General features: G+C 42.2%; 1 protein-coding gene across 1 annotated transcript; it reads right to left on the bottom strand.

The window, feature by feature from the left end:
• Positions 1-29,532: 29,532 nt before the first annotated feature.
• On the bottom strand, positions 29,533-32,641 carry LOC308391807 (uncharacterized protein). The gene is made up of 4 exons (XM_080874557.1): positions 32,302-32,641; positions 31,550-31,604; positions 31,280-31,333; positions 29,533-30,802 (listed from the first exon to the last, which is right to left on the bottom strand). Exons 1-4 carry the CDS (start codon positions 32,542-32,544, stop codon positions 30,417-30,419), a joined length of 738 nt encoding a protein of 245 aa, XP_080730683.1. The 5' UTR covers positions 32,545-32,641; the 3' UTR covers positions 29,533-30,416.
• Positions 32,642-56,997: the final 24,356 nt, after the last annotated feature.

Here is a 56,997-nt window from a genome sequence, read left to right as displayed (position 1 = left end):
TGCAGGTTATGTTTCCCTAATTTTATAAACAGTACATGTACAGTGAGAGAGAGATGTTACATCTGTCTTCACTTGCATCCCAGTCATAGAAGCGTTGGAGGTCGTTCATAAGAGATTACAGGATCATCCCAACCTCAGCAACAGGACCACTCTCAGCACTGATCAGTTGTGTTTGCTTTTGGAACTGTCTTAATTCCACCTATTTTGCATAAGGGTCAGTACAGGCAGAAATCTAGGTGTGCCATGGGTTCCCACAGGCCCCTGGTCAAAGTCACCAAACCAGTTCGTAAGCAGGTACAGGTGTGGCCAGAAGGGTCCTCAGAGGCACTGCTTTTCCACCACAGGCCGCCACACACGACAACACCACAGACTTTCAGGAATATACAGAAACTGTCACTGCCTACATCCCAAAATGCATCGATGATGTCACAGAGACCAGGACTATCACTGTCTGGGCCAATCAGAAACCATGGCTCACAGGTCAGGTTTAAATGCTCCTAAAGTTGAAAAATGCAAGCCTTCAGAGCCGGGAATTAGGTGAGTCTAAGAACAGCAAGGGCAAACCTGTCACGTGGCATCAGCTACAGCAAAGCTTCAGCGACAGCAGAGATACTTGGAGGCAGTGGCAAGGAATACAAACCATCACAGACTACAAGCCCACTCTACAGACCGTGGTGACACAATCCCCAGACAGTGTGTGGAGATCCCTCCACCATCATTACTGAACCCAAGAAGTCATCTATCTCCTGCTTTAAGGACTACCGTCCTGTCAAACTCACCTCCATCATTATTAAGTTAAGTGCTTTGAACGGTTAGTCATGCATCAAATCAAATTATTGCTTTCCCCCAACCTGGATCCATTTCAGTTCGCATACCAGTCAAAACGCTCAACCGATGATGGAATTTCAACTGCCCCTCACTCAGCCCTCACACATCTGAACACTAGAGACTCATATGTCAGAGTGCTGTTCATAGACTTCAGTTCAGCATTCAACACCATCATTCCCCAGCAACTCATTCACAAACTGGATCTGCTGGGGATCAGCACCTTGCTGTATAACGGGCTGCTAGATTTCTTGACAGGAAGACAGCAGACAGTACGGGTCAACAGCAACACCTCCAGCCCAAGAACACGGAATACGGGGGCTCCCCAAGGATGTGTGTTGAGCTCCCTTCTCTTCACTCTGCTGACCCACGACGAGATCTACTACAGGGGTGAAGTTAACCATCTGCCAGAGTGGTACAGCAACAACAACCTGTCCCTGAATGTGGAGAAGACCAACAGTGACTCTACTTCCTCTGCAAACTGAGAAGCACAAGAGATTCAACCCCCATTATGAGCACCTTTTACAGAGGCACAGTTGAGAGTATCGTCACCAGCTGCATCACTGTGTGGTATGACTCCTGCATTGGGTTCTGCAGGAAAAAATGACAACGGGTAGTGAGAGCAGCCGAGAGCATTGTGGGGACCTCTCTTGCCTCCCTCCCCAGGAGATCTACTGCACCTGCCTCATCTGGAAGGTCGTCTCCATTACAGGTGACTCCACTCATCCCTTCAACAGCGTCTTCAGTTTGCTGCCATCAGGAAGGATACTGAAGAGCCTCCGGGCCAGAACCAGCAGACTGAAAGACAGCTTCGTCCATCGGGCTGTCAGGATGCTGACCATCTCTGGATCGAGAAGGGGGGCCCAAGGGTACATCTTTCGCCATCCTACAATGCTGTGATTGTAGCCATTCCCCACTTTCTGTGAATGGTACTCATGGCCATTGATCAATAGGCTTTGATTAGTTGTCATTGATCAATGGTCATAAGAATTTGCATACTAACAATCATGGAATTAACCCCCCGGCACATTGTTCATTCAGTGGCACTAGTTTCCTTCACTATGCAAATGTACTGTTTATATGGTTGGGGAAACCTACAGTCAGCTGAGACTGAAGAAGTCACTTGGATGAGTGACGAAACGTTTCTCCAACTGAAAATGTCCAGATGAACAGAATCAACCTTTTGGGATTTACTTACCTGGATGATTAAGCACGCATCAAGACGTTATTTTATTAAACATTTTAAAATGTTAGCAGCACAAACAAACATTTTTGCAGCACAAACCAGCACAAACGTTTGACATCCATTTTGTTTGATTCCATTAATATGGGGGGGCTGGTTGACCTCTAGAAATTTTTGTTAATATCTTTAAAATAATAACGGCACAAACAAAAATTTCTGCAGCACAAACCAGCACAAACGTAGCACAAACGTTTGATACCACTTTTGTTGGATTTGGGTAATGTGGGGGGGCTGGTTGACCTTTACATTTTCATTAATATCTTTAAAACAGAAGCAGCACAAACGCTAATTTTACCTGCACAAACCAGCACAAACGTAGCACTAAAAAAGTAGACCATTTTGGCCCGTTTTGGAGCAGTCTGGGGGGATGGTGACCTTTGAATGACCTATAAAATAAAGTTTAATATCTCGGAAACCGTAGCAGCACAAACGCTAATTTTACCTGCACAAACCAGCACAAACGTAGCACTAACCGCTCCGCCTATTTGCCTTTACGTTTCAAGTGGGTGGGGGGTCAGCTTCACTCTGCTGCCGCGAACGAGCTCACAAAGAGCACGCGCATTTTTAGCCGTCCGGAGCTGTAGGAGAAACACAAGTTAACTCAGAGAAACAGACTGATGCGACAAAACCAGTAAGTAGGTGTACAGCGCACACTGTAGTGTATAGCACCCAGGAGTATTAGCTTATTACGTACACGTTGGTAAGCTGTCTTGTTGCAACTGACGAACTGAAACAAACGAGCGTGCTGTGTGTGCAACAGCGTGACAAACATTACCTGTCCTTTTATTAACTGCACAAGTAGTGCTGGTCACAGCTGCTGGCTACCTGTGTAAGGCTGTCATGGGTCTGTAGCTCTGTCACCGTTTTAGGGAACATATTTAGTTTTAAAGTATTTAGAAACATATTTAGTTTTAAAGCAAGTTACAGGGCTTTTCCTGCCTTTCTGGAGGGATTATATTTCACTAAAAAACGATCTAATATGCATGTCCACATAATAATTATTATAATTATAATATATTAAAACACAAGCTGTATTTTAAAGAACATAAATTAAGAAGCAGATTATATAAGATTTATATTCTAGATAAGACAAAATTTGGATTTTACAGCAGTAAAATGATTGTATCTCTACAGTTTAAAAATGTAATAAGCTTTGCCCCTGCACAGAGTGGATAGTGAAACAAATGGAATCATCATAATGACATTATTTCATATTTATTACTTCCCTCTCCTCATTGCTTTATTATTGTAGCTCTAGTAATAAATAATTTAAAAAAAAGATTCTGGATCAGCACCATGATGCCCATAGTATATACAGTATTCTGAAGATCTAAAATGTCAGTGTGTGTGCATGCATGTGTGTGTTTTATTTAGATGGAATTTAAAAAAAAAAATTACTCATGATATAACATTGTCCAGACATGCCTGGTAAGGACATGAGGAGGAAACAGTAGGAGCTGTGTGAGGCTACTAAAGGCAGTGCTATAACATTTTTCTGTCATCATTTAGATTAAGTGCAAGAGTTGTTAGGTGTGGATAATTAGATTATAGTTTATTGCAATAGCAAGTTGTGCCTTGTTCTCACATAGCAAGTGGAGAGTGATATATGAAATGATGGGATGGAAGGAAGAAGAGAAGCAAAGAGTGAATCACAGGCAGAGCCTAAATTATTTCTCACAGTTTTTTGTTGCCTTATGGTTCCAAGTGCTGTCACCAATCTTTGCATTTTGTTATTATCTCATGACACTTGTTTAATCAGCTACCATCTCTCCTATGAACTTTTTAATGTCTACAGTCTCAGATCAACACAGCCCTGCCCTTCCCATATTAGATTCTTGATGAATGTGTGTTGTTGTTATTCAGCCTGGTTCAATGTGCCCCTTTTTAACTTTGAGCACCCGCCCCTTTAAACCTCTCTGCACGGCCCTGGATTAATGTGATGGAGAGACATTCAGTTGGTGTTATCCTAACGATTCATAGGTACTGTACCTACAGATGTGTAATACAAACAGGTCACCAACAACCCAATCTAGGTTTGTAGTTTGGTTTAGGTTTACTCCCACAGATTGTTGACTGTTGGTAACACAATGTGAAGAAAACAAGTTATGACCAAAATGAGATAAAGCTGAAAGCCTCTTCGTTCTTTATGTGAAGCGCAAAACATATATGTGTGTAAATAGATTGAGGTCTTTTAGGAGGTGTGTTATTTGGTTAGTGATATTTCAAGTTATCCTTCAAAGTTTCTTTGATGTTTTTGTCCAGATATCGATGATTTCAGAGTGTTATCATCCTCCTGTAGGGGCCACCCGTTTGATGTGCAAAAAACCTGCATGTGTTTTACCGTAAAGCGTGTCTGGTTCTTCATTATGGCAAAACTCCACAGTTAAACTGGTGTCAGTAAGCTCCTGGGCCCTATTTCAGGAAGCCGGTTTAGAAAACTCAGAGTGAAAAACGATACTCAGGGTTGAGTAACCCCGAACTGTCCAACTCGGAATATTCGGTTTCAGAAAGGCTGATAACAATTAGTTCAATCAACGCGGAGTTGCTTTAACCCCAAGTTAAGCGCGCGCACGAGGATACATAAAGCCCTGATCAGTGGAGCACAGATTAAGCGAGTCACCATGGAGACGGAGGGAAAGAAGGCGCGGTCAATGTATTTTACAGCGCTTGAGACCGAAATTCTGATGGCAGTATAGGGCTTTGGAGCGTGATGTCACGGGGGTGGGCGATAACATGCAAATTTTGCGGAAAAAAAGTAACACAGCCTCAGCTGCAAAAGAAAGGGAGCATGCATGGCAAAACATGGCCGACAGAGTCAATGCATGAGTGTTAATTTAAACATTGATCTAGGGATTTCCACCCATTTAACACGTTATTTTATTATATTTTATTTTATTTTTTATTTCATACATTTGATTTTGTGATGTGATTTGAGCGCAGGTGCAACCCAACAGGCCCCAAACGTTCCTGGCAGCAAGTAAAAATGAAATATAAAAATATAGTCCAAACAGGTAAGGTGTAATTGTATTATGAGCCATAGTGCTTGGTCTGTTTGTCCTATATAAATCAATTGCAGTTAGAGGCTACATTAATTTCCCCTCTGTAAGCACTTATTGAAATTATCTGAGCACATTACAAGTACATATTTGCTTACTCTGTATGCTCAAATGTGACCCGTTATAGCCAACAGAAAAAAAGCGGAGTCCTGAAAAACAGGTGGGGGTCCTCCACCACCACCACCACTCACAGAGGCTGAGCAGTTGGCTTCCACATTTGTGATAATGTTGGCAGCATCACATATGATCTTCACAGTGCAGAGAACACAAATTAGCATCCATTACTATAATGAAATAATTTGTTAGTTTGAAATGCTACAGGGAACTATGTACCTGCACATTAATGCTGTGGAAAGACTTCCTGTTCACATAGTCTCCTTCATTTACTGAAGGAGCAATGATTGGAATGTGAGTGCCATCTATACAGCCAATCACGCCTGGGAACCGTGGGAATAAATGTAAAATTTAAGTAGTAGTTCAAGTATCACCACATCATGAATTAAGTTTTGTTCATCCTGATACCTGCAATTTTGTGGCATCCCTCTTTGATAAATCTTGTGGGTCTATGACCGGGGAACACCACAAACGAGTACAGGAGACGTTTCAGTGCAACTGTAACATTCCTGACTGCCCGACAGACGGTAGCCTTGGAAACGTGCTCAGCGTCACCAATATTATACAGAAAGCTCCCGTTTGCAAAAAAACCGAAGTGCAATACAAATAATATGTACAGAACTGAGAGAATGTCCGCGATGTGTCACATGAGCAATATTAGGCCTGAGGATGTTATTCAAATAAATTATAGATTGTGCTGAAAAACGGTAACGTTCACACAGGAAATCATCAGGAAATGATAAAATGTCCAAACGCGCTCTAATCACTCTCTCCCGGCGGAGAGCTCTGCGGAGAATTTGGGCTTCAACATCTACTGGCTCTTCAAGGAAGGGACACGCCATGTCTGACACTTCCTACAGTCAGGTTTCCGACAAAGAGGCGGAGAAAGTTAGGGTTAGTTGAAGTAAACCTGCTAGGGGGCAGGTTAGCTTCACGGAGTGTGTTGTCATAGTAACTCGCTCAGAATTAATCTAAACTCGCTTTGTGAAACCGAAAACCCAGAGTTTTCGTTAACTCAGGGTATACTTACTCAGATTTTGCTCTAAACCGGCTTCCTGAAATAGGGCCCTGGCCTTCTTGACTTTAAAGCGGAACAGGTGTCAGTCAGGGCATTTAGTTGTGTAGAGGAAAAAGATGTTACCTTAAAAACAAACTCAATGTTTTGGTGAAATTCCCAGAAAAAGGGTTCATTAATTTTTGTTTATTGTTAATTGGAAACCAGGGAGAAAACTGTGAAATTATATCTAAACATCACCATAACTACTTCCAAAAAAATTTAAATCTTTGTGTAACATGTCTATTTTTACGAATAATCTAGATTTATCTCAGAAACAACAAGTTTGGAGCGCATTTCCAATCTTCTGCTGTGAGCTTTCATATCATTTAAACAGATTGAGAAAGATTATCACATCATTGTTTTATGAAACCATTATTTCCACCAGTGTTTCTGTGGATCTGTAATTAGATAGCTGATGTGCTTAAAAATGCTTCAGTTTAACGGAGGACACAATAACATCAAGTTACAGAGTAGTGATGGGTTGGTCGCGGACGAAATGGCTCTTAGAGCCGGATCTTTGAAGTGAACGATGCGAGCCGGCTCCTTATTGGGAGCCGTGGGTTTTTTTTCTTTCTTTCTCTCTTTCTTCTTCCCCTCTCTTTCACTTTTTTTTCGCTTCACGCAGCAAGTCACCCTTGTGTTTGCGCTGAGCAGAGACGGCAAACAGAGCCTTGCGTTTGCGCCCCTCCCCCCTCTGCTCAGCGCTGAGCTGAGGGGGCAGGGCGGTAGTTACACTTGCAACAGCCGTAGCACACAACAAGAGCAGGAGGGAGAGGGAAAGAAAGACAGCCGGGAACAAGAGACAACATCGTCACATTGGAAAGGTACAGTAAAGAAAATGAGTAACACCAAGAAAAGTAGCAAAGTCTGGAACCATTTCAATCTTATTGACAAAACAAATGCAGAGTGTAGAGTCTACAAGAAAATAATAATAATAATAATGGATTGGATTGATATAGCGCTTTTCAAGGCACCCAAAGCGCTTTACAATGCCACTATTCATTCACTCTCACATTCACACACTGGTGGAGGCAGCTACAGTTGTAGCCACAGCTGCCCTGGGGCAGACTGACAGAAGCGAGGCTGCCATATCGTGCCATCGGCCCCTCTGGCCATCACCAGTAGGCGGTAGGGTAAAGTGTCTTGCCCAAGGACACAACAACCAGGACAGAGAGTCCGGGGATTGAACCGGCGACCTTCCGGTTACAGATACGCTTCCCAACCCCCTGAGCCATGAAAAGGATATCATATAGAGCCGGCTCCACAAACAACATGCACAGGCACCTAAGAACTGTCCACCCATCAGTGCAATGGGAAGATAAAACACAGTCAGTTGAGTGTGATATTAATATTTCTAAATGCCAACCTTTCCCTTAATTAAAGATCTGGGCGTTCTTGGCCCCCCTTTTCCCCCCATATCTTATTGCGTTGTGGTTTGCAGTGTTTTGTATTGTTTCACTTTAAATTTGTTTAAAAGGAAAAAATTTAAGTAGTTAAAAGTTGAAATCTATGAAATGTAAATAGTTGGTTTTTGTATTTTATAATTTATTTATTACATTTTATGTGGAGTGAATAAATAAAAGTATATTTACAGTGGCCCCTAGAAACAAAGCACGTACACACTCCAAAACACAACAGAAGTGCTCCAGGATGCTAGGGGCCGTGTTGAGCTTTTGTTACCTAGTGGCTACACAAGCCAGGAAGTACCAACAATCGGATTGGGTGTGTGGTAGTAACAGGTAAATTAAATTTTTTTTTAATTATTTGAATATATATATATATTATATATATGATTGTTTGTGTATTAATCCAAAAACAATAGACATATGCATTCGATTTTGTAATTTAAGTGATCTAGGTAGCTCTGTTTTGGAAGTTCAGTTAGAGATGTGTTTTGGAGTTTGTACGTGTTTCGTCTCTAGGGGCCCCCATAAATATTTATATATAAACATACATAAAGAAAACCACGTTTTTTTACATTACTAATTCCTTTTGTGCATAATTTTATATTATTATTTTTTTATTGCCACTTCCCCTGCCAGTGGCGGACTCCCTCAGACATCAGTGCGTTGGTGGTTCTTTGTGTCCGGGGATGGGCGTCCAGGTACACACCGGCTCACTCCTTGGCGGCCGCTTATCGGGGCCTGGAGCCTGGGGCTTGCTCGGGCCACTTCGGAGGTGGGGTGCCCCCGGCCTCTCGGCCTGGGGCTCGGTCACTCAGGCACGGCTGGCTGCCGGCGGAGCTCACGGGCGCGTCACTGCAACTCCCCCTGGCTTCTGCTCCGCGGCTGCTGAGTGAGCCCTCATCTGGGACTCTCCTCAGCTCTTTCTGGGACAGTGGCGCGGCTGCCCCTCTGTTGGTCTTCCTTGGTCTCTTGTGTTCTGGGGGCCTCTGGATGTCTGGAGTTTTGATCTCCTCCATACCTGCTTTATGCCCTGGAGGATGGGGCTGTGGCCACACCTTCGAGCAGATTATTACATGAAGGAACCTTTTAAAAAAAAAAACAAGCGCGTCCATGCTCACAGGTGTACACACGGGTGATCACACCCACAAACTACACCCTTTTTGGCTCCTACCTCAAAGCACACTGTGTTCTGTTGATCTTATGTGCTGCACAATAATGTTTAATATTTAGTATTTACTGTCATATTCCCATATATCATTGTGATGTTGTTTATTCTATTACTCTTGTTCTCTTCTGCTTGTTTTCTTTTTTCTTTCTCAGCAGGTGACCCAGGTGATTGATATGTGCATTTTTTTTCTGCTCATTCTGTTGGTTTTTGTCTTTTGCCCTTCTCCCCCGTCCCTCTTCTCAGCTGTTTCTCTTTCCCTCTTTCTTTCTCCCCTTCTTTCCCCCAGTCAAGTCTGTCCCGTATTCAGTAAGTGAAAATAAAATAAACAATAAAAGGTGAATCCAATGGACCATTACGGCAAGGCTGGGATGGTCAATTTGGTAAAGTAAATCCGTTGGGCATCTTTCTTTGCCTTTAGACAATAATTCTGATGGCAAAAGAGCCAAACGGGACAGGCAAAAGAAAAAAAAGAAAAGAAATAAAAGCATTTCCCACACCAAAAAAAAAAAAAAAAAAAAAAAAAAGATATTATTGTTAATAATAAATTAATTAAAGCAACAAAACAACCTGAAGAGCTGGAAATCCCATCACTATTACAGAGACACAGATGTTCAGTTTTAATAAACTAAGAAAGTGTGATCTCAGGGGATTATGAACAACAAATGTGTCATCAGTACAAAAGCAACTGTTTACACAATCCTTCTCATGTGTCACTCTGAATATATTACATAACCAAGCATTTCATTGCACAAGATATTTCTCTTAAACTTAAACGTGGTGTCTCCAGACAGAGACTGAATCACTGCACTCTGACATGCAAGCCCTAACAATGGGACACCAAAGGACTTCTCAATACACCAAAGTACAGGGTGGGCCATTTATATGGATACACCATAATAACATGGGAATGGTTGGTGATATTAAAGTCCTGTTTGTGGCACATTAGTATATGTGAGGGGGCAAACTCCTCAAGATGGGTGGTGACCATGGTGGCCATTTAGAAGTCGGCCATCTTGGATACAACTTTTGTTTTTTCAATAGGAAGAGGGCCATGTGACACATCAAACTTATTGGTAATGTCACAAGAAAAACAATGGTGTGCTTGGTTTCAACGTAACTTTATGGGACTCCGACAGCACAGTCGCACTGGTGTTCAGCACAAGATACCTACGGTGTTCAAGAGGAACTACCATGGCTGCAGAGCCTGAAAAGCAGAACGACTGAAGATGAAAAGATTTTGTCCTGCTTTCCCATCAGTAGTGACTGGTAACATCAGATCGCTGGTAAATAAGATGGACGAGATTGCGATGCTAACAAGGACAGAGAAAGTTTTCAGAGAATGCTGTGTTATGTATTTCACGGAGACATTGCTGCATAAAAACATCCCGGATCAGGTGGTGGATCTAAACGGATTTACGTGGGTGAGAGCAGACAGGGACCCTGGCAGCAGGGCAGCTTTATGTCTACAACCATTGATGTTCCCCCAGTAAGGTTAAGGTGTGTAATAAACACATTGAACTGTTAGTATTATTATTTATAATATTTACTGCAAGAGTTTTCCCTTCCCATAATCATCATTGTTTACGTCGCCACTGATGCTAACATGGCGCAGGCGTATGACATCATCAGCTCTGCAACAGTGGACCTCCTGAATCGAAGCCCGTCCACGTTTGTGGCTGTAACGGACGATTTTTACCACACAACCCTCTCCACTGTTCTATCTACGTTCAAGCAATATGTGGACTGCAAAACAAGAGACAATAAAACAATACACAATACACCAGGAAAAAGAGCTTTCAGAAACAGTATCAAAGAACAGTTGAAACTGGTGCAGAAGGAGCTGAATGCCAAGATTGCAGAGGGAAAAGAGTCCTACAGAAGGAAGCTGGAAAGCAAACTGCAAGAAAACAATACCAGGAAGGTGTGGAATGGAATGCGGGCCATTACTGGCCTGAGACAAAAGAGAGGTGTTGGGATGGTTGGGGAAGTCTCCTGCCCCCTCAGCAGATGACATCAAAAGGGAACTGTGCAGACTCCACTCTAGTAAAGCTGCTGGCCCTGATGGTGTCAGTCCACGGGCCCTCAGGTGTTGTGCTGCCCAGCTGTCTGAATTTCTACGGATCTTTAACGTTAATGTGAAACTGTAGCCCCATCACTCTGGAAGACATGCTGCCTGGTTCCTTTCCCCAAAAACATCAACCCGTTGATCCCCAGTGACTAAAGGCCAGTGGCTCTGACTTCACACGTCATGAAGACGATCGAGAGACTCATCCTGAAACACCTGCATCTGGGAGTGGAGCCTTGGCTTGCCCCTACAGTTTGCTTATTGACCCCGTATCGGTGTGGAAGATGCCATCATCTACCTGCTGAACCAGGCTTATTCTCACCTGGACATTGTTGGGAGCACTGTGAGGGTCATGTTCTTTGACTTCTCTCGTGCTTATAACACATTCTGATCATCACTGCTGAGGAATAAGCTCACGGAAATGCAGGTGGATGGCCCACTGGTAGCTTGGATTACAGACTATTTAACAAATCGACCACAGCACAACATCCTGAGCGGCAAGGGGGCACCCCAGGGGACTGCCCTATCACCCTTCCTCTTCACCCTCTACACGTCTGATTTCAGGTACAAGTCTCAGTCATGTCATCTACAGAAATTCTCTGATGACTCTGCCGTTGTGGGCTGTATCAGGGATGGTGGTGGACAGCTTTGTTGAGTGGTGAGTTAAACCATTTACAATTTAACATCACAAAGACAAAGGAACTGATCATGAACTTTAGGAAGCATGCTCCTCCTCCTACCCCTGTCACCATCAGAGGAGTTGTCGTGGACGTTGCAGAGGACTACGGTACCTGGTTACACAATGACTGTCAACTAGACTGCAACATGTGATGTTTTTTCCTGACCTGTTGGGGGAGGTTCAGAAACAGCGGAAACCAGGTAAAACAGCAGCTCCTTGAACTAAAAATAAAATTTGGACCGATCTTCTCAGGAACGATGAGGATTTTCCCTCAACAGGCATCTGTTCCACACACCAGCGGAGGTGGAAGAATTCATACGGAGAAACGGACAACAAAATGACAGATAAACTCACATTGACTCCAGGTTATTGCAACATCTGAAAGGTGCAGTTTTGATGAATGATCTCACTTCAGAGCAAACAATATGCTGTGGCCATAGATGTACAGTTATAATACAGGCGGCCTTAGACACGTTACATTCAACTAATTTTATTCTGATAAATGTTAGTTAGCCACTGTTTTCAGTTAATATGATTGGAGTGAAGTTTAAACCTTTAAGTCAACAACAGGATGTTTTTTCTGCTCCTTGTAACAGACCAGCAGTGTAACCAAGTTGTAATGAGGACGGGAGGGAGAAATACAAGATTTCCATATGTTGGAAAGCCTAGGATTGTTTTTTTGTTTATAAGAGTTCATTGTTTTCAAGGTGCAGTGTTTTTCTAGTTGTAATTTCAAGCTCTTAGAGTTAAGATAAAAAGCAGTCAGGGTTAAGTTACATGGGGCATTAACTGAATGAGCAGTGACTCCAATCTTGAACTAATCTCCTGGAATGTAAGAGGCCTGAGGAAATTAAGTAATGAATAGACTCAAACAATATCACCCACTCACATGTAGGTGTGTTTATTCAAAAAACACACCTACATGTGAGTGAAATCACTCGGCCTAGGTGTTTTCAGGCTCCTTCTCTTTACACAATACTTATTCATGAATCCTTATGTGTATAAAATCAATTAAGCAAAGTTCACCAAAACAACACAATCTATTGATCGTTACAGGTAAAATACAGCATTGCCAAATCATGGAAATCCATTACCAGACCACATCTGAAAGCCTGTTTGTCTATGTTGTCCTTACTTTTATGATTATTGGTACTCTGCCTTTGAAAAGATGTGGGGAAACCTTTTGTTGTTTTTGAAATATAAAGAAATGATGAACAAACGTAATCATAGTCATTTCATTTATATGGGAGATGTATTTTTGGTATTTCTATGGAAAACTCAAGGAACCCACATACACATGATTGCTTAATAAAAAGTAAGAAATGGACTTCATGACATTAAACTACCCAAGATTGACGAGGAGACTGTTTATTACTGCAGTCAAATTAGCTGATCTACTCTGAATGTTTTGACTAAATTTGTTGCTCTGATGTTACAGTTTTAAAACATATTGCCTCAGTGCATTTTACCTGTCTATTTGGCACCTTGTGTGTATGTATATATCCATATATGGTTAAAGCAAATCCATAAACACATTTTTGGAATTTAAAAAAAAGTGAGAGTGAACAAATGTTTTGGCCGTCGTAGCTACATTACCTTAGCTCAGATATTTGCCAGGCATTCAATCTAACTGCCTCTCACTCAGTTGGCCGCAGTGTTGGCAGTAAAAGGACATTTTGTTATTGTAAAGTAAGGCAGCACAACAACAAAATTACTTTAGCATGTGCAAGACATACTCCACTATATTACATGGATTATAAAAGTATTATATTGCACAAGATAGAAATACTATATATAACATAGCTTAGCTGTAAAATATATAAATACCCTGAAACAAAATATTTTGGCAGTGTATTGAACTTATTCTTTTTGGAAATTTGCTGGATGAATTTGCAGTAGGGCTGCTCGATTATGGCAAAAATGATAATCACGATTATTTTCACTGAAATTGAGATCACGATTATTTGACGATATTTATTTAACCCTTTAAGATCTACCATAGAACCAAGTCCGCCAGAGCTTATATTATTATTTTTTTTTACATGCTGTAGTGCCATTTGTGGGAGCATTTCAAGTTGCTATACATCAATACAACTGTTATAGCCCATATTTTAAAAATGTGTATGTATTAAGTCCATAGTAACTACATTAATTGCAAAAAAGTGCAATAAACTACAAAAAAATTGAAAATCGTTTTTGTTTTGTTTTTTTTACATATATTTCTACTTGGAGAAATTTAAGAGGTTTATCCCTCAAAACTTTAAATACAAAAAAATTGCAAAAAATAGTTTACAACAACAGGAAATTTATTTTGAGTGTCTTCATAGTTTTATTTTTGGAGATACAGCAATTTTTATATACTGCAGGAAAAACAAAAATTTGCAAAGAATGTGCATGTGCATCAAAATAAACTATTTCCAGCAGTGCAATTCGAGTTCTAAGGCCTACAAGTAAAAAAAACTACATTTTCCGCGAAAATGACGTCACTTGCGATAGTTCGCGTTGACGTCTTTTTCAATGTGGGAAGTGTTAAGAACAGCTGATCAGATCGGCAAAGCGTGTTTCTGGAATATTATGTTTTTGTTCCTGCAAGCGCTTTTTATGCAATTTTTGCAAAGCTATATGTGGAAGGAAACCGTGACCTAGGACAAGCTGATGGCATAAGATGTAAGTACAACTCCTCCGGTTTCATATGGAAAAAAATTTATTGTGCTAGCTTAGCGGTTCAGGTTCTACAGGGATTTAAAAATAGTTATACAAAACGAGCATGCTGCTCTGACCGGCTTTAAAGGGTTAACAATAACAATGTATTGAATAATGACTTTAAAAAATAATATAAAATAGTGTGCAAATACTGATAACAGTGCAAATGTTTGCAATATAAGAAATAAATGAAAAATTTAAACTTTGCAGTGTTGCTCTGTGGTGCAGCTACGACACCATAGCAAAGTTTACACACTGTGTCTACTTGATCCACGTCTGACTCCGCGAACCCATAATGTTTCCACACCACTGAAGTTTTTTTTTTTTTTACCTCTCTTTTCAACCAACAGCAGTCCACTCCTCTCCAAATAACTTCTGCTTAGCTTCCCGAGCTTCCCTCGGGTCCTCTTAATTGTTGTGACGGGTGTTCGGAATGCAGAGCGGTGCGCTTGATTTGCCACACGGAGCAGCGCGAGAGTAAAGCATGAGGGAGGGGCTAATAATCGGCTCAGTCATTTTTAATGATCGTTGAAAGCCCAGATCGTAATCGTGATTAAAATTCGATTAATTGAGCAGCCCTAATTTGCAGCATTAATTTTGTTTTTGAATTAAACTCAATTTTAAACTAAAGAAGCTTGGAAGAGTTGGCCGGAATTGAAACAGGCAGAACTAATGCAAGCGCTACATTAAAAACATAATTTCATAAAAGAAAAATGAAAACGCGGATTCTATCAGTGTCAAAGTGCCTGCTGATAAGTGGTCAATAAATGTTTGTTTTCTTTGTATTATTTTTGGGCCTTTACCTCAATAAAATAAAGCGCCTTGATGCAACTGTTGTTATTTTGGCGTTGTATACAGTATATAAAATTGAAAAAATTGAAACTGAATAATGAGATTTTATCATTTCCTTCCTGTAAAAGTTTAAGACCTGTACCGCGAAGCAGGATTGGTCTTATCCAGGTAACTTCATGAATAACCCTGGGTTTTCTCCACTATGAAGGTTTTTAACTTCTTACCAGTGTACACCACCATGCAAAATTAAGCTCCTAACATAATGAATAATAAGTTCTCTGGAAAACAGTGTCACCATTCCTGGGTGGTCTCTCAGACATCTGTGCAGAGGGTAAGCAGGTTTTTTAATACTGTGTAATGTGTTTGTGTTACACTCATCAGTGATGAATAGAGATTTTAAGTGTGCCTTATAGTGTGGAAAATACAGTACATCTTTTGTCACGGTTAGTGAAGCAACCGCATGGACAGAAGAGAAAGCAGACCCAAGTGCCAAGCTGTGAGTGAATTTATTTAGTGAAACTAAACTAACTTTAGTTTAGACTTTAGACTAACAAAACCTAAACTGGGATAAACTAACAAAAGAACACGAGGAAAGTAGTAATCGTCACAAAAACCTGAACAAGGAGCCTGAGACATAGACACCAGGGATGAGACACAGCAGATTGCACACAGGCGAACCAGCAAAAAACAACACAGGGCTTAAATACACAGAATGATAACAAGGGAAATGAGGTAGAGGAAGAGAGCACAGGGAGTTTTTAAACATGATGAGACCAAGGGGAATTCAAACAGGTTTGATTTTCTTGCAACCATACGACTGCTGATTGGGAGCTGGACATGAGGTGTTAATTGCTTCTCATTACCCCATGTTTACTACACGATGCAGGACACACGATTAAGGCGAAACTCAGGCCGGTCCCCCCAAACACAGTGTGTGCCCAGCTTAAGAACTCTAAATAACGCTGAAACCAAAAGACTGGAAATTATAAATAATGAACTCAAAAGAATGTATAATGATTCAAAATACAAAACCAAGGCTCACTGAACCAGAACCGTGACACCGTTGGTGGCTTTAAAAAGCAAGTGTCAAAGTACACTTACACTAAAATTTGCTTAAAGGAGGTGAAGGTGAGAAGTAACAAATGACTTTGTTACTGTACTTAAGTGCAGTACTTAAGCAGAATTCTCAAGTATGTGGGGGGGTTTTTTCTGACTGCTTTTTATTTTTATTCCCTGCATTATTAAACAAATATTTGTACTTCCAACTCCTTATGTTTTCTAAATTGGCTCGTTTAACATATATTTGAGGGAAGTTATTATTTTGTCACTGTAAGCCTTCAAACATCAAATCACTTTGAGCCTAAATGGTAACACATGAAAGGAAATCCTCTGTGTGTTAATCACTTGGGATTAGGGATGGGTATCGTTTAGGTTTTATCCGATACCAGTACCAAACCGGTACTTTTGAAACGGTGCCGGTGCTTAAACGGCGCTCGAACCGGTGCTTAAAGAATGGAGAACACACACTTTGTCCTAAAACCTCTCATGTTCAGCTGTTTTTTTGTAAAAAGATAACAATGTTAGCCTTTTCTGCAGCTATAGGGGATTTATGGCATCACTCTTGGCTGGAAGCAGTGCTTAAACAATGGGGAAAAAAACCCACAAACTTTGCCCAAAAACCTCTCATGTTTAACTGTTTCCCTCTTTTTCTTTGGTCATTTTAGCCTTTTTGGCCAGGGTGAAGGGAGTATCTGCCATCAAACAAGAAGACAGCCGCATGTAACTACGACAGTGTTTGCTAGTTCACCTTACCTGCATTAATTTAATAACGTGGTTAGAGTACACAACAAACAACATTAAGCTACTCACCCAGAGAAGAACAGCTGTTTTGCCGTCATCATCCGTCATCATTTCTGCTACACTGGCAGGGCTAGGGGCCAGGACTCTACTCTTCGGGTTCTTGGGGGATGTTGCTAACTCCGGGTCTGATAACAGGCACCACACCCGCAGTAGATGTGCTCGGTGTGAGGTCTCGCAGAAAGCTATCAAATACGGTGCATTTCTCGGCTTTAAAAAAAAAACCCGCAATGCGTCGCCAGGTGTTTCATCAGATTTGAGGTGTTACCTCCTTTGCACAGTATCACCTTAAAGCACTTGTTGCAGGCTGCTGAGTTTGCATCTTTGGCTGTGAAGTACAGCCAGACTTTTGACAGCTTAGCCTCCTTTGGGCATTTTTAATCTGTAGCTCTGCTCTAAAAGAACGTACGTACCTGGACCCGCCTACTATCCTCGGAAAGGTAAAATGATTGGCTAGAATTGTCATGGTCCGGGTGTGTGCCAGTGTGTCTCCCTCCGAGCCGGCGTCTCCACCCCGGGGAGGGGCCTCAGTGTTTTTGCTGATCGCTTACACCTGTGGGTAATTTAGCCGGGGACTCTTAAGGCCAGCGTACTCAATCTCTCTTCGCCAGATTCTCTGCTAACATCAGTCAGTGCAGGCCACCACCATCATTCCCTATTTATTTTGTGAATCACCTTGCCTCACTGTATGTTTGTTTTTTGTGCGCCTCTCTCTCAGTTACACCCAACTGTCAACCCCTGTCGAAGAGCACCTATTTGGATGCTGGACCATCTGGCAGTCCCACAGGCTATACCCGAATTATCTACCTGCCTCTCTGCCTCCACGCCAGGAGTTTTTTGGATTTCACACCCGGACTACTCACCCCTCTACGTCATCTTCGACCTCCTTTGGCAAGTACGCAGTACGAAGAAGGATTCTGAACCAGCAACATATTCATATGTCTCCTTATCCGTATCTGAACATCTGCACTCTGTTACAGTGACCCCGACCTTTTCCTGGATCGAATGTGACTTGCTTTCCAGTCCAATCCCCGGAATAGCTGTCCTCTCTGACCCAGACCAGATCATTACTTAGTTTCAGTGGTGGAACGTCGTACTTGTCCACTCTCACCTTTTTGTTTATGAATATTTTTGGAAACATTAAACATTATTTTTAAAATCTACTTACGAGCTGTTCGGCGTCCCGCGTTTCAGTCCTGTCACTCGTCCAAAACGGTCTCGGCCGTAACAAGAATTCAAAGTGTGTGACATCTCAGGAAAAAAAAGCACAGAAATAAAGCAACGAAATGTGAGCTGCTTTTCGGTCTGGTTACTACCGTTTATGTCAGAACCGGTGCCATTACCAGTACCCATCCCTACTCGGAATGTTTGTTTGTTTTTTCTTTGCTTCTTTTTCTGGCACAGCACTTGAATGACTGCAGGAGTCTGAAAGTTAGGTACTCTGCCTTACTGCAGACAAGTGAACATCAAGATGTAACATGTCTTAGCAGGTCATTTCAAACGTTTCTATCAGTTTTCTCTAGCTAAAGGTCCAGCTGCTGTTTTCACAGGGAGAGAAAAGAAAGAGCTATCTTCACTCAGAGGTGGAGAAAGATACAATATGTGTGTGTGTGTGTGTGTGTACACATATTTTACAAATTAAATAGAGTAAACAATATATAAAATATACAGAGTGAGACATGTGCAAAACAGTGGCATTACTGTACAGTATGGAGTGCATAATGTTAAAGTTCCAGTAGTGAAGGTGAGGTGTCTATGACGTGTTCAGCAGTCTGATGGCCTGGTGGAAGAAGCTGTCTCTCAGTCTGCTGGTACGGGACCGGATGCTGCAGAACCTCCTTCCTGATGGAAGTAGTCTGAACAGTTTATGGCTGGGGTGACTGGAGTCCTTGATGATCCTCCCCGCTTTCCTCAGGCACCGCTTCCTGTAGATGTCTTGGAGGGAGGGAAGCTCACCTCCAATTATCCGTTCAGAGCACCGCACTACTCGCTGGAGAGCTTTGCAGTTGTAGGCGGTGCTGTTGCCATACCAGGTGGTGATGCATCCAGTGAGGATGCTCTCAATGGCACAGTGATAGAAGGTCCTGAGGATGCGGGGGCTCATGCCGAATCTTTTCAGTCTCCTGAGAAAGAAGAGGCGCTGCTGTGCCTTCTTCACTGTTTTGTTTGTGTGTACTGACCACGTAAGATCCTCAGCCAGATGTACACCAAGGAACCGGAAGCTGCTCACTCTCTCCACAGCAGCGCCGTTGATGGTGATAGGGGTGTGTACTTCTCTGCACCTCCGGAAGTCCACTATCAACTCCTTTGCCTTTGCGACGTTGAGGGTGAGATGGTTGTCTTGACACCAGTGGGTCAGGGCGCTGACCTCCTCCCTGTAAGCCGTCTCATCACCATTGGTGATAAGACCCACCACTGTAGTGTCGTCCGCAAACTTCACAATGATGTTGGAGTTGTTAGTGGCTGTGCAGTCGTAAAACTGCACAGTCGTATGCTAACATAGCTTTGTCACTAGCATATCATTATATTCCAGCTAAACCAACTTCAGTAATCCTACAAACGTCACTGCTGTTTAGTTTCCTGTCTTCATTTATGTCGGAAGTGATAGCAGAGCTGTACGTCTTAATTTGTTTCAGCAATTTCTCAGTCAGAACATGGTGTATTAAGGAAGCTAGCGAGCTAACTCCCTGCTAACTTCTAACTCCGTTAAATTTCATAAATTCTGTTGTTGTTTTTTTGCCTGGATGTTGAACTTAATTGTTACACCTGGTAAAGCAGCAACGCTGATCATTTTATTGCAGGATTTAGACAGTTTTTCAACTCTCAGTAATGCTGCAGTGATCGTTTGACTTAGGGACCTGCAGTGGAGTTTGGGCCCAGACATGGCTATCCTATCCAAGGTCTCAGCTGTGATCCATTCTTTATGATGGTGCTTCTTTATTCCGACCACTTCTTGAGAGATTGTTCTCATGGTATTTTTATGGTCTGCCAATTGGCCTGGATACTGCTTTTCTCCTCTCCCTGGTGCAGCTTATTAAGCACCTTGATCTTGTTCTTTAACTGAGATCTAAACTCCTCCCTCATGCCAGTAATCTTTAGTTGACTGACATCATACTTCACTCTACACTGTGTGGTTTTTGTTCAGTTCTTTTTTAACTTCAGCTGCATGTTGGCTACTACAAGATGGTGGTCAGATGCCACATCTGTTCCTCTTCTAACCCTAACATCCATCTTCTTGGCCTATAATTACAGTCCGATATTTAATTTCATAAATTAATTAAAGTGGTACAAGTGAATAGTCACATGAGTTAGGCCATTTTACTGATCAGGAAACAGTTCCTAAAACGTGTGACTGTTTGTTTTTTGTGTGGTTTCACTGGCAGTGTTTTTGAGATCATCATCATGCTGAGAAATAAAGTCATTCCTAATTAGATGCTTTTCAGATGCTAATACATGAGAGTCCCATTAATTCTGCCTTTCAGTTGAGTTTAAATGTCATCAGCAAAATTATTCTATGAAGAAAGAACCTTGGCTATGGTCCTCTCACTGCTTTACTTTGGGGTTATGTAGGTTCCAGTGCAGACCCTGACTATAGTAATTCAATTTTATGGGATGACCTAACAAAAACCAACATCTATACATATATATTTTTGTAAATATTGTCTGTGGACCCACTTTCAGGCTTTTTTGGGGGTTTTTTTGGGGTTTTTTGGCACACTGAAATCTCAGGGCATTAAAAAATAATAAAGTAAAAAGCCTAAAATTGCCACTGTCTTTTCTTAGCATCACAATGAATCAGGGTCTGCAATGTAGGACAGGCTCTTTAAGAAAATATTTGATAAATGGCTAATTAAACACTGAAACAAAAAAAATGTATACAGTTATGTAGGCTTATTTCACAATACTTTAAATAACAGCTGTATATTAATTTTTAAAATGTAATTCTCAGTCATAAAAATGAAGAAAATGCTATTTTCTTTTGACTGTCATGCTGGAGTGAGCAAACATGACAAATTATACCACAAAAATAAAAACATTACTAAATTATACCTCAAATATTCCAAATATTTTTGAGCTGTCTTTTTCAAATTACAGATCCCGATCAGTGAAAATTTCAGGCTTCTGTCATTAATGTTCTTTTGAGATATTCATGTTAAACATTGCACTCAGATTTAAATGTTTTTTAAAAAAAAAAAAGGTATTTCATTCATTATCAGTGTTATTTGGAGCTCTGTGATTTGTTCTGCTGGTTCTCTAGGCTATTCTTCATGTTCCGTACTCCACGTGAAGAATTATTTCTCCATAATTGGGGCTACAGAGCAGGCTCACACATGATTTACGGGAGACAGGAAATGTGGCGACTTACCGTTACAGCATTCATGTAACAATGCAGTGACTCAGTTGATGAATTCTCAGAGCCACTGATTATAGTTTAGGAGAAAGCTCCTGAGTAATAAACGTGTCAATTTTTTTCCCAATAATGAGCATATATTATGCCTTCAGTTGAGGAAGGTGTGAACATGTTCATTTTTTGGTAAAGATAACATTTTCCCATTAAGTAATTTGACCTTTAAAAGTAACATTTTGGGATATCTCAGCCATACAAACTTTCAAATACATAGACTGAAGCTAGTCTTGCAGTAATTGTTATTGTTATTATTGTAGCGTTATTGGGCCTCACAGCTCTACACAGTGAGGAAAAACTAATTTTTTCGTTCATGTTGTTCGTTGTTTTAAACACCAATAGACTAATTCTGCTCCACCTCCTCATTTCTCTCCAAAATTCTAACACATTTTATTTGCTATCTTACAAAATATAGTTTAGGACATTGTGAAATCAGTGATGTCTGGGAAACATTTTAGAGAACTAATTGAAAAAGTTGCGAGCAAAAAAACAAGACAGCGCCTGAAAGTCTGGATTCCCTTTGCACACACATGGTGAAACAGAGCATGCTAGCTCTTTAAAAATATATTATGTTTGATTTTTACAGAACAAGTATTAGAATGAAGTTTGGAAATCACAAATGTATTTCATGGTTCTTATTTGATATCTAGTGCCTGTTTATAAGCTTCCTTTCACAAATGACTACATATTCATGTTTATAATGGTGTTATTTTGTAATTGATTTGCGAATGAGCTGAAACTGAACCATTAAAGCTGATCAAACTATTGGTTGATCCACTGCGACAAAATTAATCCTCACCAACCATGAGTCCACAGAGCAGTGTTTAAACTACTATCAAACATCCAGCTTCACTACATGTACAGGGTGGGCCATTTATATGGATACACCGTAATAAAATGGGAATGGTTGGTGATATTAAAGTCCTGTTTGTGGCACATTAGTATATGTGAGGGGGCAAACTCCTCAAGATGGGTGGTGACCATGGTGGCCATTTAGAAGTCGGCCATCTTGGATACAAGTTTTGTTTTTTCAATAGGAAGAGGGCCATGTGACACATTAAACTTATTGGTAATGTCACAAGAAAAACAATGGTGTGCTTGGTTTCAATGTAACTTTATTCTTTCATGAGTTATTTACAAGTTTCTGACCACTTATAAAATGTGTTCAGTGTGCTGCCCATTGTGTTGGATTGTCAATGCAACCCTCTTCTCCCACTCTTCACACACTGATAGCAACACTGCAGGAGAAATGCCAGCACAGGCATCCAGTATCCGTAGTTTCAGGTGCTGCACATCTCGTATCTTCACACCATAGACAATTGCCTTCAGATGACCCCAAAGTTAAAAGCCCAGGGGGGTCAGATCGGGAGACCTTGGGGACCATTCAACTGGCCCACGACGACCAATCCACTTTCCAGGAAACTGTTCATTTAGGAATGCTTGGACCTGGCGCCCATAATGTGGTGGTGCACCATCTTGCTGGAAGAACTCAGGGAACGTGCCAGCTTCAGTGCATAAAGAGGGAAACACATCATCATGTAGCAATTTCAAATATCCAGTGGCCTTGATGTTTCCATTGATGAAGAATGGACCCACTATCGTTGTACCCCATATACCACACCAAACCATCACTTTTGTTGTTCCAACAGTCTTGGAGGGACCCATCCAATGTGGGTTAGTGTCAGACCAATAGCGGTGGTTTTGTTTGTTAACTTCACCATTCACATAAAAGTTTGCCTCATCACTGAACAAAATCTTATGCGTGAACTGAGGGTCCTGTTCCAATTTTTGTTTTGCCCATTCTTCAAAAAACTGTGCGCCGATCTGGGTCATCCTCGTTGAGATGCTGCAGTAGCTGGAGTTTGTAAGGGTGCCATTTGTTAATATCCGCTGAAGGGATGTTCGACTAATGCCACTCTCCAATGACATGCGGCAAGTGCTACGCTTTGGGCTCTTGCTGAATGAAGCTAGGACAGCCACTGATGTTTCTTCATTAATGACAGTTTTCATGCGTTCACATTTTGGCAAATCCAACACTGAACCAGTTTCACGAAACTTAGCAAGCAGTTTGCTAACTGTAGCATGGGAGATGGGTGGTCTCGTAGGGTGTTGCAATGACCTGGTTACTGCGTTCACCAGATATCAACACAATTTCGATCCACTCCTCACGTGTTAACCTCTTCGACATGTCAATGGCTGTGAACAAAGAGAAACTTGTAAATAACTCATGAAAGAATAAAGTTACGTTAAAACCAAGCACACCATTGTTTTTCTTGTGACATTACCAATAAGTTTGATGTGTCACATGGCCCTCTTCCTATTGAAAAAACAAAAGTTGTATCCAAGATGGCCACCATGGCCACCATGGTCATCACCCATCTTGAGGAGTTTGCCCCCTCACATATACTAATGTGCCACAAACAGGACTTTAATATCACCAACCATTCCCATGTTATTACGGTGTATCCATATAAATGGCCCACCCTGTACAATTCAATTTCAGTTCCAAAATTAAATTTTTTGGGACTTACATCCGGTTCCGGTTCAAGAGTAATCGAGCGCAGATTAGTAGAACTACGTTTTACTAGCGGGCCGAACGTGTTGCTGACGGGAATCTACGGTGTCTTGAGCTGAATTAAGACTTCAGAAGTCATTCGTCATGTCGAATGAGCAGCGGATAAACTCTCAGGTTGGTAATAAATGTATTACATGTATAAGAACAAGCGCCATGTTAACAAATGATAGCCGTACAGTAACTTTTATGCTTATTGTAGCTGTTAGCTCAAAACGCTAATTTAGCGTAGTTTGCCCTGAATTCAGCTTTGATAAACAAATATGATCGACTGTTTCTAGTAGAATTCCAAAGCTGTCATCTTGGACCCTCTCAGAGCCCTGTATGCTTGCAGAGACCCCTACAGAAGGGAAACATGCAAAACAGTGTCCAAACCTTTGTTTTAGCTTTATTTATGTCTTACACAGCATCCCAACTCTTTAGCTAACTTAATAACTTTAGCTAAAGTGAATAGTTAGTGTAATTCATTAGTGCAGCATTACTGGATCACCTCTGTTTGAAGTGATATACAACTATCAGTGTTTAACTACCATAATAATTCTTAGGGTACTGAGTGCATGCTTAATTCGTTTTTTTTAAACACACTACTCCATTGCTATGTTTGACAGACTGAAGTTGTCGGGTCACCTCCTAAATCGACCATCTTTTACAGGTGTTTTGTGCCAGAAATGGAGTGTCCACCGAAGATACTGAATCTCTACACCTTGCCATTGATCCCTCTTGAGCCTTCATCTAGACAAGAGACATTAACTTAACCACTCTCACATGCTCTGTACCTACATCACCTTCCCTGACAGTCGTATGCTTGGCTCATCTGAGGGTGAAATTATAAGAATGTGTTATTCAGCTCAAGATGCTGTAGATTCCCGTCAGTAACACTTTCGGTCCGCTAGTAAAACGTAGTTCTATTAATCTGAGCTCGATTACTCTTGAACCGGAACCGGATGTAAGTCCCAAAAAACTGAATTTTGGAACTGAAACTGAATGGTGAGAAGTGAATCTGAAATTATTCGAGAGCTAAATTTTTAAAGGATAAAATATGGTTTCAAAGCAAATGGATTCATTTTCAAAATATAAAATTCAATTTCAATGTAGTGATGATCATTTTCAAACCAATGAATTGAATTTCAAATTAGGATGATTCATATTCAGTTTTTAAAAGCATTTATTCAAGTTACAATTCATATTCAATCCAAGCAATTCAAATTCAAATGTAACTTATTCATATTCAGTTTCTGATGGCACAGATTTCTGCCCATAACAAGCATTCTTATTTCATCCCAATATTGCCATAGTTACATATTAAGAACAGATTAGACATGTAAAGTTCCTATCTCTGAAAATCTGACAAGAGATATCTAAATAGAAAGCAAACATGAAGCCAGCTAATTTAGGAGTGTGTGTCCTAAAAATCACACTTTCCCACTGATAAACCCTTTGATTGCATTCTCACATCACATGAGTTTATTCACCAAGCGTCAAAATCCAATGTCACTTCAAAGAAAGTTTAACTAACACAGATATTGGCAGCAAAAACAGAAGTGCTTACTGACAGAACTTTTTAACAACTCACCTCAGTATGGCTGTCATTGGCCAGAAATGAGCTTCACTGACTCTTTGAACCATATCAGACTCCTTTCACGAAGTTTTATAGCCTCTTCCAGATGAATAAAAGTTGGATGTTTTTCATCCGGCATTGACAGCTGAGGTAAACAGTGTACCGATAGCCAACACAACTCAAGGGTGGTCCTTTTGCAATCTGAAAATTACAGATGTCTGGCAGTGAAAACTTTACACATTGAAATTTGAAATTAGCTCTGGACGACAACAAAATAGACACTTTAGCGGTTTCCTATTCAAATGAAAAGTTTGAATAGAAGAAATGAAAAGAGGTGAGGTCAGTTAAGGAACAAAGGAACACAGGAGCCAGAGCAGGAAATGAGGTAAGTGAAAGGGTAAACAAATGGTACAGCTTCATACTGCATTGTGAAAACTCATCAGCTGATGCGACCGATGATACGAAAAGGATGGTAGGTAAGAAGGTAATAGAAGCTTCTAGATGCCATGTCAAAACTTGTAGAATAAATGTGTGTAGAACCCCCCACACACACACAAAAACACACATATTTACACAAATATACTGAGAGCTGCAAACTCTTATGTATTCATTATTATTTTTATACTACTCTCAGCTACAAAGTTGCTTCATAGTGTAGTGATATACACATTCACTGGGCTAGTTTGGGTCCAGCCAATGATACAAATCCCTTCAGGGTTACAACAGGAAGAGTATTTGGTGCAAAACTTTGCCAAATCAAACATGTGCAGCTACTTGCTTGGGTGACCTCTCCTGGACAAGGGAACAGACAAAAGTAGGTTTTTACTACCTAAAACTGCAGTTCTGTGATTTGAGGTTCCCATATGAGTGAATGCAACTGCCCAAATGCACCTTTGTAAGTCCTGAATGCATGAGTTTTCTTGAACTTCTTGCAACAACTGTGTTGTGAAATGCACACAGCAAGTGGAATAGTAGAGGTCAGTGTTGTGTTGAAATAATTGGGTGGAGACAGCCTTGCACATGAGTTCAGACTCAAGACTTAAGTGCAAAGCAAACACAGTATGAAACAGTTGTTCAGTAGAGGGGGCAGTTGTAAAATGGCCCAATGATTAATGACTAAATAAACACAGAGAGTTAAAATCATTCATTTCTCATTAGGTCCAGGAGCAAACGAGAGTGAAGGGACTTTCAGTTATGGTATCTGAGTAACGGCAAAACTCTGTGCTCCAACCTACATATGCTTTAACTGCATCACCCCCACAGTTAAAATCACCTTTCCATTTGTACTTACCTTGACGCAAATTACTATTCACTTCCAATGCTGTCTCAGATGGCAGCCTGTCTGGCATGCTCTCTGCATTTTAATCTACTGTAGAACTGAAACTGAATGGTGAGAAGTGAATCTGCAATTATTCGAGAGCTAAATTTTTAAAGGATAAAATACGGTTTCAAAGCAAATGGATTCATTTTCAAACTATAAAATTCAATTTCAATGTAGTGATGATCATTTTCAAACAAATAAATTGAATTTCAAATTAGGCTAATTCATATTCAGTTTTTAAAAGCATTTATTCAAGTTACAATTCAGATTCAATCCGAGCAATTCAAATTCAAATGTAACTTATTCATATTCAGTTTCTGATGGCACAGATTTCTGCCCATTTCTGCCCATTGTTGGAGAAGGGGATCCCTTCTCCAACAATAAAATATAGGGATAATCCATCATATCTTCAGTCTGAAGGCACAAATTTTAATGTCCCTTGACAGTTTATGAACATTGTTGTTGAAGATGTAATTACATGCTTATCTATGTATATTTATGACTGAAGTATCCTTACTGTTTAAATAACCTAGCAAAAAAATGACTGATTATGGAAAATTAGATACTGATTAGATTCAAAGTCTAACCCTAATTTGTCCCTTTTGAGGGTTTCACAGTCCATGGGTGTCTTTCCGTTATTCATTTAAAGTAATTTTGATCTAAAAGTCAAATAAACCTGAAACACTGGCTGACCAGATGCCCATGCTGGTGACAATCCTTTTTTTTTGGAACCCTATAATTAACACGTGTGACCGCAAAATAGGAAGGTTCTGTGGTAAATTCTGTACACTCATGTGGCTCTATGCCATATTACCTCGCATATGGACCAAAACACCCCTGATCTTCCAGACAGTGCCTTCATACCAATGGCTCACTAAACCAAAAAAAAAAGGGGGAAAGTATTTATGCAAGTCATCCTGACACAAACACAAAATCTGCTGAACTGCGTCTTGTCTCCATCCAGAAATTAATAACAGTAATACATGTGGTGTCTTGGACAGCAGGTTGTGGTTATACGTTTCCTCTGATAGAACATGGACTGAGCATGATTGCCAAACCCTACTTTCAGTAAAAAGTAAAAAGAGGAAGCTGTAAGAATGCCACAGCTACTCAAGCTGTTGGAACAGGACATGACTCAGCCTGGAGCACTTTTTGAAAACATAGTTTAAAACTACTTTACCGTTTCAACTCAATTCAATTCAGATTGATTTATTTAGCATCAAATCATAATATAACGCACCTTGAGGCCACTACTATTGTAAGGTAAAGAACCTACAATAATATCTAATGATTAAATGTATAATCACATAGTGATTGAAACCTGAAGGCTCTGCCTCCTGAGAGTGAAGTGCTTTTACAATAGTCACGACTGATAGCTACCACTCCCTGAGCGTGGTTCTGCAAGTTTTATTCCTGTTAAAGTGAGTTTTTCCATCCCAATGTTGCAAAGTGCTTGTTGAGCTTCCCTCTGTATTACTGTCAGTGTAAAGCTCCTTGAAGTGGCACTTTGTAGATTAATTTGAATAGAACTGAAAGGATCCAGTGATCATACATGCATTTTTTTTCTTTTCAGGATGTTCAAAAATCTGATGGTCTCTGCCTTTTCTTGCAGCCTGAAGATGGCCTTATCCACTTTCCTTCAGGAAAATACTTTGAATTAATTCCAACCTTTTATCTGGCGGATTTTTTTTTTTATAAAGAAATAACATTGATAATCCCTCTAAGCTGTATCTGTTCTTGTTGTTGGATGTGCGTTTCTATAAAAGACCAGGTTAAGGTAGTGTTGCCTTTTAAAGCTTTTACTCTGTTGTTCCTCAGGTCAGACAGGAAAGTTACTAATAAGAAATAGAGCTGCATCATTGCTGCCGTCAGTTATCACTGTAAAGTTCAAAACCCTCCACGCTACTGCAGAAACGTTGTGATGCAAGAGGGTGTGGATAAACGAATTACTCACACAGAGGAATTTCCTCAGCTTGAAGTGTAGCTTCATGTGAGTGAATCGTGTCATTATCTCACGATTCAAAGGCTCGCCATGAAAAACATTTCATGTCGTCAGCTCCCACACTGTTCATTATATTTATTGACTCAATATGTATTTTTAGCTCTTAAGCTGAGGTGACTAACCTCTTTGCATTACACATGTTGTTATTCCTGCTTTCTCCAATTCCCTTTCCCCTCCTCCCACTTCCAAGTTTCATCAAGTTTACTATTACATAAGCAGATGAAAGTCAGTGAATAAATTCACAAATCTGACACAAGGATTAATACAGGCAGTCTACTAATAACAGTAATAATAAGAAAAAATCTTTGTAGTGTAGCCTGCCAGAAGCATCCAGATATTCAGCATCAGATTTGATATATTTCCTGCTGTGATCTGTAATACTTGTAGAAAGCACAAACAGTCATGTGGAAAAAAGTTTCAATTTTAATCAAGAGGTTTTAATCAACAAATATCTGGTTAAAGTCATTTAATCCAAACGAATGCAGTGTGAAAATCACCACCATGAGACTAACAATAAAATATGAATAAAATAAGAAGCAAGAGACAAGCATCAGTAAGTTTTGTGCTTTTATTAGTAGAGTTTCATTTTTTCCCCAAAGCGTCCCTGAGTACAAGCAATACAAAAACCTGTCTGTTCATATCTGGTGTGGTGGTTTCTTTAAACATTAACACATTTCTGTTTGGCTTTTGAACACACACACACACACACACACACACACACACACACACACACACACACACACACACACACACACACACACACACACACACACACACACACACACACACACACACACATAAAGACTTACAAAAGTTATTAGGCATGTACGAAAAATCTAAGAGGTTTATTTGAAAGGCTGGTGCTAGGCTAACAAAATAACTAAACAACAGTAGCATCTCATGCTAAGATAGCTCTGGGATAACAAACTGGGATAACAAACTGGAACAGGATAAACATGTACGATTGATAAATGAGTGGGTAATCTGAAAATAAATAATGGTCTTCAATTTTAACAGCAGAGGGTATGGTTTCATTAAATATCTCAAAAATATTGGTATATGTCTGCATCTATTTAATGTAATAGAAATTAATTCTCTTTAAATATTTTAAACCATTTTTCAGTGCAAATTCAAAAACAAGAACCACACACACACATTTTGTATGCTCAGTCTTTAAAGCTGATGAACTGAAATTACCCTTATGTGGAGCACCTGCCTCTTGAACCACAACGAAAGACTGAAACCCCAAACTGGATGGTTCAGGAGGAACTGAGGGGCTTGCATAAGGGCACTTTAAGTTCCAGGATTAAAAATATAAAGCATACAACTGTTTAAATTTTAACCTTAACATTCACCAGGTTACCAGTGACCCATCTAAGGTTAGGATGCAATTAACATGCCCTTCAAATTACGGGGCCTCATTGAATATATGATAATACATCTGAAAGGCAAATTTGTCTTGTTTCTGGAAATTAGCCTATTTAGCATGTGGCTAAAACCAAACCAAACACAACCCTAACCCTATAGAACACCAAGTTATATTAACTTAAAAAGTAAATGCATTAAGAATGAGACCATGATCACGTACAATAATTATTGGAGAAAAGCACCAAAAAAGGATGTCTTGATCAGGTTGTAGCCATCTATGACTTTCACGCTCAAAAATTCTCCATCTAACCGGTCAAAAAGCTGCCCCACAAACAAGGTCTGGTAGTCTTTTGTCTGACACTTGACACTCTCCCAGGCATCCAGTTCTGTAGTGACTTTACCGTATGCTTCACTCCAACGGTGCAGCTGTATATGGAATTTCTGGAATTCGGAACCTTTCACATCATCATTACAGCTTAAAGTAAACCTCAGGTAGATGAAGTAGATACCAGTCGTGGGAATCACAATGGCATTCTTCTCTTTGTTGTAGTTCATTTTTCCCAGTATAGGAGCCCACGTGATGTAAGATCCATTAGCCTTGCCGGTAGACTCTGCAAGAGAGGATATCAGCCTGTGAGTCACTGAATCACTCACATCCTGAGATCCTTTTTTAACTTATTGTATATGTATTCTTTTTGTTTCTCTTAAAAGGGTGCTCTTTTCGCTTGCGCTAAAAGGGTTTGCATACAATTTTCGTTGTTCTTAAAGCACAATGACAATAAAGATTCTGATTCTGACGAAACAGCACAACCTTTTCTATTGTGTTTCTATTTGCTTTAGCTGCCTCTGAGCCCGGAGGCTCGTCTAACTTTTAAGTACATTCCAGCTTTTCATGCTGCAGATTTTCAAGTATTTATGCACAGCTGGATTGTCCCCCTCAATCTATAGCTATAATTCTATAATCTATAACTGTATGCAATTAAGGATTTGTTCATATCCCTCTGAGAGCTCTTTAATACCTCACACAGTTACATATAAACACATGGAAAGCACAACATAGATGGTGTAAACTAACATGAGACACTTACGGAGATGAATTTTCTGTGTTTCCGCTTGCCTTTGAACAGTTTCTGCATGTGGAACTAGACAGAAGAAGAGAGAAACTGAAATGAGTTGTTTTCCCTTGTTATAATATCTTGGAGAAAGTGTTTGCATAAAGCAAACACAAGCGTGAGTGTGTTCTTTCAGGTACAGTATGGGAGATTAGCCAAAAAGACTGGAGAACAGAGCAGCTTGAAATACATGTATTCCCAGTAACAACACATATAATTAAAAATAGATTAAAAGACATGACATACCTTCCGGGCACCCTCTCTCTTGCTTTGAGTAGGCTGGAGTTTGGTCTTCTGCACTCTGGGAATAAAGGAGAATTAACTTTAATAAAACCTTGAGTCGTGTAGAGCTTTGCAGTCATTGATGGTCTGTTTTTAAAAATTTGTATTCACGCAAAAATTTGAAAACTTATGTCCAGCAACACAAAATTCATTAAACTATGTTAACCTGTAAGAAAAAGAGCCCACAGCATGCTTGTGCTTGTAAAAATAACTTTAACTGGCGGATATGTGTTTAACACTACAGTTAAAAACAGTAATAAAAATCAGCAACACACTGTTGTTGGAGCAAAACCTGCGTAACTGTCTGCTAAGAAGCTGAAATACTAGAAACTCAAATGCAGGGAGCACAAGAATCACAGGAATGTTGCTCAGAGGGATCGGGCGCAAATCAAAACAATCAGCTCTCGTGTTTTCAGTGATACCAGCCAGTACAGTTTCCTTACTATTAAAATAAAATCTGTCATGAAGTGCGCACACACGGCAATCAATAATATAGCACCACAAAACACAATACCACAATCTGGGCACATCTATCAATGTCTGTATGAGTCGACTTTATCAGACAAGTTAGACAGCGTAATCTGTCCGAAATGCGTTTATGATTTAAGTGCAATGCAAAAAGGTTTGATAGAATTGCAGTCAACATTCCTGCTAAGGTAAGTCTGTCGCATCACTGCTTCAGACAGACTAAAGTCTCCAAGGAAAAAACAACTCACCCCGTCTCTGCTGGATCCAGATTTTCCATGCTGCCCTAAATTAGCACACGTGCTGTAAACAAACAGTGCAGTACAGCCGAGCAGAAGGAGCAGAGTGATTAGCCGGAGCCTCGCCTCCTGCCTCTTCATGTCCCGGCAGTGATTGATGAGGATCAGCACAGATTCGTCTGAGCTCACATTTATCAAAGCATCCCCACAGGCAGCCCCAGCAGGTCCGGTGGGTCCCATCACTTTCTGTCCCATAATGTCTTCAACAAGAGAGACTGGTCTAGGAATAAAGCTGCTTCTGACTGATACATGCACACACTCTTATAGCAGCTAAACGCCTACACCAAAAAAACTGGAATTACCTCATCTGTCCCTTCGTGCAGACAGGAAGGGAGAGGAGAGAGAGTGAGGAGGAGCATACACCACTTCCCACACTGACCCACGTTCACTAGACTAGAGTCCGGTTATAATGTGTCATGTGTTGCTCTTTACATTCAGCTTGTTTCCTCATCTGATTCCAACAAGTCAAAAGATTTTTTTTTCACAGTTATGACTCAGGCTGTGGTGCTAAAGAAGAGTCTCTGTTTACCTAGACATGCACTCGTAAAAGAAAAAAGTCTGCCAATGGCTTTTTTTAAGGCTTGAATTCATTCCAGTCCTTTACCTACTCAAGTTTTCTGTTCATCTGTGGTTTAACAGACGTCTAAATGATACATAACTGTCAGATCTTAAAGAGATTAAACCGGATTAAAAAGTGAAAGTTTATTGCATCACATCTAAAACAGATGTTTGTTTGTTTGTTTGTTTTATCTCATCTACAGTACAGGGTAGGGTTGCTCCTTTGTGTATACTTGTTTGCCTAATTGAAACATGAAAATGATGCCAAAATAAATCTATATGATTTAATGGAAAAGGTAATGCCTTCTAGTCTATGAAAAAACTAACCATAAACCCAACAAGTGGTTAAAAGTCACAAATGATAAGTTGTTTTTTCAGGGTTTTGCAAAGACTTTATTCTATGTTATCAGACAGATAAATAACACAGAGACATCAAGATTAAAAAGGCTTACATTTCAAATGTCAAAGTCTAGATCACCCCATTTTGAAATTGCACACACAGACCTTTGCCTTACTTTAAAAAAAAAGAAAAATTCAAACCTAACTGGTTCTGGGTAGAGTTTGGGTTTCAATAGCATCCACTCCTTTTTATGCAGTTTTTTTTTTAACCAAAGTGAAATGCCCAGTTAGAAATGTTTCATCAGAAAATGTTTAATACCAGTGAATTCATTTGTAAGATAACATTAACATAGTGTGTGACTAAGAAAACAATAACCTACATGTCTTGCCCATGAGCTGCTGTCATGCAGTTAAATCCACATTTGGTTGAAAATTGACAAGCTGCTTTTTAAGGCTACTGCAAAGACTGAATACAACCTGATTACACGTCCAAATGATTCATAACTATCTATGCTAAAATTAGTTTCACTTTGGTTCACATAACAAGTGTGGAGGAAGGCTCAGGAGGTAGAGTAGGTTATTTATTAATTGGAAGGGTGATGAGTCAGTCAGCATGAATGTCCTAAGATACTGAGCCCTGGGTTCCCAGATATGTTTGTGTGTGTGTGTTATGCAAAGTGCTCAGGCATTAAATAAAAAGCATTGCATTGATATGTGTGTTGTTTGGTGAATGAGGCTGTTAGTACAAAGCACTTTGAGTGATTATTTAGAAACGTGTTGTAACTACCAGTCCACTGACCACACTATTTCAGAAATGCAAAAAATGCCTTTTTCAAAGCTCTCAACATCGGCTTTGTCATTAGTGACCCTCATAGGGTTAGGATTTAGTTAGTGTCCACTGCTGTTTATAAAATTTTTGGAACAGCAAGCTGAAAATGTCTTTACAGAATGAAAAATGAAAAAGCAAACTGAGAAAAAAAAACAAAGATGATGAAACAAAAGCCAGTCATAATATGGATCCGTTTCAAATGCTCTCTTGCTGTCTTTTCAGGCTATTTCAGGCTATAAGACTTGAATTCATTGTGATCATCCACTGAGAAGCTTCCTGTTGAATAGATGTCTAACAGGGGTCTAAAGGGCTCCTTACCATCTTTGCTAAAAATGGTTTCAGTTTGATTCAAAAGTTATCTATGAGTCCTCCTAAGTCATTATCTCAGACATCTCATATGCAGGTTGGTGCATACCTGCCTAAAGATCAAACCACCAATAGGTCAGTTGATTAGTTATATATATTATATATGTATGCCACGGCAATCATATGAACTGTACTTTTGCATTCCACCCATGCGTGGTTTGATCTAGAAGTCAGAGTAATGACACATTTACCCAGGTATTGCCTGAAGGAAGCTGCCTCTCCTGGAAAACACTGTGTTCTGCCACACCCCAAAATTCTTTAGGATTTATTTGTTTTAAAAACTGTGAGGGTAGTGTTTGTGTTCAGTTATTATGCACCTCTAAGGGACTTTTGCTGCTTGTTGTAACTGTTGTAATTGTAATGCTTGAGTTAATATATGACTAACAGAAGCCTAACCCTAGATGTGCTTATGGCCTGGTAGGTGTTAAGAGACTAAATATATCTATGGTACAGGGACTCCTGGGTAGTTTAAGCGTTTTTTTTCACCACAAAACAATATCTAATGGTTTAGTGGTGCAGCTGTGAGACTAAGCTACCTCTGTTTTAAGAAACTCTCTAAAACGAGCATGTCTTTGAGTAAATATGTGAACTTGTCTTTTTTGTTAGGTGTTACTATTAACTGACTGTTAAAATGCTCAAATTAGGTTTTTCTATGGACCTAATCTGGGTTAGTTTGGGAAATTATTAGTCATATACAGTGGGGCAAAAAAGTATTTAGTCAGCCACCGATTGTGCAAGTTCCCCCACTTAAAATGATGACAGAGGTCAGTAATTTGCACCAGAGGTACACTTCAACTGTGAGAGACAGAATGTGAAAAAAAAATCCATGAATTCACATGGTAGGATTTGTAAAGAATTTATTCGTAAATTAGGGTGGAAAATAAGTATTTGGTCACCTCAAACATGGAAAATCTCTGGCTCTCACAGACCTGTAACGTCTTCTGTAAGAAGCTTTTCTGTCCCCCACTCGTTACCTGTATGAATGGCACCTGTTTGAACTCATCATCTGTATAAAAGACACCTGTCCACAGCCTCAAACAGCCAGACTCCAAACTCCACCATGGCCAAGACCAAAGAGCTTTCGAAGGACACCAGGAAAAGTATTGTAGACCTGCACCAGACTGGGAAGAGTGAATCTACAATAGGCAAGCAGCTTGGTGTGAAAAAATCAACTGTGGGAGCAATCATCAGAAAATGGAAGACATACAAGACCACTGATAATCTCCCTCGATCTGGGGCTCCACGCAAGATCTCATCCCGTGGGGTCAAAATGACCATGAGAACGGTGAGCAAAGATCCCAGAACCACACGGGGGGACCTGGTGAATGACCTGCAGAGAGCTGGGACCAAAGTAACAAAGGTCACCATCAGTAACACACTACAACAGCAGGGAATCAAATCCCGCAGTGCCAGACGTGTTCCGCTGCTGAAGCCAGTGCATGTCCAGGCCCGTCTGAAGTTTGCCAGAGAGCACATGGATGATACAGCAGAGGATTGGGAGAATGTCATGTGGTCAGATGAAACCAAAGTAGAACGTTTTGGTATAAACTCAACTCGTCGTGTTTGGAGGAAGAAGAATACTGAGTTGCATCCCAAGAACACCATACCTACTGTGAAGCATGGGGGTGGAAACATCATGCTATGGGGCTGTTTTTCTGCCAAGGGGACAGGACGACTGATCCGTGTTAAGGACAGAATGAATGGGGCCATGTATCGTGAGATTTTGAGCCAAAACCTCCTTCCATCAGTGAGAACTTTGAAGATGAAACGAGGCTGGGTCTTCCAACATGACAATGATCCAAAACACACCGCCCGGGCAACAAAGGAGTGGCTCCGTAAGAAGCATTTGAAAGTCCTGGAGTGGCCTAGCCAGTCTCCAGACCTCAACCCCATAGAAAATCTGGGGCGGGAGTTGAAAGTCCGTGTTGCTCGGCGACAGCCCCAAAACATCACTGCTCTCGAGAAGATCTGCATGGAGGAATGGGCCAAAATACCAGCTACTGTGTGTGCAAACCTGGTAAAGACCTATAGTAAACGTTTGACCTCTGTTATTGCCAACAAAGGTTATGTTACAAAGTACTGAGTTGTATTTTTGTTATTGACCAAATACTTATTTTCCACCCTGATTTACGAATAAATTCTTTACAAATCCTACCATGTGAATTCATGGATTTGTTTTTTCACATTCTGTCTCTCACAGTTGAAGTGTACCTCTGGTGCAAATTACTGACCTCTGTCATCATTTTAGGTGGGGGAACTTGCACAATCGGTGGCTGACTAAATACTTTTTTGCCCCACTGTATATTGTACACACACACACACACACACACACACACACACACACACACACACACACACATATATATATATATGTTTAATATTTTATATTTTTTTTTATTTATTAGTCTTGGCTGTTTGGGAGAGATGAGACCTTGTGTTGCAGCATCTGTCGTGATATGCCTGTCATATATCAAGATTCACCTTACAGGTGACATAATTTGAAACTTCAAATGTGGACAAGATTAAGAAAAAATGTTCAGTATTATTGTGAAAGGATTCAATTCAATTCAATTTTATTTATATAGCGCCAAATCACAACAAAAGTCGCCTCAAGGCACTTCATAGGTACAGAGAAAAACCCAACAATCACATGACCCCCTATGAGCAAGCACTTTGGCGACAGTGGGAAGGAAAAACTCCCTTTTAACAGGAAGAAACCTCCGGCAGAACCAGGCTCAGGGAGGGGCGGCCATCTGCTGTGACCGGTTGGGGTGAGAGAAGGAAGACAGGATAAAAGACATGCTGTGGAAGAGAGACAGAGGTTAATAACAGATATGATTCAATGCAGAGAGGTCTATTAACAATCAATCAATCAATCAATCAATCAATCAATCAATCAAAGCTTTATTCGTCACATGCAGGTTGCCCTGCAGTGAAATGGGACCCCCCCCCCCCCCGACCGTACACATATAGCACAAACATTACATGGGGATACAGGTCGGAGATTGGTAGCATTAGAGAAAAAAACATTGAAATGTACATGTTAGGTTTTAGAGTATAAACCTATTCGCTGGAACGTTGAAGGCAATATAATTACAGACAAGCAAAACACAAGTAGGCAAGCTTCTTCATGTTACTCGTGCACGGGAGAGACCGAAGAGGCGCCATTCCCTCGCCTGACCCGGTTGCTCTCGTCCGTTCTCCCGTACACTATCCTTTTATTGAGGTTACATGAATATGCATAGGTTCATTAACATATGACATCTACATACACACAAAGAGTACCTGTGTATGTGGATATGTGTGTGTGTATGTGGACGTGTGTGTGTGTGTGTGTGTGTGTGTGTGTGTGTGTGTGTGAGAGGTACTGCTGATCAAAGGGTCATAAAAGCACACAAGCAAACATCCTTGGTCAGGAAGAGGGTAGACTAGACACCCCCCCCCCCCCCGGTAAGGAAGTCCAGCAGGTCATCTAAACAGAAGAGCACTCAGACTAGAACAGACATAGCTATGTTAATTCCACCATAAATCAAATCACCATCTCCAGCTGCCTCCCTCTTCCCGCTCCACCACAACCACCCACACATGCAGGGCCTTGGAGTAGGGGTATGTCACCAGGGTGCAGAGGAGGCTACCCCCTTCTCTGTCCCCTTCTGGCTGCCTCTGCCTCAATTTTATCCCACAACTTAGACATTCACATTACTCACACTCTCATTACACATACATATAGGATCTTGGGGGTGGGCACGATACACGGAGTCCAAAGTACCATCAGGGTGTACACCCCACCCCTGGCATCGTTGCCCACCTCTCAATTTTAAATACACGTAGACATTGAGGGCTAGCAGGAGGGACCATGCGCTTACCTGCTGCTCTCTGGCAGGTAGCTCCATGCCCTCCTGGGTTTTAAATGCACCTTAGAACACACATGCATCAACATTACAATGAGCGGGTGGAGGGAGGTTCGGAGTCTTCTCTCACCCCCGTTCTCTGCGACCTGCTGGAGCAGGGGGGCTAGGACTAGGAGGAGGAGTTGGCCGTCCGACTGCGGTCTGGAGTGTGGAGCCTTCCTGCTGCTGCGGAGTCGGGGCGGTCTGCCTCCCCCCACCGCAGGGAAAAGGGAAACACCACCTGGGTCTGGGTGCAGTTCCCCCCTCCAGGGGCGGGGGCACCTAGACCCGGTTTGTAGAGTACGCTTGGGGAGTGTGATCGTGTGTACAACGTCTCTTTATGTCTGTCTCCACGTTGGTTGAGTGTGGAGTAAGTGCATATGAGAGCATGAGGGTGGGAATGGATGTTTGTATCTGTGTGTGCCTGTATGTCTGTGTCTATATGTCAGGTTGGGTGTCAGGCGCCACCTCTCTGGGGACATCTCAGGCCCTCCAAGGTTTGGAGGCCTATCTCCCCCTACCACCACTTCCCCTGCCGGTGGCGGACCCCCTCAGACATCGGTGCGTTGGTGGTTCTTTGTGTCCGGGGATGGGCGTCCAGGTACACACCGGCTCACTCCTTGGCGGCCGCTTGTCGGGGCCTGGAGCCTGGGGCTCGCTCGGGCCACTTCGGAGGTGGGGTGCCCCCGGCCTCTCGGCCTGGGGCTCGGTCACTCAGGCACAGCTGGCTGCCAGCGGAGCTCACGGGCGCGTCACTGCAACTCCCCCTGGCTTCTGCTCCGCGGCTGCTGAGTGAGCCCTCATCTGGGACTCTCCTCAGCTCTTTCTGGGACAGTGGCGCGGCTGCCCCTCTGTTGGTCTTCCTTGGTCTCTTGTGTTCTGGGGGCCTCTGGATGTCTGGAGTTTTGATCTCCTCCACACCTGCTTCACGCCCTGGAGGACGGGGCTGTGGCCCCCCCACACCCTCTAGCAGATTATTACATGAAGGAACCTTTTAAAAAAACAAAAAACAAGCGCGTCCATGCTCACAGGTGTACACACGGGTGATCACACCCACAAACTACACCCTTTTTGGCTCCTACCTCAAAGCACACTGTGTTCTGTTGATCTTATGTGCTGCACAATAATGTTTAACATTTAGTATTTACTGTCATATTCCCATATATCATTGTGATGTTGTTTATTCTATTACTCTTGTTCTCTTCTGCTTGCTTTCTTTTTTCTTTCTCAGCAGGTGATCCAGGTGATTGATATATGCATTTTTTTTTCTCTGCCCGTTCTGTTGGTTTTTGTCTTTTGCCCTTCTCCCCCGTCCCTCTTCTCAGCTGTTTCTCTTTCCCTCTTTCTTTCTCCCCTTCTTTCCCCCAGTCAAGTCTGTCCCGTATTCAGTAAGTGAAAATAAAATAAACAATAAAAGGTGAATCAAATGGACCATTACGGCAAGGCTGGGATGGTCAGTTTGGTAAAGTAAATCCGTTGGGCATCTTTCTTTGCCTTTAGACAACAATTCTGATGGCAAAAGAGCCAAACGGGACAGGCCAAAAAAAAAAAAAAAAAAAAAAAAAAAATCAAAAAGGGAAGATACGATCTCTCCTCTCTTCATGCTACACAGAGTTGTTACAGACCTCTTAGGATGAGACATTCTTTCAATCTACAAATGATTATATACTTCTAAGCATATGTGAGTAAATGTTTCTAAGCATAAATGACAATCAACAATACAAACTCTAACAGTACACTACAATGGGGAAAGTACAAGAGGAAAAAAGAGACCCCTACTCATGCTATGCTTCCATAGTAGGACAGCATGAGAACAGGAAAGAAAAAAAACTGCTCTACACAAAAAGCACATAAATGTCCACAGCACAACATTGTGAAGACATGACAAGCCACAGGGTTGGGTGGGGGGTGAGGAGTAATCCGAAGCGAACACAGCAGCCGCCCTGCACAGCGCTACCATTCCAGCGCGGCACACAGGCCCGCCGTGTTCCCTCGCAGGAAACAAGCATCGAAGGCGTTGGAAAGGGAGGGGGGATGAGTGTGTGGTTATCAGTGTGAGTGTGAGTGTATGTGTATGCGTGTCTATCCGGTTGTTCAGTGATGACGCGACGAATCCTACTTCCGGGTCTAAAGTAGTCTGCGTTTAATATGGCTTTTGTGTTGTTAACATGTTTAATGTTATGTATTTTCTTCTATTTGATCTCAAAAAGCTCCTAAAACAGTCAGTGATCCCTGTTGACCTCCCTCGGCTTTTATTACCACTAATCATTTATTTAAGCTCAGTCTTTAAAACCTTAGGATGTAACTACAGCCCAGCCTATGCAGCAGTATATGAATGACTAACCTCGTATTGTGGATGGATTATCTCAGTTGTTCTCCTGGCTGAAGTTTGGTCCTTTTACAGCATCCTGCCATGCGATTACATTTGTTCCTGACCACCGAGAACACTCACGGTAACTTTTATCGAGTGGAAAAAAAGTTAGCTTGTTTATATTATGCTAACATAGCTGTGTCGCTAGCGGTCACCTAGCACATCATTATATACCAGCTAGCCCAACTTCAGTAACCCTACAAACGTCACTGCTGTTTAGTTTTCTGTCTTCATTTATGTTGGAAGTGATAGCAGAGCTGTACGTTTTAATTTGTTTCCAAAACCCCGCAGTCAGGACATGCTATATTTTATTTAGATAGAAGCTAGCGAGCTAACTCCCTGATAACTTCTAACTCCGTTAAATGTCATAAATTCCGTTTTCATGGATGCCTGGATGTTAAACTCAATTCTTACACCTGGTAGAGCAGAACGCTGATCATTTTATTAAAGATGAAAGACTTTAGACAGTTTTTCAACTCTCAGTAATGCTATAGTGATCGTTTGATATGTGGACCTGCAGCGGAGTTTAGACCCAGACACGGTTAGTGACGTCAGACTGAACAACCAGATAGTTCAGCTGAGACAGCGTTCTTCGCCCTGCCAGGCTAAGTAAACAGTCCCCAGCCAACCCAGGTGGCCTTGCATGGAATGGGAAGGAACAGTCTAAACACAGTCGTTATCAGGGAGTTGTTTGTTCGGCTCCAGCCTTGAGTCCACAGCTGGCGCTGGACGGGTAGCCGCATTATGATGGCGATTTTCTTTTCCAACAACTCATGAGAATTTCGAGCTGTTTTTTAGTTCGATAGCTGCTAGTTCCTTCATGATGTTATTTACCTTCAGTTCCGTGGTCTAGTCGCTCTTTTGCTCACAGAACAGATTCTGAGACCTCATGACTGCAGCCAACTGATCCGTGATGTATTCCAGCTTCCGCCCATAGGTGTTGTTTTGAGCGGATTCTTCCCTGATGTATCCCAATATCCGCTCAGAGATGTTGTTCTGAGTATCCACTGCAGCCGCAATCGCCTCCAAGCTCTCAACCATGCTCCCGTCTGTGAGCCCTGTCTGAAAAACCGCACCTCATCCCGTCAATTCAATCTCAGCGGGCAGCTTTGTGGGGGTTTGAACAGCCAGTTCCGCTTTTATTCTCCGATAAGCAAGGGCCAAGCCAGCTCCGATCAGCAAGAACCCTGTTACCATGGTTCCGAATAGGTAGATATCTGCAGCGTCCTCGACCGACGGTCCTGCCAGGCACACGATCCTCCATTTCTGCCACCCGTCCATCGTGTACCCGGCAGGGAAAGTCCCTCCAGGGCACTCGGGCTCTCCCAAGCCCAGACTTCTCGTTGAGAAAAGGGTGACAATAGCATTCAGAGACCAGTTGATCAAATTCATAGTTCTCTTTAGGTTTTAGACACAGACTGTGAAAGAGTGTTCCAGGGAAGTGAAAAAAAACATGAGACAAGACAAGGACATAAGCAGCTAAGCAGGGAAGATAGGGGAAAGGAGGAGAGGAGAAAAGTGCGACCGCCTTCGCTGAGAGCCAGAGAGAAAACTCACATAGTGAGTGAGAAAGGTGACTGGAAAGGAAAAACTCAGTGCATCATGGGAATCCCCGGCAGCCTATGTCTATTGCAGTATAACTAAGGGAGGATTCAGAGTCACCTGGTCCAGCCCTAACTATATGCTTTAGCACAAAGGAAAGTTTTAAGCCTAATCTTAAAATTAGAGATAGTGTCTGTCTCCCGAATCCAAACTGGAAGCTGGTTCCACAGAAGAGGGGCCTGAAAACTGAAGGCTCTCCCTCCCATTCTACTTTTAAAGAGACAGGATATTTCTAACTTTAGAGATGTTGCACAAATGGAAGAAAGCAGTCTTACATATTTGTTTAATATGTGCGTTGAAGGACACGTCCTGGTCAAAAATGACTCCAAGGTTCCTCACAGCATTACTGGAGGCCAAGGTAATGCCATCCAGAGTAAGAATCTGGTTAGATACCAAGATTTTCAGGGCCGAGTACAATAACCTCAGTTTTATCTGAATTAAGAAGCAGAAAGTTAGCAGCCATCCAGGTCTTTATGTCTTTAAGACATTCCTGCAGTTTAACTAATTGGTGTGTTATGTGGCTTCATGAATAGATAGAGCTGTGTGTCATCTGCATAGCAGTGAAAATGTATGCTCTGTCTTCTAATGATGCTGCCTAGGGGAAGCATGTATAATGTAAACAGAATTGGTTCTAGCACTGAACCCTGTGGAACTCCATAATTAACCTCAGTGTGTGAAGAGGACTCTCCAGTTACATGTACAAATTGGAGCCTATTAGATAGATATGATACAAACCACTGCAGTGCAGTACCTGTAATACCTACAGCATGTTCCTATCGCGCTAATGGGATATTATGATCGACAGTATCGAACACTGCACTGAGGTCTAGCAGGACAAGCACAGAGATGAGTCCACTATCAGAGGCCATAAGAAGATCATTTGTAACCTTCACTAAAGCTGTTTCTGTGCTGTGATGAGCTCTGAAACCTGACTGAAACAAATAAGCCATTCCTCTGCAGATGATCTGTTAGCTGTTTGACAACTACTCTTTCAAGGATTTTTTTTATATGAAAGGAAGGTTGGAGATTGGCCTATAATTAGCTAAGACTGCTGGGTCTAGAGATGGATTTTTGAGTAGAGGTTTAACTACAGCCAACTTGAAGGCCTGTGGTACATAGCCGATTATTAGAGATAGGTTGATCAGATTTAAGATCGAAGAATTAATTAATGGGAGGACTTCTTTGAGCAGTTTTGTAGGAATGGGATCTAAAAGACACGTTGATGGTTTGGAGGAAGTAATTATTGAAGTTAACTTAGAAAGATCAATTGGAGAAAAAGAGTCTAACTTAACATCAATGGTACTAAGAGTAGCTGTAGATAATATTACATCTGTTGGATGATTACTGGTAATTTTGTCTCTAATGATAAAAATTTTATTTGTGAAGAAGTTCATTGTGAAGAAGAAGTCATTACTAGTTAACGTTAAAGGGATGGTTGGCTCAACAGTGCTCTGACTTTTTGTCAGCCTGGCTACAGTCCTGAAGACAAACCTGGGGTTGTTCTTATTTTCTTCAATCAGTGACAAATAGTAAGATGTTCTGGCTTTCCGGAGGGTTTTCTTATAAAGCAGCAAACTATTTCTCCAGGGTAAATGATGATCCTCTAAATTTGTGACACGCCATTTCCTCTCCAGTTTACGAGTTATCTGCTTTAGGCTACGTGTTTGAGAATTATACCACAGAGTCAGGTACTTCTGATTTGAGACCTTAGTTTTCACAGGAGCTACAGTATCCAGAGTCATACGTAGTGAGGAGGTAAAATTATTAACAAGATAATCGACCTCTGTTGGGGTAGCGTTCGGATAGCTGCTCTGCTCTATGTTGGTACAGGTCATTGAAGATGATAACAGTGGGCGGATTATATTCTTAAACTTAGTTACAGCGCTTTCAGAAAGACATCTACTGTGATAAAGTCTACTCTCCACTGCTGTGTAATCAATTATTGTAAATGTAAATGTTATCAGGAAATGATCAGACAGGAGAGGGTTTTCAGGAAACACTGTTAAATGTTCAGTTTCTATGCCATATGATAGAACAAGATCTAGAGTGTGATTAAAGTGGTGGGTGGGTTCTTTACATTTTGAGTGAAGCCAATTGAGTCTAATAACTAGGGATGGGTATCGTTTAGGTTTTATCCGATACCGGTGCCAAATCGGTACTTTTGAAACGGTGCCGGTGCTTAAACGGTGCTCGAACCGGTGCTTAAAGAATGGAGAACACAAACTTTGTCCAAAAACCTCTCATGTTCAGCTGTTTTATTTTGTAAAAAGATAACAATGTGTGCCTTTTCTGCAGCTATGTGGCATATATGGCATCACTCTTGGCTGGAAGCAGTGCTTAAACAATGGAAAAAACACAAACTTTGTCCTAAACCTCTCATGTTTAACTGTTTCCCACTTTTTCTTTGGTCATTTTAGCCCTTTTGGCCAGGGTGAAGGGAGTATCTGCCATCAAACAAGAAGACAGCCGCATGTAGCTATGATGATGTTTGCTAGTTCACCTTACATGCATTAATGTAATAACGTGGTTAGCCTACTCAACGTAAATTACACACGAACAACATGAAGCTACTCACGCAGAGAAGAATGGCTGCTGCTGCCATCATCATCCTCATCATTTCTGCTACACTGGCAGGGCTAGGGGCCAGAACTCTATTCTTCAGGTTTTTGGGGGATGTTGCTCCGGGTCCGATAACTGGCAACCCACCCGACGTGCACGGTGTGAGGTCTCGCAGCAAGCTATCAAATACGGCGCATTTCTCGGCTTTTAAAAAAACCGCTATGCGTCGCCAGCTGTTTAATCGGATTCTTGGTGTTACCTCCTTTGACAGTATGACAGTATCAGCTTAAAGCACTTGTTGCAGGCTGCGGAGTTTGCATATTTTGCTGTGAAGTACAGCCAGACTTTTGACCGCTTCGCCTTGGACATTTTTAATCTGTAGCTCTGCTCTAACAGCACGTACGTACCTGGCCCCGCCTACTATCCTCGGAAACGTAAAATGATTGGCTAGAAGTGTATCACAGCTCAGGAAAAAAAAGCACCGAAATAAAGCACCGAAATGTGCGCTGCTTTTCGGTCTGGTTACTACCGTTTATGTCAGATGATGGCACCGGACACCGGTACCCATCCCTACTAATAACAGATTAAATGCCATGTTGAGGCTGTCATTTTAGCATCTACATGGATGTTAAAATTACGCACAATAATTATTTTATCTGAGCTGAGCACTAAATCAGATAAAAAGTCTGAGAAATCAGAGAGAAACTCTGTGTAAGGCCCAGGTGGACGATATATGATAACAAGTAAGACTGGTTTCTGAGTTTTACAGCTGGGGTGGACAAGGCTAAGCATCAGGCTTTCAAATGAATTAAAAGTCTGTCTTGGTCTTTCGTTAATTAATAGGCTGGCGTGAAAAATTGCTGCCACACCGCCCCCTCGGCCTGCGCTTCGAGGTTTCTGGTAGTTAGAATGACTCGGGGGTAGCTCCATGCCCTCCTGGGTTTTAATTGCACCTTAGAACACATATGCATCAACACTACAATGAGCGGGTGGAGGGAGGTTTGGAATCTTCTCCCACCCCCATTCTCTGCGGCCTGCTGGAGCGGGAGGGCTAGTAGGAGGAGTTGGCCGTCCGACTGCGGTCTGGGGTGTGGGGCCTCCCTGCTGCTGCGGAGTCGGGATGGTCTGCCTCTCCCCACCGCAGGGAAAAGGGTAACACCACCTGGGTCTGGGTGCAATTCCCCCCTCCAGGGGCAAGGGTACCTAGACCCGGATTGTAGAGTACGCTTGGGGAGTGTGATTGTGTGTACAGCGTCTCTTTATGTCTGTCTCCACGTTGGTTGAGTGTGGAGTGAGTGCATATGAGAGCATGAGGGTGGGAATGGATGTTTGTGTCTGTGTGTGCCTGTATGTCTGTGTCTATATGTCAGGTTGGGTATCAGACGCCACCTCTCTGGGGACACCTCAGGCCCTCCAAGGTTTGGAGGCCTATCTCCACCCACCACCACTTCCCCTGCCGGTGGCGGACTCCCTCAGGTGTCGGTGTGTTGGTGGTTCTTTGTGTCTGGGGGTGGGCGTCCGGGTACACACCGGCTCACTCCTTGGCGGCCGCTTGTCGGGGCCTGGGGCCTGGGGCTCGCTCGGGCCCCCTTTGGAGGTGGGGTGCCCCCGGCCTCTCGGCCTAGGGCTCGGTCACTCAGGCGCAGCTGGGGGCCGGCGGAGCTCACGGGCGCGTCACTGCAACCCCCCCTGGCTTCTGCTCCGCGGCTGCTGAGTGAGCCCTCATCTGGGACTCTCCTCAGCTCTTACTGGAACAGTGGCGCGGCTGCCCCTCTGTTGGTCTTCCATGGTCTTTTGTGTTCTGGGGGCCTCTGGATGTCTGGAGTTTTGATCTCCTCCATACCCGCTTCACACCCTGGAGGACGGGGCTGAGGCCCCCCCACACTCCCTAGCAGATCATTACATGGAGAAACCTTTGGAATGCAAGCATGCTGATCCACACAGGTATGCACACATGGGTATTCACAGACGCGGACTAAAGCTTTCTTGGCTGCTGCCTCAAAGCACACTGTGCGCTGTCTATCTTGCGTGCTGCACAATATTGTTTATTACTTAGTAAATACTGATATCTATGACTAGCTAGTTTATTGTGATGGTGCTTTGTTTTCTCTATTATTATGTTGCTCTTTGTTGTTTGCTGTCTCCTCTGTTTGTTTGTTTGTTTGTTTGTTTTTTTTTCTCCATACAGGTGACCCAGGAGTTTTTTTTTTTTTTTTTTTTTTTTGTCTCTCTTCCCCCCCCCCTTCTCACCGTCTCTTCTCCCCTTTGGTTTTCTTTCTTTCTCTCCCCCTCTCTCTCTCATTCATTCCCCCTGTCCTATTTATTAAAAAAAAAAAAAAAAAAAAAAAAAAAAAAAATGACAAAGGATGAACTGAAGCTCTGCCATCACGTAATGTCGCATACTGCTGTTTCTGATGTCATTTAGAAAAAAAAAAAAAAAAAAAAAAAAAAAAGAATGACTCGGGGGTGTTGATTCATTTACACTAACATAATCATCCTGCTGAAACCAGGTTTCTGTAAGGCAGAGTATATCAATTTGTTGATCAATTATTAAGTCATGTACTAACAGAGACTTGGAGGAGAGAGACCTAATATTTAATAATCCACATTTCACTGTTTTACTCTTTGGTTCAGATGTGGATACTGTATTGTTCTTTCTTTGTGATTTATTATGTTTAAGTTGTTTATTGCTGGTTTTTAGTTTGTTTTTTGTCTGTTTGGGAGCTGACACAGTCTCAATGGAGATGGGTTTTTTGGGGGGTAGCAGGAGGAGAGAAGCTGCAGAGAGGCGTGTAAGACTGGAACTCTGCTTCCTGGTCCCAACTCTGGATAGTCATATTTTGGGGGGTTTAATAAATTTGTCCATATTTCTAGAAATGAGAGCTGCTCCATCCAAAGCGGGATGGATGCCATCTCTCCTAACAAGACCAGGTTTCCTCCAGAAGGTTTGCCAATTATCTATGAAGCCCACATCGTTTCTGGGACACCACTCAGACAGCCAGCAATTTAAGGAGAACATGCGGCTAAACATGTCACTCCTGGTCTGATTGGGGAGGGGACCAGAGAAAACTACAGAGTCCGACATTGTTTTGGCAAAGTTACACACCAATTCAATATTGATTTTAGTGACCTCCGATTGGCGTAACTGGGTGTCATTACTGCCGACGTGAATTATGATTTTACTGAATTTACGTTTACCCTTAGCCAGCAGTTTTAAATTTCCTTCAATGTCGCCTGGTATGGAAGACAATTGACTATGGTTGCCGGCGTCTCTAGCTTCACATGTCTGAGAACAGAATCACCAATTACCAGAGTTTGACCCCCGGCGGGTGTGTCGCCGATTGGGGAAAAACGGTTAGACACATGAACAAGTTGGTCGGTGTACCTGGGGCTTCTGTTTAGGACTATCCTTCCTCCTCACCGTCACCCAGCCGTCCTCTTTCCCCAGCTGCTTGGGGTCTGCCAGGGAACAGCTAGCGGGGCCTACGCTATCTTCGGCTGCACCAGCTACAGGGGCCTGGCTAGCTACAGGTGAATGAAGGGTGCGAAGCAGAGTCTCCAATTCAGTAATCCTGGCCTCCAGAGCTGCAAATATGCTACATTTGTTACAGGTATCATTACTGGTAAAGGAGGCCGAGTAGTTAAACATCTGACACAATGAGCAGGAAAGTGCAGGAGGGACAGGTGAAGTAGCCATAGTGCTAACGAGTCGGCTAGGAGCTAAGCTAAGCTAAGCTAAGCTAGCAAAACAGTACAGCGACAGTGAGTGAATACTTTGGCTATAAATTAGGTAGTGAGTACACAGAAAGTGTGCTTCGGATGACGCATGTGAAGATTATACTATCTTTATTATTCTAGTTTTTAATTAAATTGCTAAGCAGATAAGCTACTCAGAAACACCACTGTGTTTGAGCAGGAACAGGAAGTGATACTCTACCGCAGAGCGAGCGAACACCAAGTGGAGAGGATAGAGTGCCACTAGCTCCCACAAAATACCTCCCTGCCTAAGAAAAGCACTGAACTAGATTACTCTAAGGGTGCTTTCATACCTGCAGTGATGAGTCAGTTGAAATTGAACTCGGGATTGTTTTCCGTCTTGGTGCAGTTGGTTAGTGCAGGTGTGAACAGACTACTCTGACTCAATTATAGACCAAAACAACCGCCCTGAGACCCTTTGGAGGTGATAGTCTTGGTGCATTTCCAAATGAACTCCACAGTGCTTTATGGTGTGAATGTGATCTGAGCCCGATCTGAACCAACTACCAGGTGTGCTTTGCAAGTTCGAGCTAAACAACATCCCGCGGCCACGTATGCTTTTTTTCCCCTTGGATGCCGGTAAAGTACTATAGATGTGCAAAGGTCTGCAGTGCTAGCAACTAGCTGTGCAATGAACGTAAACTCACTTCTCTAACAGTCCAGAACACAGCACCTTCTTCCCGTGTTTCCTTTTGTTGCTGCTGCCCCACACACAGACTGAATATTCTCACGTGGCTTGTAGTGTCGGATTTCCGTTTTCCTTGGATTTTTCTTCTCTCTGCGAAAACAAACCAAACCTCAGGGAAAAGCTACAAGTTTATAAACTCATCAACTGGCAGTAAACAACCTATAGGCATAAATCTTACAGTTCCGAACAGCACCCAAAAGGAAGATAGGGCCAGTAGGGAAGTAACTTGAGTACATTTACCGATGTACACATTTAATGTACTTTCCAATAATGTATTTTCGTAGTATTTCTATGTAGTCTTACTTTCTCATTTTACTCTACCATATTTTGGATGCAAATATTTTAATTTGCACTCCATTAGTAATTTTAAAGCCTTACTTTCTTATTATTTTGCACATAAATTGCCTTTTATAGATCAAGCTAGCTAGCAAAATATACATAAAAATATCGAATGCTAAAACATTATAGAGGGAGACTGTACATATTAACAAATCATGAATGCTATCTGTAGATAATTTAATTATGTAATTATATTAAAGGGTAACTGGACCAGGGGTAAAGAGTATGTTTGGGGGGTGTGAGTGTGTGTACAGTGTCCATCTCTATTTGTCTCCATGTTGGGTAAGTGGCGAGTATTTGTATATGTGTGCATGAGGCTGGGAATGCATGTTTGTGTCTGTGTGTGTCTGTTTGTCTGTGTTTATATGTATGTTTATATTCTCAGTCACTGGGGTTCAGCGCTCAGGTATGTACCAGCTAATTCCCAGTGGCTGCTTGCCAGGGCCTCGGTCGAGCCCCTTCTGGTGAGTGGGGGGCCCTCGGGCCTCAGGCACCTGGGCCTGGGTCCTGGACCCCTTGGGTCCCCTGTGGCTTCTGCATCATAGCCAGTGTTGGGAAGGTTAATTTTAAAATGTATTCCACTACAGATTACAGAATACATGCCCCAAAATGTATTTTGTAACATCTTACGTTATGTTACTCAGTGAGAGTAACGTATTCTGAATACTTTGGATTACTTAATATATTATCATGCTTTTTACAACTACATGAATGTACTATTGCTGTGTGATTTATTACTATTACAGAAGGTCCGAACCATAGTAAAGAAACCTCTGGCTAATACGTCGGGTTTCGTGTTGGGTTCGTAGCCGAAAAATAGCTTTACTTTGTTGTCTGGGTCAAGTTTGAGACAGAGCTTATTGTTTCAGAGGAAAACACGAACACGGTGTACAGTTGGGTCTTAATAGCTTACTTACAACTGGGCTCGTCAGGCACTCATCTTGGCTGCAGTGGTTATTTCTATATTTACGTGCTTTTTCCACTCTCCTTTTTCTCCCTACTCGTGCTCACAGACACATAATGGCTATGGCAGTCTATTCTCCCTGCAGCACGGACTACACTGCCCATGAGGCTACTTTAGGGCTATGCCTGTAGCATCCTGCCTATTAGTTTAGCACAACAACAACAACAACAAAAAGGCGCTCTCTCACCCAGGAAACACACAGTCACAGAGAGAGAGCGTCACCCTGTAACCATGGCAACCGTAACACTGCCGCCTGGAACAACAGAACATAGCTGTCAAACAAAACCCAAACAGTCCTGACCCACGACAATATGAAACAGGAAAATACTGCCGTGTAATCCATTTATTTCAACAAAGTAACTGTATTCTAAATACCACCTTTTTAAATGGTAACTGTAACGGAATATTTAGTATTTTAAATACCTAACGGCGGTACATGTATTCCATTACTCCCCAACACTGATCATGGCTGTTGGGTGACCCCACAGCTGGGGCTCTCCTCAGCTCTTTCTAGGAGGGTGGCGCGGCTGCTCCTCTGATGGTCGTCCTTTGTAGTGATGGTAAATTTGATTCTTTTTATTGAATCGAGTGTTAATGAGTCACTCACCAAAGTGAATCGGGTGTTTTGAGTCATTTGATTCACTGAGTCAGTTGACCAGAGAGTGCAAAGGTTTTACATTTCCACTCAAACTTAATTTGTTTCCCTTTTCATGTAAATCCCACTGCTAAGATGAATGATTAAAAAAAAACAACTATTTTATAGATAAAAAAAGAGCAAAAACATTTCTAAAATTAAGCAATTTCCTATCAAAATTGCTTAATAAACATTTATTTTGTTTATTTGTATTTTATTAGTATTTTCCTTAAGTGTGTCAAATATATATTTTCTCATCTAAATGTTCACTGCGCTGTGAGCCAGGGGGCGGTAATGCGCCTTAACATTGGTTGCCAACCAAGAAGAAGAAGAAGCTGTGAGCCAGGAGGGAGGGGGTGAGTGAGTGATTCGTTCGCTCGCTCTATGATTCAGCACAGGAGGGAGGGGGTGAGCGAGTCCTGAGTGATTTGCTTACGCTTACGATTCAGCACAGGAGGGAGGTGGTTAGTGAGTCCTGAGTGATTCGTTCGCTCTTTGATTCAGCACAGGAGGGAGGGGGTTAGTGAGTGAGTGAGTGATTCGTTCGCTCTATGATTCAGCACAGGAAGGGAGGGGGTGAGTAGCTCAAATGTGTTGTTAGCATGTTAGCAGCACGATGCTACTCTGAACCGAGGAGCTATTTTCTTGATGTGAGCTTCTACTCAGGGTTTTTTCTTCCAGTTCAGAGCAGAAATGCTTTTGTTACGAAACTGGCTGTTGTTTTTCCCCCCACAATTTTAATTATAAGCTAGATATATTTCTACTAATGAAATTAGTTTGCTAACAGCAACAGGGATGAGTCAGTGAGTCAGTTGGGCTTGTGAATCATGATTCACGAGTCAGTAAAGTGATTCTCGAGTATTGAACGATTCGTTCACGAATCGAACATCACTAGTCCTTTGGCTCTTGCACTCTGGGTGCCTCTGGATGTCTGGGACCTGGATCTCCTCAAGGTTCAAGGTTCAAGGTTATTTATTTGTCACATGCATAGTTATACAAGTATAACACACAGTGAAATGTAGCCTATATATAAACACCCAGCACGCCCCTGCGGGCGGTTTATCCTTCAAGCTCGGGTCCTCTACCAGAGGCCTGGGAGCTTGAGGGTCCTGCGCAGTATCTTAGCTGTTCCCAGGACTGCGCTCTTCTGGACAGAGATCTCCGATGTTGTTCCCGGGATCTGCTGGAGCCACTCGCCTAGCTTGGGAGTCACCGCACCTAGTGCTCCGATTACCACGGGGACCACCGTTACCTTCACCCTCCACATCCTCTCGAGCTCTTCTCTGAGCCCTTGGTATTTCTCCAGCTTCTCGTGTTCCTTCTTCCTGATATTGCTGTCATTCGGAACCGCTACATCGATCACTACGGCCGTCTTCTTCTGTTTGTCTACCACCACTATGTCCGGTTGGTTAGCCACCACCATTTTGTCCGTCTGTATCTGGAAGTCCCACAGGATCTTAGCTCGGTCATTCTCCACCACCCTTGGGGGCATCTCCCATTTTGACCTCGGGACTTCTAGGTTATACTCGGCACAGATGTTCCTGTACACTATGCCGGCCACTTGGTTATGGCGTTCCATGTATGCCTTGCCTGCTAGCATCTTGCACCCTGCTGTTATGTGCTGGATTGTCTCTGGGGCATCTTTACACAGCCTGCACCTGGGGTCTTGCCTGGTGTGATAGACCCCAGCCTCTATGGATCTTGTACTCAGAGCTTGTTCTTGTGCTGCCATGTGTTCTTATATATATATATATATATATATATATATATATATATATATATATATATACATACATACATATTAGGGGTGCAACGATATTCGTATCGATATTGAACCGTTCGATACAGTGCTTTCGGTTCAGTACGCATATGTATCGAACAATACAACATTTGTAATTTATTTTATCAATTTTCCTTCTGACGATGCTGTCTGTGTTGAGCGCTCAGTGAATCTGTGTTCGACTACTCCGCCTAGGCTGCACTGTCGAGCGCAGATCCACTGAGCGCTCAACACAGACAGCATAGTCAGAAGGAAGAGCGCAGGGCCGCTCCAGCCTTCGTCGTCTGCTGGAGGGTCAGTGGGACCGCTCCAGCCTTCATCGGCTTCGTCTGTCTGGATCAAACTTTTCACTTGGTGTTAAATGTTTGATTTTTGGGTGGGGGGAACTGTTACGTTTCGGTGTTGTCAGTGTGTTGTTTTTGGCGTGACTGTTATGTGTTTCCTGTTTTACTTTGAAAGTCTGTGTTATCTTAGTCTTTTCAGTTTACGTTTCCCTGTCTCGTCAGTTCTGAGTTGCCCCAGCTGTGTTTCCCTCTTGTTGTCCATTTTCCTGATTGCTCCCTCTAGGTATTTAAACCCTGTGTTTCAGTGTGTCATGGTCGCGATCTCCCCCCGTGTTGTAAATAGTTTGGTGTTTTGTTGTAAATAAATAGTCTGTTGTAAATAGCTGTGAATGGGTTTGTTAATATTTTCGTTTGAGACACCTTCGTTTTGGGATTTTGGTGGAGAGCTTTAGTTTTTTTCTCGTGTGTTTTTTTTTCTTATTTCTATATTCATACGTTGCACGCCGGTTGCCTAGGCCGGGGTGTAACAGACACCAAGATACTTGAAGGACTGCACCCTCTCCACTGGAGCTCCATTGATGATAATGGGCTTGTAGTCTCTGTGCTGACCCCTTCTGAAGTCCACCACCAGCTCCTTGGTCTTGCTGACGTTCAGCTGGAGGTGGTTGTCCTGGCACCACGATGCCAGATTCTTCACTTCATCCATGTAGGCCGTCTCATCGTTGTTGGAGATGGCACCCAACACCACTCTGTCGTCAGCAAACTTCACAATGGTGTTGGAGCCATGGGTGGCCACACAGTCTGAAGTGTAGAGGGAGTAGAGCAGTGGCGAGAGGACAGATCCCTGAGGTGTTCCTGTGTTGATGGTGATGCTGTTGGAGAAGCACCTGCCCACCCTCACCACCTGAGTTCTGCCAGTGAGGAAGTCCAACACCCATGCACACAGACGGCTGTTAAGTCCCAGATCCCTCAGCTTTGTGAACAGTCTGCAGGGCACTATTGTGTTAAACGCTGAACTGTAATCAACAAACAGCATTCGCACATAGTTACTCTGTTTCTTGTCCACATGGCTGAGAGTGGTGTGTAGGACGTGGGCGATGGCATCCTCTGTGGATCTGTTGGATCTGTAGGCGAACTGCAGCGGATCTGTGGTGTCTGGGATGGAGGAGGAGATGATGTTCTTCAGCAGCCTCTCAAACACCTTCATTACTACTGAGGTCAGTGCAACTGGCCGGTAATCGTTCAGGGATGAGGGTTTGCTGTTCTTGGGCACAGGGATGATGGTGGATCTTTTGAAGCATGTGGGGACCACAGACTTCGCCAGGGACTCGTTGAAGATGTAAGTGAACACACCTGCTAGCTGGTCAGCACAGCAGCGCAGCAGACGGCCGGTGATGCCGTCTGGCCCCGCCGCTTTCCTTGTGTTCACTCTCCTCAGTGCCGCTCGGACGTCATGCTCCGCGATGCTGGTCACCAGTCTCTCGCTGATGACGTCACTGTCCTCGGTAGTCAGGCGGTAGATAGCATTAGCCGCCTGGCTAACCTCGAAACGGGTTATGGTAAATGGTAAATGGACTTGTTCTTATATAGCGCCTTTCTACTCTGTCTGAGCACTCAAAGCGCTTTATACAACTAAGGCTACATCCACACGTACCCGGGTATTTTTGAAAGCGCAGATTTTTCTATGCGTTTGCACCTTTCGTCCACACGTAAATGGCGTTTTTGGTCACTGAAAACGGAGAATTTCTACAATACTGTTACTGTTAAGTGTACTCTCTGCAGTGTTTAAATGCTTACATATACACACAGTTACTGTCCCTCCACACATACGACTCGGTTCTGCTTCTATGCCCCAGCTTTGTTTACTTTTTCCCACCGAGGCTTCTAGACTTCTGATTGGCCAACATTTCTGCACGGTTAGGAATATATCGCTACCTGTTGCTTTGGTATGTTCCTAGCAGCGTTTTCCTTCATTTCTGCCTTTACGTGTGGACGGGATTATTTTTTAAAACGGAAAATCTCCGTTTTCAAAAATACCCGTGTACGTGTGGACGTAGCCTAATTCATTCACCCAATCACACCAGCACTTTTTCTGACCTAAGTGCTAAGTAGTCTACCATTCACACACATTCACACTCCGATGGATGCATCAGAGATGCGTCTTGCCCAAGGATATTTAGCATGCAGCTAACCTAGGATCGAACCTAGGATCAAGACCTTCTATGACTCTGTTGTGGCTTCTGCTATCTTTTATGGTGTGGTCTGCTGGGGCGGCAGCATCTCTGCTGGGGACAGGAAGAGACTGAACAGGGTGATCCGAAGGGCCAGCTCTGTTCTAGGATGCCCTCTGGACTCAGTGGAGGTGGTGAGTGACAGGAGAACGGCGGCTAAGCTGTCATCCCTGTTGGACAACGTCTCCCACCCCATGCAGCAGACTGTGACAGCACTGAGCAGCTCCTTCAGTGGGAGACTGCGGCACCCACGGTGTGGGACGGAGAGATTTCGCAGGTCTTTCCTCCCCACTGCTGTCAGACTCCATAATAAAGACTTTAACTGATCAAGCACACACATCCATACATATGCAATAATACTAAGTGCAATAATCCTTTCTGTCATCGTTGTATTTTTACTCAGTTGTATATAGTATTTGTATTTGTATTCTATTTTTATCTTATTGTATATTTATTTTATTTTATTCTACTGTATATAGTATTTTATTTTATTCTATTCTGTACAGTTGTGTACTGTATTTATTCTTATTGTATTCTAATTTTGCCTCATAACTTTTGCGCTGTCCACTTCCTGCTGTGACAAAACAAATTTCCCACGTGTGGGACTAATAAAGGTTATCTTATCTTATCTTATCTTATCAAACCACCGAACTTCTGGTTAGTGGCTGACCTGCTCTGCCACCTGAGCTACAGCCACCCCACTCGCCACTGCCTCTACCAGTCCTTGAGGGCCGCTATCCTGAAACTTTTGCATGTATCCCTGTTGCAGCACACCTGTATAAAATTAGTAGGTCATCAGCAAGAGTATAGAACTTGACTGCATGCTGAAGTGGTAACCCCTAACCCTACTCAAGTAAACTTAAGTAAATGTAAGTGTTTGGAAAAATGTACTTCTAAAAGTACTTTTATTGCAACATGTTCATTCACTCATGAGCTGCTGTAACATGAATCAAATGGCTGAATTGCCACCTTATAGTTGTAAACGTTGGGCGTCTTTCTTGGCCTTCAGACAAAAATTCTGATTGCTAAACAACCAAACAGGGAAAAAAACAAAACAAAACAAAGAAAATTATTTAATTATATTTAAATTTTGCATGTTGTTTACTATTAAACTGCTTAAAAAGAATTATACCTTTTATTTAATTTACAAATCTGCTTAAAGTCACGTGCAGCCATGTGTAGCGCCACAGTTCCAGTGCTTTGGTGCCAATTTTCTGCACCAATTTATATTTCTAATTAAGACACACTTCTTTTTAGTCTCCCCCTTTCTAGTCTATTTTGAAAAAGTTTAGTGCCCCAAGACACTTATGCATGCAAACTGAAAAAGGCGGGGTTTGAACCACCAGCCTTCCAATAAGCAGGCAACCAGCTCTACCTGATCTTATGTCACTAAAAACCTAAAAAGAAAACATTACTTGGAATTAATGACTCACCAGGGCCCTGTGCTTCGTACGTCGC

The sequence above is a fragment of the Rhamphochromis sp. 'chilingali' genome (assembly GCF_963969265.1).
Source record: "Rhamphochromis sp. 'chilingali' genome assembly, chromosome: 2".
Lineage (NCBI taxonomy): Eukaryota > Metazoa > Chordata > Actinopteri > Cichliformes > Cichlidae > Rhamphochromis > Rhamphochromis sp. 'chilingali'.
Note: the sequence above shows the minus strand (reverse complement) of the source record. Positions and strands in the feature narration are given on the sequence as shown.

Bases quoted from the DNA above. Each gene is read 5' to 3' on its own strand.
- LOC308391807 (XM_080874557.1), bottom strand. From the start codon at position 32,544: ATGGGACAGAAAGTGATGGGACCCACCGGACCTGCTGGGGCTGCCTGT. The intron at 31,334-31,549 runs GTATGTCATGTC...TCTTCTGTCTAG, and splicing joins AGAGAGAGGGTGCCCGGAAG to TTCCACATGCAGAAACTGTT. The intron at 30,803-31,279 runs GTAAGTGTCTCA...CCTCTCTTGCAG, and splicing joins AACACAGAAAATTCATCTCC to AGTCTACCGGCAAGGCTAAT.